The sequence below is a fragment of the Coloeus monedula genome (assembly GCF_965178545.1).
Source record: "Coloeus monedula genome assembly, chromosome: 2".
NCBI classification, from domain to species: Eukaryota; Metazoa; Chordata; class Aves; order Passeriformes; family Corvidae; genus Coloeus; species Coloeus monedula.
Window position 1 is genome coordinate 117,126,346 of NC_138782.1, and position 70,891 is coordinate 117,197,236.

Here is a 70,891-nt window from a genome sequence, read left to right on the forward strand (position 1 = left end):
AGGGGTTTTTCTGTACCCAGGTGGATCACGAAGGAGCCTTCTGTCCTTCGTGCCAGAGGTGATGCCTGCAAAGTGGGCACAGCCCCCCGAGGCGGACGAGGAAGGAGCTGTGCCGTCTCTCAGGCACCTCTTCAGTCTCTGCGACAACCACAGAGCCGGCAGCATCCGCCTCCCTCACGTCCCTCCTCATTCCCCATCTCCAGGCGCGGACAGGAGGAAGGGAAACGCCTGCCCCGGGCCACCGCCGGGTGGTGGCCGTCCTGCGGCGCCGTCCCCAGCCGCTGGCGGGGCCGTGGCTCAGGGCTGCGGCTCGGGCTCGTACTGCTTCTCCGTGGAGGTGTAGAAGTCCTCGAGCACCGACTGCAGGTACTCGAAGGTGGGGCGCTCCTCGGGGTTGCTGCGCCAGCACTTGAGGATGACGCTGTAGAGCTCCCCGGGACACGTCTCCGGACAGGGCATGCGGTAGCCCCGCTCCAGGTTGCGGATCACCTCGGGGTTGGTCATCCCTGGAGGGGAACAGAGCCCGGCAGGAGTTATTCAGCATCCCGGGGGTGGGGGGAAGGTCAGCGCTCCCAGCAGCAGCTCACACCCAGGGAGGGGCTGGAGGGGCTGCGGTGGTTCCCATACCTGGGAATCATCCCTTCCTCAGGGCTGAGCTTCCCCTCCGTCCCTCTGTCCCACCCCTGACTCCCCTCTGTAAGTTTGGCTTTGGACAGGGAACTGAGGGAAGGAAACCCAGCTTGAGGAACCCCTCAGGACACTGAGGGACACGTGAGTGTCCCCAAGAGGGACGCTGAGGGGCTGGAGCATGTCCAGGGAAGGGAATAGAACTGGGGAAGGGGCTGGAGCACCAGGAGTGGCTGAGGGAGCTGGGAAAGGGGCTCAGCCTGGAGAAAAGAAGGCTCAGGGGGGACCTTGTGGCTCTGCACAACTCCCTGACAGGAGGGGGCAGCCGGGGAGGGGTCAGGCTCTGCTCCCAGGGAACAAGTGAAATAACAAGAGAAAATGGCCTCAAGTTGTACCAGGAGAGGTTCAGATTGGATATTAGCAAAAATTTCTTCACTGGAAGGGTTGTCCAGCCCTGGCACAGCTGCCCGGGGCAGTGGTGGAGCCCTCATCCCTGGAGGGATTTCCCAGACGTGTAAATGTGGCACCTGGGGACATGGGGCAGGGGTGGCCTCAGGTTAAATCGATGTAGAGGCCTTTTCCAACTTAAAGCATTCCCTGATTCTAAGAGGCAGCTGAGTGTGTCTGGGCACACGTCAGTGAGTGCCTCCAAGCCTGAAGCAGTGCTGGATGCTTGGAAGTGGCTGGACACTCTTCCGGTATTCCCAGAGCCCTGTAGCTGGGTAAGGGATCCTGTACCTGGATAAGGGATCCTGCCGTAGGTGATGATCTCTGTCAGGAGGATCCCAAAAGACCACACGTCAGATTTGATGGTGAACACCCCATAGTTAATGGCCTCTGGAGCTGTCCATTTGATGGGAAATTTGGCACCTGTCCCAAAGGAAACAAAGGGAAATAACACCTGGAGTTGGAGCATCTCCCTCACCTCCCACAGGCACAGCAGATCCCCAAAACTGATCCCTGATTCCTTTGGGCTGTTTATTATGATTCTGTGATTCTTCCTAGGAGTGGGGCTCCAGCCCTCTGATCATCTCCATGGCCTCCTCTGGACCTGCTCCACCCCAGAGCTGGATGGAGGATTCAAAACCAATGTCTCTGGCAGATTTATTATCAGACAACAACAGTAGGATTTTATTCTGTATAAAGTTTCTTTGGCTTTTGCCAAGAAAAATTGGATCAGATGATCCTTGAGGTCCCCTTTGTTGGGGTTTTAGTTTAGTCTTAGGTTTTTTTTTCTGTTAAAGGAATTTTCTCCCATATGCATGTTGCTAGGGGACAAATAGCTGTACTTAAGAAAGACAAAAAAGGGAGTGGGGCGGGCCTGGCTACTCCTTTTGTCTACACCTGGGTGTGGGGTCAGTTCGCTCTGAGCGTCCGGAGAGAGAAGCTGCAGAGAAAGGAGCTGCTGTTTCTTTTTGGCCGTTCTTCTCTTCCTGCTGGAAACAACGCCGGGACCCCAAAAGCCGCTTTCCCTGCCCTGCTGGAGGCCGAGCTGTGGCTGCCCTGCCCCGCTGCTGCTTCGAGTTTTCGCTACGCTGTAGCCCTGCTCGCCCTGCCTGCCTGGGCATCCGTGGGGGTTCTCCCATCTGGATACATCTCGCCTGCCACCCGGGATTTGCGTTCGTCCCTCCCGCTCCAGCCTGCCGCTCTAGCCCGCTGTTCCCGCCTGCCGTTTCCAGCCTGCTGTTCCTGAGAGTCCGGGATCGGCTGCCCAGGGGTTTGTGAAGCCTTTGTTCCATCCCTTCCCGGGATCCCAGGCCACCAGTGCCGCGTGCTCCCCGAGCTCGCTCCGGAGCGCCCCCTGCAGCCGCGGGGGAACCATCGCACCTGCCCTGCTCACCGGGAGCCGCCAGCGCCCCTGCCGGCTGCGAGCGGAACTGCACCCGAGGGGAAAGGGCCCGACAGCCGAGAAGGCTGGGACTGGGTTTGTGATTGTTTGCTGTTACTGCCATAGTTGTTGTTGTTTTGTTTGACTGGTTATATACATATACATATATATATATATATATATATATATAGTAAAGAACTGTTATTCCTATTTCCCACATCTTTGCCTAAAGGCCCTTGATTTCAAAATATAATAACTTGGAGGGAAAAAGGGTTATATCTGCCACTTCAAGGGGGGGCTTCTGCCTTCCTTAGCAGACACCTGTCTTTCAAAACCGAGACACCCTTCCAACCTGTTACTCTGTGGTTCTGTGAAACAACTTATTAGAAGGGGGTTGTTTTTAGCAAAAATGCATAAATATTACAGCAAATATAAATTCCCCAGTCCTTAAAGCTGCATATTTATATTAAAACCAGAATAATCCCGATCTTATTTTGTCCACCAAGTTCTTGCTTAACCTGCTGTGGATGGCAATGACTGTAAGGTTGCAATTTCAGTTTAGCTAAGAGAAAAAAACTCAGCCAGCAGCCAAACCACCTTGATAAGTAGGAACTGATCATGTTACGCTGAGGAGGAAACCACATTTTTATTTATACACATCCTCACAGGACTGAAAATCCAACTGCGGGGTGTGAAACAAGCGCCTCAGTTGTTGCACATCACGCTCTGAGTGACAAGGCTGGGAAATGCAATCTACGAAGTGAGAATTGCTCAGAGCAGACAGAGGGGAGCTGCTATTCCAGAGCAAAGCTAGCTGGAGAAATGCTGATGGAAGCTGCTTTGTACTGGAAAAGAAGCTCCTTTGGTTATTAACAGAAGCACACTGATTTCATCAAACCTTCTCTGAAGGATAAAACTGCCTTAAAAATTTGCAGCAAAGCCAAAGTTCCCCTTCATGGCAGTTTCCAAATTACATTTGGGATCTTTTACTACTCTGAAATAGTTTTGCATGTTGAAATGGGTATGATTTGTATCAAAAAGTGTTTTGGGGACAGGAAATTGAAAGAAATGTTTCTTACTTTATTAAAAAAGCCCACAAAAACTATTGGAGTTCCTTTCCTCAGAGTATGTCTTAAGGGGAATTTTATCTCTTCCCAACTCTAGATGAGGACAGATTCCAAAATTTGAAAATCTTCTGGTAAGTGCCACTTATGCCCGACTTAACTGTGTTATTTCAGCCGCTGCTGCTGCTTTCTCTGATGCTTTGTAGAGTCTCTTTGCAGTCTGAATGATTTGACCTCATACCTGGCTCAGAGTCAGAGCTCAATACAGGGATGATCTCAGAAGTATTTTTCACACTAAATGATTCTGTGATTTATTGCTTTTAAAGTTGTCCCGCTGCTGTGGAAGAGACCTGATGTGGTCAGGGCTTGGTTTGCCTGGCACACCCAGAAGCTGCTGCTGGGCCCAGATTTGTGCCTCCAGCTCCCCTCGGCAGTGCAGTGACTGAGTTACTCTGTTATTCCTTTCCTCTGGACTGAATCCCTGGGAAAACCTGGGCACAGGCAGCAGCTTTTGTTAGCAGAGGCCAAATTTCTCCAGCAAACAACTGGAGGGCCAGCAGAACTCCCACAAACAGAGCCAAAAGGGTTTTCTCCCATTTCCCTCTGCAGTTTTCAGTTGGTTTTATAGTCCCCAAGCGCTGCTGCCTCTCCCAGGACTGGATTTTTGGGTGTTTCTGTTTCTCTGCCTCTTGTCTGGCACTGGCAGCAGCAGCCACGTGGGCTCTGGTGCCCTGTGCCTGATCCCAGCCCGGTGTCCTGGCATTCCCGAGGGCAGCAGAGAGGGAGATGAGGGCAGTGCTGGGAAGGACACCCACCTTCCTGTGCCAAGTACTCGTCCTCGATGAGCCTGGCCAGACCGAAATCAGCGATTTTGCAGCAGAGCGTCTCCGAGACGAGGATGTTGGCAGCCCTCAGGTCCCGGTGGATGAAGTTCATGCGCTCGATGTAGGCCATGCCCTCTGCCACCTGTGAGGGGAGGAAGAGCCCTTCTTCATCATCACCTTCCCATTTTATCTCGGCTGTTTCCCACCCACCTTTACAAAGCATTTGTACGGCGTTGCTGGTATCTCTCCCTGATTGTGGATGTGCCTATGTTCCCCACGGATGGATGGATGGATGGACAGGTGGATCAGCAGACAGGTGAATAAATTTATATTGCCCTTGTACAGGTGCAGATATTCAGCTTCAGCAGCCTGAGCAGCTGAGTGAAGCAGAACTGAAGTGCCACTCTCTGTTTTGCTCAGAAGTCACAGCCCTGAGTTGTGTCTGCAGCAAGACCTGAAACCACATCATCAGATTCCCAGTTTCTGCCACAAGTCTCTCCTCCCCTGGGGATTTTAGTCATAAACAATCCAGGTTAAATACATGAATTAAGAAAAGGAAGAAAAAAACCCAAAAAAAACCCAAACTAGCAAATCATAGAATCATGGAATGGTTGGAAGGGACCTTAAAGATCTCATTCCCTGCCATGGGCAGGGACACCTTCCACTATCCCAGGTTGCTCCAAGCCCTGTCCAACCCGGCCTTGGACACTTCCAGGGATCCAGGGGCAGCCACAGCTTCTCTGGGCACCCTGGGCCAGGGCCTCACCACCCTCACAGGGAAGAATTTCTCCTTAAAATCTTATCAGGGTATCTGGTGTGTGATGAGCCTTTATCAATGACAGCAGCAATATTTCATTGATGAGTGCTGGGGGTTGAAAAAGAAGATTGATAGAAGACAGAGATTGCCAGGCTGAGTCTCATACTTGGATTGGGCATTTATTGGGAAGGTGAGTGGGTCTGTGCAGCCCTGGCCAGCACTGGGTAGCACCTATTAAAGCTTTTAGATGCCTGTGCGTGAGGGCAGAGCAATTTTCCACTCCATGCAGATTCTCATAAGCCTCAGAAGTCACATGTGGTTTCAGACAGGATACTCACACATATTTTCCAGTGCTGCATTTCTAACCCGTGTCAACACCCCTCTAGTGCAAGGGCTGCTTTCTGCAGTGGAAAATGGAAGAATTGATGTAATTTCCTGTCCTGATGTTAATGAGATAGGACCCGGTGCTCAGCCCGTTCCAGCCCAGAGTGTTTTTAAGCATTTACCCTCAAGACTGACCACAGGATTGAGTGAATGGGCCCAGACTGTTCTAATTTTAACTCCCATGGATGTCATTGGATCAAAAATTACGCTTGAGAGGGTCGGGTGCCTGTTGGGTTATGATGTCACCCCAACACCGCAGATAAACAGATTGCAAAATAGCTCAGTAGACTGCCCTTTCCTCGTGCTGCTCCTCCCAGAGATACCCAGGGAGTGTTTGAGTCCCTGTCTTGGGGAGGTGGTGCTGGGGTGGGAGAGGGAAGGATGAAAGTTGTTCTTCCAGTTGACACCAATGCCTCAGGGATGGGTAAAATCCTTCCTACCCCATGCTGAGGGTGACTTCTGTGAGTTTGGCACCATTGGGGTGTGGGGATTTGGTCTGTGCCCAATTGTCCTGGTCCTGGTGTGTGGTGCAGGTTGCCCACAGGAGCTGTGGCTGCCCCTGGATCCCTGGAAGTGTCCAAGGCCGGGTTGGATGGGGCTTGGAGCAACCTGGGCTAGTGGGAGGTGTCCCTGCCCATGGCAGGGGGTGGAAATGGGATAATTTTTCAGCTCCCTTCCCACCCAAACCATTCTGTGATTCCAAAGTTCTGTAACATTGACCAAAATCTTTGCTCTGAGTCACACACGGATTGCTCTGGCTGCAGGAATTTCCTCCAGCACAGAAATGCATCAAGGCAATTTCTGGGGAATGCTCCCCCTAAACCCAAGGGCTCTGTAATATGGATTAACTGGGATCATATTCCTTACCCTCAGGAATTTAAAACAAACCACAGGCTATAGTTTTCAAGAGAGGGGCTGAAACAATGAAAGATGGAGGAAGGGAAGTGGGGATTTCAAGAGAGGAGGGAAGGAGGGAAGTAATTAAGTCAAAGACACTAAATGGGGAGGGTGCATTTGTCTCCATAACATCTCACAGACAACAATGATTAAGCTGCAGATACATAAAATTTATCAGTGGTGAAGAGGGAAGGAACAGAAAGAGGTTTCTCTGCACCCCTATGGACGGTTCAAAGGAAAAATTACAGAAGGTGGCACTGCTTTAAAGTATTTTCATCCTGGTTAAAGCAAGAAGGAAAGTCTTCCACTATTATAAAGCATTTCCTCAAATATTAAGATTCCCCAGTTGTTAATTCATTAAAAAGTAACTCTATTTAATGGCTGGAACCAGAGAACCTTTACACATTTTTTCCTCAGGTCCACTTTGCCAAGAGACGCTGAGTGACGCTATGGATAAATCCCAGACCTTTATTCAGCTTTATTCAGCCTGATGCCTCAAGTTTTTTGTTTTCCCAATATTTCCTAATTAGCCTAACTGTGCTCTGGGGGAGCCAAATTCTGTCAGCAGCTGGCTGGGACCAAAGTGCAGTGATTTTGCAATTCTCATTCTTCATGTGGTTTCCCTAATTTTGCCCTATTTGTGTTTAGAGGCACCTTGGGACTAAAATGTTACAGTGCAGCTGCAGCTGTTAAGATTTGCAGCCTTTTAACTTGAAAGTTAAAGGTTTGTCTTCATAAAGAACGATATTCCCAGATTTGAGGGTCAGAACATCCTTTGTGCCTCATCATCAGAAGGGCAGAACTGCTGGTCCTGCATTGGGAGTCTCTTTTTTGAGCTTTTTCTTCTTTTTCAGTAAAAAGAAAAAGAAACTTTTTTCCTGCTCAGCAAGGCAGAAAAGCAAAATAAAAAAATCAGACCAAAATAAACGCAACCATCCCCCCAAAAAACCCCAGACTCGAGATCTCTAGCTCTGCACTAAGCTATCAGAGGCTGCCCTAGGGACAGAGCTGACATGCACAGGGACACGAGGGGGATGAGGAGAATCCCTCAGAGAGCACACCAGGAGGAGCTGTTTTTCTCCAGGACATCTTTGCTCTGACTGACTTCAGACTTGCAGGAATTCCACTGAGGCAATAACAAACCTTGGATCCTTTTCCCAGTGACTGTTCACTGACCTGAGCAGAGATGTCAATGAGTTTGGGGAGATTCAGTTGGCTTCCTTCTTCTGTCTTCAGGAAATCCAGCAAACACCCTGCAGGAGAGGAGGGACTGCTGTAACTCTTCTGAATAATCTATAAATTTCTTTCCCCTGGTGCTTCTCTGAACGTAGGCAACAAATCTGCCTCCATCCTAGAGAAAATCCGAGGAACCAGAATGGGTGTCCACTGGAGCATCTTCCTTTAGGAAAGCTCCCAAACAGCCCAAATTCCTCTGTGTTTTGCACAGATCAGTTGCAAACTGCTGGGCATTCATCATTTAAACTGTTATAAACAAGAGGGGCAAAAGAAAGGACAATTTTACCACGAGGGGAGTAAAAACCTGAATCAAACTTCCAGTGAGAACAGTGGAGGGGAGAATTTTAATTACTCTTCAAATGGAGCATCACCATTTTTTTTTCATCACCAGAAAGCCTCTTTCTGTATTAGAATCAAACTTTTGGGTCACTTTCTTGCAGATTTGGTACAACCCCCTCTTCCCCACCCCCATTCTGCATGGGACACTGGCCAGTTCACCAAACTGGTTTTGCAGAAGCCCAGCAAAGAGCCCCAGGAGGGTTTTACCATTGGCCATGTACTCTGTCACGATGTAGATGGGCTGCTTGGTGACCACAGCGTACAACTGGACCAGTTTGTTGTGCCGGAGCTTCTTCATCAGGTTTGCCTCTGCCAGGAAGGCGTCAGGATCCATGCTGCCCTCCTTCATGGTCTTCACAGCCACCTTGACGTTGTTCTTGTAGTAGCCTGCAGAGAGAGAAAGATGCTTTTCAGGGATTTTGGGCTCCCTGCAGGCGCTGTGGGGTTGTGCAATAAGGAGGAGAAGAGCTCATGGAGCAGAAAACCACAGGAACAGCTTGAATCCCTCATAAAGAACCACGGGGTAAATGCCAGTGCCAGCAGGTGTGAGAGGAGAAGGGGCACTCGTGTCACAGCTGTCAATCCGTGCAGCTGCATCAGGGATCATCCCTGCAATGAGCCCATCCTCACACAACCCTCCCTGACCCTTTCTGGGTGAAACCCCTGGGGCATTCCACCAGCTGGGCTCTCAAATCACCCAAATGCCATCCAAAAGAGGCAGGACTGTGCAGCCAGGACATGAACTCAGCCTGGTCCTGTCCGCAATCTCGATTTCCAAGGCAACCAGCAACCGCAAAGAGGGCGGCAGAGGAAGCTGAGCTCCCCCCACATCCTCTCTTGCTGATTAGCAGTGGGCAGGAAGGCATCAGGGATTGCAATCTGGGGTATAAAGTGGAGCAGGGAAGCAGAAAAAGAGAGAAAATGTCCCCCAGGTACCCTGCTGGGTGTGACTTAGGATCCTACAGCTGTGCCCAGAATTCCCAGGAGGAATGAGTGCATATCCTGAGAGATGAGTAAATAGTGACTTCAACACCCACCCCCTGTGAAACCCTTGCTCAGCCACTGATCTGTGCAAACATGAGCTGTCCAGTCCTCCCCAGGAACCCTGCAGGGTGTGTACCCATAAATATCTGTTCATCCTGAAGGATCCCCACTCCCAGAACAGTCTTGCCTTAGGGGAAAAAAAAAACGGGCTTTCCATCTCCTCTCCGTATGTCTTTGTTTCCTGGAATGGAGGGAATTCCACTTACCCATCCACACTTCCCCAAACTGCCCGCTGCCCAGCTTCTTCACCAGCTTCAGGGCCTCCCGAGGGATCTCCCACTCGTCCTGAGCCCAGGGTCTCTGGGGAGCCAGGGATGTGCAGGGGGCTGTGAGCCGCTGGCAGAGCCCATCCCCTTTCTCTGTAAGAGGACAAAGCAGAGGACAGTTCAGTGGGATGGCAGAGAAAACCTCCTCCTCTACCCACACATGCCAGGAAAAATCAGCCCATGGCAACCTCCACAGCCACACAGGGCAGGGGCGGAGCCCCCAGCCCTGGAGGGATTTAAAAGCCGTGTGGATGTGGCACTTGGGGACATGGGTTAGCGGTGGCCTTGGCCCTGCCTTGGACTCCATGGTCTTAGAGGGCTTTTCCAACCTTAATAATTCCGTGATTCCATGAAAAGTTTCAGCCAGAGGGATCGAGGCATCCGGAATGGTCCCAATCAAAGGAAAAAGCTCAAAGGGCAATAGAGGAGCAAATCATCCTGCCCAGTTATTCCAAACCCTGCTTCCCAAGCATCCCTCCTGCATATCCCAGCAGCATTCATCTCTTTCCTTTCCTGATGGGACACACTCCCTGACTTGAGGGCTGCGGGCAGAGCTCACCCTTGTAATTCCCTAGGATGGAAACCAGGACGTGGGTTCTGGTTGTAGGATCACACCTGGCCCATGGGAGCAGCTGGAGCAGCTGTGGTGTCTCCCAAGCCCGTCCTCCCTCTGTCCCCACTCTCTTCCAGGACACAAATCCAAACAACTTACGGCTGTAATGATGGATGAGCTCTGGCAGGCTGGAGAAAGTCACCCTGGGGGAGATGTAGTACCCCCCACCATCCAGGGAGCGGATCCTGTAGTGTTTGATGATGTCCCCGTGAGCGGAGTTGTTGTCTCTCACGGACAGGGAATAGGCGTCTGGAGAAGGAGCAGAAGGAGCTGTGAGGACAAAGTGCACCCCAGCCAGGGACCAGCTGCCTCCTCTTCCCTTGGCTGCCTCCAGCTGCAAACCAGCCCTGGCTGGTGCCTTTCCAGGGCAAGTGCCCCAGAATTTACAGCTATACATTTCCCTCTCTCCAAGGTGAGGGGAGAGGAAGAAAGTTCATCAGAGCTTAACTGATGCTCTCCAGGCTTCCTGGAGTAAGAAGTGCCTGTGCTGTGTTACAGCAGCCCCGTGGAAGCACTGTGGGAAGCAGCAGCACCTCCCCAGGCAGGGCAATCAGATGTTCCTTAGGTCAGGATGGTCTTTCCACAGATCCATATTCCCATCTGAGATCTGTCAACCTCAGCATCACAAAATCAGAACGGTTTGGGTTGGAAAGGACCTTAAATTTCATCCTGTTCCAACCCTCTGCCATGGGCAGGGACACCTTCCACTAGCCCAGGCTGCTCCAAGCCCTGTCCAGCCTGGCCTTGGACACTTCCAGGGATCCAGGGACAGCCACAGCTTCTCTGGGCACCCTGTGCCAGGGCCTCACTGCCCTCACAGGGAAGAATTTCTTCCTAACGTCTAATCTGACCCTGCTCACTTTCAATTTAAAGCCATTTAAAGTCATTTTCCTCTCAATTAAACATTATGAAGCCTTTGTGCCAAGGTCAGTGGTTCAGCTGGAGGGGTACAGAAGGGGAGATAGGGAGATTTGTCTTGTTCAGTCATAAAGTTGTGACTCTGGCTAAACCAGGTCTAGAGATCCCCATCTGGAATCTTGTCCCTTTTGGGCTTCAAGAGAGCTGCTCAGCCATCCACCACTCCAACCTCCTATTCCCTCCGTGAGAATCTAACCCAAGGTTGGTTTTCAGTGCACAAAAGCATCACTAGATGTTGCTGCAGAGCAGAACTTCCAGCCTGTGTCAGTGTGACTCAACGCAGCTCAGCAGTGGGGCTTTTTCCCTTCGTCTGGATCCTATTTCTGGAGTGAGTTGCTACAAGCCCGCTGGGCTTTTCTAAGTCTAATATGTCACCTGGGCTGATAAACTGCCCATTTTGATGTTTTTTAATGAAAAGACAAGGCTGTACATGCTTAAAAGTGTGTGTCTGTTCATGCAGGATCATAAAAAGAAGCAGGGCCATCCACAGCAACTCTGAAACCCCAATCCTGCATGTGAGGGGAAAGTTTATTAACATAAAATCCTCACTGGCTGGTGTTTCTCCATCCCAGCATCAGCGGTTTTCCTTACACCGTGCCTGAAAACCATTTGCATTTATAAAAAGCAGCAAAAAACCCCACCTCTGGGGATATTTGCTCTGTTGAAGTGATCATAAATCTTTACAAGCGGAGTTTGGAAGAGCCTAAAGTTTTTCCAAGTGACAGCAATCATTTTGAGGGGACCTCCTTCCTGCAGAGATCAGATCTGGAGGTGTAAAGTTCATGGAAAAACCTGATGGTTTAAATGCAGGGCCAGGGAACCTCAAATTTGACATGGTGGTCTCCTCAGCAGAGGAAGCTCTTCTGATTCTCTTTCCTTCACTTTGAATGTCAGGCAGAAGACAGATTGAGAAGCCCTTTTGGTTTGATCAGTCTTGCAGCTGAACAACTGAGAAACAGCCCTGAAACATCTCCAACAGGGCAACAAAACCACAAGAGAAGGCAAAGGAATGGCTCCTCTGGCTCCTCTGTGGTACCCATGTGGCCCTAAGTTCCAAAATAATGATAATAAACATCAAGGCCAAAGGCTGGGCTTGAGAATCTTAAGGGATCATTTTCAAGCTAAATGATTCTGTGAAGAAGAATATGACAATGATGACAACACCTATATGTCATTATTATTACTATTACTATTACTGCTATTATTAACTTCCACTATTGCTGTTGAGGGTGATGATGTTGTTTTAATTTCAAAGAGACTGACATATTGCCCAGGCCAGGCTGCAGCCCAAGAGAGTTGGGCTCACATGGCACAAGACCAAGAGGGTGCTTGGCGTGCCTGGGACACGGCTTAGGGTTTGCGTGTTACAAATTTTTACAGGGCAAGGCCTGCTCGAGGAAGGAGCCAAATGTGGTGTGAAGGCAGCTGCACTGAGGCCAAAGAACCCTGGGGAAGGAAATCCAGGAACTGATGATGAACATGTCTGCCAGGGAGCGTCTGGGGGCTGAGAGTCAGCAGGGAAGAGGAGACCTGCCCTGTTTGCCAGTGTGGTTGCACCCAAAATGCTTCCCCTCCCGCAGGATCTCCTTTCCAGGCCCCACCAGCCCTCTAAACTCTCCTGCACCTTTCAGAGACAGGGCCAATCTCTGGCCTACTACCTGTGTTAATTTTTACCCTGTGATTAAGATAATGACTGAATTTCACCCCCAGCCACAGTTAATTTGCTGCAGGGAGTGTGGTGGAGCTTCCCTGTCATTCTCCATGGCCGGTTACTGTTCCCTTGGGAGTTGCTGTGCAGAGGCAGAGCACCAAGGCTGGAAAGATTCAGTTCTTCCTTCGCAAAATCATGGAATGGTTTGGGTTGGAAGGGTCCTTAAATTTCATCCTGTTCCAGCCCCTGCCATTGCCAGAGACACCTTCCACTAAACCAACTTGTTCCAAGCCCCATCCAACCTGGTCCCTGCTCCCAGTGACAGCAGCAAACGAAGATCATTACGTGGACTCCTAATTCCCCCTGATGATATATCCAGGATAGACAAAAGGAATTCTTGCTCCTCAGCCACAAGGGGCATTCACCTGTCCTGCAGTTCTGCACCACATCCTGGCACAGACCTGGGTAAAGAATCTGGAGTACAAAATTTATGGAACAATCTCTTCATCAAAATATTGACCAGCCCTGTCACAGCATCCCAGGGCAGTGGTGGAGTCCCCATCCCCGGCAGGGTTTAAAAGCCATGTGGAGGTGGCACCTGGGGACATGGTTTCGTCCATTTCTTGGTCCTCTAGCTCTCAACAGCCCCTTAAATTCTTCCCGATGGGAAGCACAGGAGCTCGGCTGGATGCAGAGGCTGAGCTCAGCGAGGTCCCTCCTGCCAGGAGCAGAGATGCAGGAATCCTGCCGGGAGCCAGGAGCCTGTGGCTTGGCACAGCTGGGAGATTGTGTTCCTGCAGCTTTTGGAATGATTATTGCTTCAGGGGGACTTTGTTTATTTGCAGCAGCTTCAGCAAGGACAGTGCTCCGCCGATGATTTCACTGCCGGCCTGCTTCCCACACTGTCCCCATATTTCCATCTTCCCAGGATGCTGGATGTGCCTTTCATGAACTCTGAGAAATGTTGGCTCTGAAGATTTGCAGAGTTTCTGCACCTCAAACCATGAGGCAAATGAGATTCTGCTCAGGATGGGCTGGAAATAGGTGCTGCTCTTAGGGTGCAGAACCCATCCCGCTGTGCCTGAGACATCCCAGTATGAGATAACCACCTCCCAGTTTAAGTCACTAATGGGGATTACCTCAGCCCAGTGCTTGTCCCTGATGGTCAAATTTTGCTGGTGATGTGCAAAGTGAATGAAAACACACGTCATGGGGAAGGAAAACAGGAAAAACAGTGGGGCTCTAAGGGCAGGGTTAACTCCATGTCCACTGCTCTGGACATCTCTTGGTGGGCCACAGGATGCTTTACATCAGGGAATTCAGCTTCATGGCACCTTTGGAGATGCAGGGCTTTGTCTTTTCCCCTTCTCTTTAGGGAGGAGGAAGCTGTGGCTAAGATGGATCAAATGTGGTCATTCAGGCAGCCCAAAGCTGGGCACACAGGATGATTCAGAGGATGAGGTGTTTGAAGGAAGAACACCCATATTTTACACCAAATATCAGAAAAGGCACAAGGCAGGGACACATTTCAGAGCAGAACCCGATCTATGAGCATTTGGGGCTCATGGGGCTTCTACGGAGTGGAACCCACCACACCTGCTAATGCAGAATATTCCACACCTCGTTCTTCTTGACAGCAGAGACAGGGCATTAAGGATCTGGTGATTTCTCCTTGGATTTCAGGACTCCACCTCTGCTCAAGCCCTGTGTGACCAAGAACCACCCAAACTCCAGATAATTGCAGAAGTTGGGGACAATTGTCCTGCACAAGTGTAGAGAAAGGTCTGATCCCATGCAGGTGTGGCATCTAAAGATGTCACAAAGACCAGGACCACGTGTGGACAGAGCTTCAGACACAGCATGCGAGTATTTGGTCTGTGTTGCTCCCTGCCCTTCCTGGGTGTGACAAACAATCACACCAGTTCCCCAAATATCCCAGCAAACAAAGGGAGAGTGGGAATGGGATAAACAGAAGAGCAGCATGTGTTGACAAGTCCCAAGCCTGATCATTGCAAAGGCACCGCAAAGGTAGCAAGGAAAACCAGATACAGCAGAAAAAGTGACTTATAAAGTGAAATGCTTAGGAACAAATCTTTTAAATGTTTCCTGAACTAAAACTTCTGAAAGCTGCAAATCCCTAAAAATTCTGAAAGCTGCTCCTGCTTGCCATCAGCTCAGCAGGGATGTGGGGAGGTGAGCCCCGGCATGGGGCAGAGGGGGGAATTCAAAGTAGGGTGCTAAAGTCTGACACAGCCGCACTGCCTGAGGGCTGAGGGAGAGAGATACAGGAGGATGAGATTCCAGCTGCTGCATCCAGAGCCTGGCACTATTTAATTTTCTCTGGAAATGGTGGAAGGAGCGCTTCCATGGTGGAAGGAACAGATGCTCCCTTGGAGACCTCCCTTGTGAACAGGAGAAAAAGGAGATAGGAAAAGAAGAAGGAGAAGCTACAGAAGGCAAAGCCAGGTGTAGGATGGAGGATCCAGACTGTCTGTTCCCTCTCTTACTGTTTGGCCTGGGCCTTTGGAAGTGTTTGGGAAACTAGTCAAGGAAAAAAAAGAAGGTTCCATATGATTTCAGATGGATGCTCCAGCTCTCTACTGATCGAGTCATGGTTGGACACCATGATCTCAGAGGTTTTCCAACGTCAACAATTCCTTGATTCTACTGGGAAGACACAAAGCACCTTTTTTCCATGTTTCAAGGAAAGACTCCTGCATCCATTTGAAAGGAAATGAACCAAATGACAACAAGACTGATGAAACCGGATCCTGATCTACTCCATGGAGCAGAACCATGGGACCACCATGAGCATCATTTCCTCCATGCTGTAAACATGATGGCCCAGAGGAAACAAGGAGGAAAATGTAGGAAAGAAACAATATGGAATTCCCATGGGACAACCTAAACTTTCTTCCAGACTCTGTGAATTAATAGCACAGAGCAAAGAAATTGAAATTACATGGTTAAATATTATGGTTAATAACTATACCCCAGTGCCCAAGAGGATTGGCCACAATGCTGTGCCCTTTCCATCCTCATTGGATCATTTCTTCAAAAGTCATGTTCATACGGATAGAAAGTGGATGAAATCCATCTATCCTGCTCCAGTCAGTCTCCTTCCAAAAGTTCTGGTTTGTATGAATTCCCCTTGCTACCAGAAAAAACATATTTCCCCTGGGAAAATAACTTTTCCCAAATTTCTGCAAGTTTCTGTTGAAGATGGGAGAAACACTCCTTCAAGACTGCATAGAAATACTCCAAAAAAGCAGAGACATTTCCTTGGGAAGAAAAGGGAAAGAAAATGGAAAATAAAACCCCATACCTGTTTTAGGAAATCTGCTTATTTGTGCTCCTGTGTCTCTGCCATGAACTCCAGTGAAGAGCCACCCTTACCACAGACAGAACTGCAGATCTCAGTGGCATCACGAGCAAATCTTTGCCCTCCAAGCCCCCAGCTCGCTCCTAGAGCCCTGCTGAAGGTTTTCCAAGTCTGGACAAAAACGAGGAGTTACCTTTGCTCCACAGATCTCACCTTTGGTGCTTTCACTCTCCCGGATGAGGAAAGAGCCAACTTTGTTCCCAGAAGACAACAGCAGCCTTTCAGCATCTTTTCTGCTCAGAGATCTAAAATACCACCTGAGAGAGAGAAAAGGCAAAATCATGGCTGGAAAAGGAAAAACTCTAAAAAAAATGGAATTCTTTCCAGTTAGTTCTTTCTTTTATCATTACACTGGGAAACTGAGGGTTGTTTTTATCACCAAATAGTTTTTTATCTGCTGGAAAGTGGCAGTAACAGACTGTTTTGGGTAGATTAACACCAGATTTGGGTCACTTTGGGCTTGTTTCACAGCCTGGAAACCCAGACAGCACAAGGAATAGATGGGATGTGCAGGATCCCATACACAGGAGAAGTTCTGGTTTTGGATACAAAGAGCTTTTATGTCTCAGCCACATTTCTGTGCACTGCTAAATATTTGCTGAACTCAGTGACGGTTGTGTCCCTCCAAGAGAGATTGAAAGCAGGACTGATCATTTAGGGCTGAATGCCACAGAGGAGGATAACTCATGGAAAAAAATTCTCCTTCTGTTTGTATTATAGGCAAAATAAACTCTTTTGACTCCAGTCTTTCATTCCATCTTCCTTGCAGGGAGGCTGCATCTGGGCTCATTAAAAAAGCAGCACTGTGGGTCTGGGCACTGGCACTCAGTTTTCCTGTTAAACTGTTGGTGTGGCCCTTGGCACATCCAAGACCTGGATCAGTGCACCCCATCCAGAGATTCCCAGTTTACACGTGGATACCCTTTGGAGGGTGAAGAGGTTTAACACCATTTGTGTGGGTGGACTGGCCCAGTGGGACCAGAGGATGGTCCCTGGCAGTGCCACCATAACCCTTCTGTTGTCCCCCCCAAATCCTTGTTTTCCACAGTGCGTGGGACAAGAACCTTTGCCCACTTCCCCATAACCACCTCATCCTCCCTTTCCACCCCAATATGATGCTTAAAAATTTGTCCTGAGCTTTTGGGCGGCGTTGTTTGGGATGAGGAAAGACCTCCTGCCATCCAGCCCAGCAGTGACATCTTCCTGCCATCAATAAAGCTCATCCTGGAGCTTGTTGAGATCCAGGGCACTGCACTCGTGTTCACCACTCAAAAGCTTTCCCACTTACTTTTCCTCTTCCAAACTGTCCACTTGTGCCACAAAGTTACTGGGGATGTATCCTTTCTTCCCAGTGCTGAGGGACTTTGCCAGCCACCAGTCCCCCTCGCTGCAAAGGGAGCAGAGGAAAAGGTGTGAGTGCCCAGAGGGGATTTTGTGACAAGCTGAGGCTGTGAGGATTTGAGCACTGACTGTGGGGTTTGAGCACTGCAGATGGACTCGGATTCCTTCATCCACTCTGCAGCTCCCTCTGGATTCCCTAGGATGGAAATCAGGTGTTTGGTGTTTCAGGGACTTGTGGAGGTGTCAGGCTCTTTCCATGAATGCTGAGCGACCACAGACCCAAACCTTTGCCACACACCTCAAGTGAGAGAAGGGGAATCTGGGTCATGGGGTTTATTTTGTCTCTTGAACAGGGGCGTTGAGGGTCCTTTTTGCTCCTTCCTTTGCCTTCCGGACACCCCACCTTACTGTCCCACTGATGACTGAGCCACCAGCCATGACCCAAAGCCATCCCTATGCAGGGGTTCTCCATCTCCCTGTCCCACAGGTCCCAGTCTACGCAGTCTGGGTGAGAAATGTCACCTCTTGAGGCCCCCTCACAGAACAGCCAAAGACTGAGCAGCCCTACAGGGTCTGGGGCCCCCAAGCCCACCTATGCCCTGTTATGGACTGTGCCTCTTCTGTGGTGAGTTTGAGAAGTTGAAATGAAACCTCACAAGTCTCTGGCTCAGTTCTGTCCTTTCCTCTGACTACACCCAACCCACATCCTTTGCAGAAGCACAATCAGCACAAACACAGGACAGGAGCTGGTTTTTTCTCTTGTTGTTATTTATGCTACTTCTGCACCCACAGGCCTCAAGGTCCCAGTACCACTCAGGCAGGGACAATACCCAGCCCAGAGTATCTGTGACCCATGGAAGTGTCACCGTGCAGAGAGAAGAGGGCACCCACAGCCAAGGCACAGGCTTAGCTCTGGTCAGCTGCAAAGTGGTGGCTGACCCCAAGGTCCCCTTTCCCAGCCTCCCCACGCTCCTCATTGAACTTCCTTCCGGCAGCAGGTCACTTACTTGGAGAGGACCTGGAGTTTCTCCCCCTTGACCAGCTCCAGGTCACGTTCACTTGAGGCAGGAAAATCGTACAGTGCAACCACAAACAAGTGATCTGAAATAAGAATTAACTCCTTTGAAGCCAGCCTGTTCCCTGAGTGGCTTGATGCACACCTGGGTGTATGGTATGGCATTTCAGCCCCTAAACACGGGGCTCTGTCACCCTCCCACCCCCAAATCCAACCTTTGCACCAACCCAGCTTTCCTGCTCACCCCAACCTCTGCTCAGGGATTAACACTGATTCAACAAAGCATTTCCTGTGCATGTATTTTTAAACACTGCAGAACCACCTCCCCATTCACAAAACTCAGAGTGTCAACAAAAAAAGGGGTTTGTGTGGAATTAGAGGGGTCATAAATAACCTGTCAGAGTTCAGCCTGAGTTTTACACTGTGGTAAATGAAAACTGCCCTAGCAACCTTTCCCAAGGTGGCTGTGGAATTTGACTCGAAATTATGAGTTTTTTAATTGAAAAAAATATAAAGTCATTTCAGTTTCCATTTTTTGAGGCCTTTTCTAGGATTTAGCTCTCCCTGGCCTCGTGGTCTGTGGCCTGTGCACTGGGCTCATCCGGTATCTTGCCATCCCTCCCTCTTGCACACAATTCCTTGCAGATCATAGAATGGAGCATAGAATGGTTTGGGTTGGAAGGGACCTTAAAGATTATCTTGTTCCACCCTCCTGCCATGGGCAGGGACATTTTCCATTAACCCATTTTCCACTGTCACACACTGTTCCAAGCCGTATCCAACCTGGCCTTGGACACTCCCAGTGGCAGGGCAGCCACAGCTTCTCTGGGCACCCTGTGCCAGAGTCTCACCACCCTCACAGGGAGCAATTTCTTCCTCACGTCTAACACAAACCTGCCCTGTGCCAGTTTAAAACTGCTGACCCTTGTCCTGTCAATATCTGCCCATATAAAAAGTCCCTCTCTCTCCTTTTTATGAGCCTTGTCCACGTGCCACAATCCTCTGACACAGCCCGGGGCAGATCCTTGTGGGCTGGGGCTGAACCTCTTGGTTTGCACACCCGAGAGGTGCTGAGGTTGCTCTCGGGGAAGTGGTGCAACCCTTCCCCTGTGCTCTGCACACTTGGAGCTGCTGAAGCAGAAAAGAGCAGCTATTTCGGGCCAGATCTAACTTTATAAAAAAGATCAGCACAAGCACAGGACCACAGAAATCCAACCAAAACACCATGGTGAAAAAGAAAAGAAAAGGAAAGGAGGAGGAGAGAAAGAAGAAGGAGAAAAAAGGAGAAGGAGAAAAAAGGAGAAGGAGAAAAAAGGAGAAGGAGAAAGAAGGAGAAGGAGAAGGAGAAGGAGAAGGAGAAGGAGAAGGAGAAGGAGAAGGAGAAGGAGAAGGAGAAGGAGAAGGAGAAGGAGAAGGAGAAGGAGAAGGAGAAGGAGAAGGAGAAGGAGAAGGAGAAGGAGAAGGAGAAGGAGAAGGAGAAGGAGAAGGAGAAGGAGAAGGAGAAGGAGAAGGAGGAGGTGAAGGAGAAGGAGAAGGAGGAGGTGAAGAAGAAAAGAAGAAGAAGGAGAAGCAGAAGATTGAGAATAAGGAGAAAGAGAAAAAGAAAAATAGAATAAAAATAAAACTAAAATTTAAAGCAAAAAGAAAAGAAAAGAAATAATAAGAAAAAGAAAAGGAAAAAGAAAAAGAAAAGGAAAAAGAAAAAGAAAAAGAAAAAGAAAAGGAAAAAGAAAAAGAAAAAGAAAAAGAAAAAGAAAAAGAAAAAGAAAAAGAAAAAGAAATAAAGAAAAAGAAAAAGAAAAAGAAAAAGAAAAAGAAAAAGAAAAAGAGAAAAAGAAAAAGAAAAAGAAAAAGAAAAAGAAAAAGAAAAAGAAAAAGAAAAAGAAAAAGAAAAAGAAAAAGAAAAAGAAAAAGAAAAAGAAAAAGAAAAAGAAAAAGAAAAAGAAAAGAAAAAGAAGAAAAAGACAGAATGGGAACTGTGCTGCAGCAAGGCTTCAGCTTGTGCTCAGCCTAATTAATGCACTGAGAGCGATGGACAGCCTATTATTAGCATTTTTCAAAACAGCCTGTCAAGCCACTGTCTCTGGGTGACCTTTTCAAATAATGCCACCAGCAAGAGAGCCAGACTGGCCCTTTGTCACGGCAAGATAACAGTGTCTCTGGGGCAGCTTGGGTTCGTGTCTGTGCAAGGCCGGCTGCTGCTCCAGTGGCAATTTGTTAGGGAGGAGAAAGGGTGAGCGTGGGAGGAAAGGCAGCTTTGGAAAGCAGAGCCCTGAGCAGCTCCCTTCAGGCTTTTCAGAAGGAAATAAGAGATCCATGAGAGGTTCCAGCAGAGTCTCTCTCCCAGGATGGGGAAGGATGATCAGTCACAAGGGAGAATGCTTTGAAGTCTGAAAATAGCTGGCACGGTTGGGGGCTTCCCCTTGAGGCAGCTCGAATTAGCAATGCACCCAAACTCTGTCTGCCTCCTTGAGAAAGTTGTTATCACACATCTGCTCTGACATGAAAGGGTTTGGGGCATGTGCTTCCTTCGAGGTGTCCACAACCAGCCTGCGATCCACACACACCCTCCCGGTCCTCTTGAAAGGGAAATAATGCAGTGATCACACTCGTGCTTGGAAAAATAGGAGCAAATGTGTAAATATCTTCAAGCCCAGAGTGGCTGTGTACTCCAGAAAATGGAGTTTTGGTGTGGAAGGAACTGACGTAAGTGAAAATAAATGAAATTAAAAAGAGCAAATGCAGCAAGGACAAAAAGGGTTTGTATGCTGAAAAAAAACTTTATCACCTCTTATCCCAAAATAGGCGCTGAGAACACTGCACACTAAAAATGAGCCAGAAGAAAAGCTCTCTCTGCCCGAGCCAGCAGGAGCTGCCATGCCAGGATGAAAGGGGCTCTCCCTGTCTCTGAGTCCATCACCCCACAAGAAACACACGGCTGACACTGCCTTGGCCTGTTTGATCCACTCAGGCCATGAGAGGCTCCGCAGCGGAGAAGCCGTTGGGTCTGCGAGGAGCGACTGCTCTGCAGATAAAGCTGCCAGCCCCGGGACTTTGTTTGGGAGCCAAACACATCCTGCCTCAGAGCTGCTGTCAGGAAAGTCTGATACCAGCAGGGTTTGCAGAGGCTGAGGGCCAGTGTGGTGGCTCAATAGGAATGATTCAACCAGTCCTCCCACCGCTGGCCTGTCTCAAATGGAAGGTCTCTGCAACCGTCTCGTGGCCGTGAAGCTGGGCTGAGACTGTGCCAGGGTGCCCCAGAGGATCATCCATTGGTTTAGAGCCCTTTTAGGATGGCCATGGTGTAAGTGACACCTTGCAGGACACGTTGGCCAGCTGGGTGCACTGAGCTATGAGTTACTGCTGCTGGAAATGTGGTCAGCTTTCTGTCTCAGCCTGGCATGGCCTGGTTGGAATCACTGAATCAGTGAAGTTGGAAAAGACCTCTAAGGTCATCAAGTCCAATCACTCCCCCAGCACTGCCAAGGCCACCCCTAAACCATGTCCCCAAGTGCCACATCCACATGGCTTTTAAATCCTTCCAGGGATGGTGATTGCATTGTTTGGGCAGCCTGTTCTGAAGATTCATAACCCTTTCTGTGAAAAAAATTTTCCTAATATCCAATTTAACCCTCCCCTGGTGCAACTTGAAGCCTTCTCTTCCTGTCCTTTCACTTTTTACCCGGGAGAAGAGCCCAACCCCTACCTGGCTACAATCTGTTTTCAGAGAGTTGTGCAGAGCCACAAGGTCCCCCCTGAGCCTCCTTTTCTCCAGGCTGAGCCCCTTTCCCAGCTCCCTCAGCTGCTCCTCCTCAGATGCGCTCCAGATCAAAGTAAACATTTTTGATGAGAAATTTCAATTTCTCACTGAAAACTCAGCCCTTTCAGTAGAAACAACCCTTCCTTTTCCCACTTCTGCTAAAACCTACATTTCTGACACAATTCCTTTCAAACACAAAACCGTATCAGGAACAATAAAAAATGACCAAGAATTTCAGCATTAACTTTGAGATGCTGCAAAAGAGCTCAAGCTCCAGAGCATGCTGAGCTTCCACCCCCTGAAACTCAGTCCCATTCAGCAAAATTCAAGTGAAGAGGTGGGAGAAGTTGTGGTTCCTCATCAGAAGGAAGGACCTTGCAGAGAGTTCGACTCCTTGTGTTGTTGCAGGTTATTAAAATGCCTGAGAACAGGTACCCAAAACAACCAATTCTTTCCATCAGTGGGATTTAAATCCACCTGTGAGCAGCTGGCAGGGCAAGGGCAGGGGTCATTCTCCCTATTTTCTATGTCTTATCCATCCAATGCAAGCGAACAGCAGCTCTAACATGGGTTGGGTTTGGGGCCCACCATGGGCCAGGATTTTGCTGTGCCGGGGGCTTTGGCAGTTCAGAATTAAAATTTTGACTCCACAGAGACCTAAAACCAGCCTTAAAAACTTTGTGATTGCTCAGGGAACAATGTTAAAATGAATGGAAGACTCACACCGTGGAAGAACCACCTCCAGTGAAAAAAAGGATCGGTGGTGCCACGTGCACCACGTTGAATCCAGTTTTGCACTCCTTGCCTGGCTTTGTGTTACTTCCATGAGGATAAATAATGTCAGGAGCCGCTAGGCTTTTGTTAAAAATGAATGAATAAATAAATAAATAAATAAATAAATTCTGAGACAGGGGTGTGAAAGCTGGAAAGTGTGAAACAATTTCAACAACTCGAGATCAGAAAAAAACCCAAACATTCAAAATGCAAGGAGAGCAAAAAAACGCCCACAAAAATTAAAAAAAAAAAACCAAGGGGAAAAAAAGGGTTGATTTTACATTACATGCCACACTTCCACAGCCAATAATTTTCCCTGATTGAATTTTAAGTGCTCCCACAGGATTTAATTTATCTCTTTGAATTTTTTTTATATGAAGTGATTGCCTGGATTTTGTGCTTTCTCTTTCGATTCACTTGAATTGCTGTCATTTAGGAGAAGATCTCTGGTATCTCAAATACCTTGCATGGCTCTTATCAGCCCATTTTACCACAAAGGGCACAGGCAGATGTACCATCATTTCAGGAAATTCAGACACTGGCAGAGAAAAATAGGAAGTTTCCCACACTGTCAGTGTGAATATTCCTCCAGAACTGGAACTGAATCTAATGAACAAAATTATTTTTGAGAGCTGAAAATGGCTAATATGGTACTTAATCCATTTTTTAGCATCTTTCCACTTCTGCCTTTGGGCATGAAGGAGAAGTAAAATCTGCCTCCCTGATCACAATTTCTGCTGTGACTCTGACCAGGGTGAAAAAATCCTGTGATAAAAATCCTGTGAAAAACTGTCACTCTCTGCTCAACTGGGGAGGTAGAAGAGCATGGCCACTTGGAATTGTGCCATGAAAACAATTCTGCAAAAGAAAATGTGGTTTCTGGAAAAGTGGTATTTCCATGAAAACACACCCCAGCTCACGTGGCTGAGGAACTTCACCTCCCACAGATTTGATCTCCATAACAAACGCCGAATTTGAAGAAAATGTTGGCCTTGCAGGGGTTCCCGTGCTTGGACCATGGCAGGGGCCCTCCATCATCATCCACAAGATCTAAGAAGACCTAATGCTGTCATTCCACCCACCCCATTTATTCACCACCCCTTTTTTCTTCCCTCATGCCCTGTCTCCCCTAATCCTACCTTTCCATCCACATGAAGAACTTTCATGTGTTGCTGACTGCTTTCCTCTAAGCTTCCTCTGTTTTTTCCCCCCTCTTCTAATTATCTCTCTCTCTGTCCTTAATCTGCAGAACTTCTTTGATAAGAATACACACGAGCTGCTGCTGAAGGCTGGGCAGAAGGAGCAGAGGGCTCCCTGCTAAAAGACACCATCTGTGATCTGCAGATAATTGCAGGGGTGGATGAAGCCAACGGCCCATCTCCAGGCAGGGGCTCTGTGTATCCTTATTTTGTGCTCTTCCCTTTCTTCTCCTTCTCTTTGTAGCCTCTCTGGGCTCTCTGATGCCTGTGATTTCCTCTGAAATTTTCAGCTGGCTGCATAAAGCATCTATGACTTGTCACGCTGCAGACAGGGCAGAGCAATCTCACGCAGCTCCAGTCTCAGATCTCCCTTTGCTCCACCAATCACAGAATTGGAAGCGACCTTAAAGATCACCTGGTTCCAAAGGAGAGGGAGTGATTTTCCCTCTTGGTTTCTTTGATGAGCAGGGGAAAGTTGGCAGCTGCAAAGACTTGGTGATGTAAACTGAGTTTTCTGAACCACTCTGATAAACTCCCTGTCAGGCACGGCTGCAGATACAGAAACCACACGCCTGTGACGTGATGGCTTGTCCTCAAACTCTGCCATTTGGGGACCACCACCCTGCAAAACCCCACGGGGAGGCAAAGAAAACAGAGCCTTACCTTGTGCAGAGGCTTGGTTTAGATGAGGGTTGTTGATAACTTGTCTCCCCTGAGATAGAAATAGAAAGGAAAATGGAGATATTTATTACTTTGCAGTGTTTCAGGAAGAACTGATTTCAGCTTCACAGACGAGTGGGAGTCTGGTCCAGAGACCACTGCTGGCAGTCAGCAGCCTCCGTGTCTGGCTCCACACGTGTTGTGATGGCCTTAGCACATTTTGCCATGAGGTGTTTGTAGCTGAATTAACAGAAAGCTGGAATAACCCTTGGCTTCCCTCTGAGTTAAAGCAGAAATCTGCTGCCAACTCATTCGGACCCTGCTCTATCCCATCTGATGCCAGATTTCAGACCAGTGAGGGATGAGATATGAATGGCCCAATTGAGAAATGGCAAATGCAGTATCATTTCAAGCAGAAACCCAGAAATATTGTCTGTCATAATTGTCCCAAGGCTCGTGGAATATCCTTTGCTCAGGGTTACGTTCAGAAAACAGAGGCAGTGGCTGTAACAACAAATTAATCAGAGAACTGTAGAAATCATAGAGTGTTTGATGGTCCTTGTGGATATCCACTCAGGATGTTCTATGATTCAATGATTCTGTGACTTCTGAGTTGGAAGAGACCCACAAGGATCAATGATCCAACTCCTGTCCCTGCACAGACACCCCAACAATCCCACCCTGTGCATCCCTGAGAGCGTTGTCCAAATGCTCCTGGAGCTCTGGCAGCCTTGGGGCAGTGCCCATTCCCTGGGGAGCCTGTTCAGTGCCTGACCATCCTCTGGGGGAAGAACATTTTCCCCAATATCCAGCCTAGATCTCCCCTGGCATGGCTCCAAGCTGTTCCCTCAGGTCCTGTCTCTGGTCACAGAGGGCAGAGATCGGAGCTGCCCCTCCGCTGCCCCTCAGGAGGAAGTTACAGACTGAAATTAAATAGCAACAAGTTACTGCAACTTATCGGGGCACACTTTTAAAATGCTGTCATGGTCCCTGGTTTGGTTTGGCCCTGCTGCTGGAGCTGGGAAACTGTCCATAGATCATTCCAAATGAGCTGGGATGGAACCACCTTGTTTTGGGGGATAACAGTTTGAAACTGGCCTTCACCCAAGTTCCAGCGCCAGCCTTGTGATCACTCCAAGGGCCCAGTGCCTCTAGTGGGTGTTTGACCACTCCCAGGTATTTTTATACAAGTGCAAAAGTGGTGAAATATGGACACAGAACTAAAAACACCTCATGTTTTCTGCCTGCACCACCCTTTGACCCCTACTTAGCCGAAATGTGGGGTGGGGGAGCAGCTCATCCGCTGCCATTTCTCATTTAACTGGAAGAAATTTGGATTTCCCTTGACATGTGAGAGTTGAGTGCCTGTGGCAAAAAAATAAGGAATGGTCAATGATACTGTATTTACAGCGATACTGGCTCCTCTCCAGTGAGCTGGAGAGAATGAAATTTAGGAAAATAACATCTTCTTGGTCAATTTGACATCTGCTGTCATGAAAACTGGGCTGAATAGCCATGGGAGAACTCAGAAATTACACTAAAGGAGTGAAAAGCATCTCCAGCTGTCATAGAAAGCAATAACTGGAAATTCCTCCCCTCTCCCAGGGTTCGAGATGGTTTTCACATGAGAGTTGCACCTCGAGTTTGTCTTGTGCTGGCTGCTGGCTGCAGTGCTGTCAGGGGCAAGGAAAGACAAAACGATTTCATGTCCTCTGGACAGCAACAGAGGTGAAGTGACTTGCAGCGTTTAAACAAGGAGAGTGTCTTTTGAGATCTCCTAAATCCTGCCCCAGTTCCTTCCTGCTCTGTGTCCATGCCAGCAGAGGCTGAGTGACCGCAAAGGGAGCAGCGGATGCCCAGCGTTTCTGATTCTCAGCTCACCCCAACACAGATTGGCTGCAGACCCTCTTTGCTGAAGCCACTGAGGACTCACAGTGGTGAAGTTTCCATTGTGGTTTGCAACTTTGAATCTTAGCCTGAATCTGACCCATCTTGCAAGTCAGCACCATCAGCTTGGGTTTCAAAGTGCTGATGAGAAGATATTTCTAAGTACCAACACACTGTATTTTAGGGGTTTTTAATACACAGAGGTTCCTCAGAGCCCTTCCCACCCCTGTCCAAAAGATACAGGGATCAGCTGGGAAGACCAAGCTGCCCAGAGAAGCTGGGGCTGCCCCTGGATCCCTGCAAGTGTCCAAGGCCAGGCTGGACAGGGCTTGGAGCAACCTGGGATGGTGGAAGGTGTCCCTGCCCATGGCAGAGGGTGGAACAGGATGAGCTTTCGAGTTCCTTCCAGCCCCAATAATTCTGTGATTTTATGATTCTAAATATTGCCTGCATCACTCCAGACAACAACTGAGCTGTGGGGGGATTCCAAAAGGACACAAAACTGCAGGCTTACCTGGGGTGGGGCAGGAGGAGGTTTGCCTTTGGTTTTTGGGTTGCCTCCAGAAGTGTGTTTCTCATTGGGCATCCGCTGAATTTTGCTGCCGAACAACCCCATCCTGGAAGGAAGAGCAGAAATTGTTTTTTAATGAGACTGCTCTTGGGGAAAGGCGCAGGCACTGAGGAAAAAAAGTCTTTGCATTCATGAAGAACAAATTGGAGAAGATCAGAATGCAGGACGATGGGACAGCGAAGAGAGGAGTCTAAAACCATCCTGTCTACAGTCCTCCTGCCACCCTGGACCTTGCGAACCCCATGCTTTCTGTTCCCATGTGACTCTGGTGTTTCACACTTTGCAAATGAGGTTCAGACAGACACTATATATCACCAGAGGAAAAAAAAAAGATATACAAATGACTGCTTTGGATATGTCCCCTCTGCAGTGTAGAGATCCCCATCTGATATCGAACTTGCTCCAGAGCTGGGGGATGCCAGAGGGATGAAGATGGGTTTATCAACAGCCCTGTGCTGAGCTGCTCAGCTGCACCAGGGCTTCAGGAGGGTCACACAGTCCCTGGCCCAAGAACGAGTCACCTCAGGCTGCTCAGAGCTTTCTGCAGCTCGTGTCCCTCCCACGCAGCAAGGGCAGTGCGCGGATGTGGCCGTGCCGTGCACGGAACCAGTCCCGCTGTTCCTCACGTTTCAGCAGCACAGACTCGCACTTGGTTTGTCCAGGAAGCCACAGGACCTCTTCAACCCCTTGGAATACTGTAAGAAATGTAAGGAATATGGTGTAGCTTGCATCCATCCTGCCAGTGAAGTGTGGGCTGAGGGCTTGTCTCATCCATCTGCAATACTCTGGTACTTTTTGATGTGCTCTGGATCCTCTCAGAAATCATGGATTAGGTTTCCCTATACCCTGTGCATGTCCCAGACCTCCTGGACACCTCAAGGATCACCGGACACAAATGAATCAAAGCTTTTCCATGGATCATCATCTGGTCTGCATTAAGGTTTCCAAATTCGGGCTTGAGAACTGTTTGATTTCATCCTAGAAATGTAATTTCAGCTCTGGTCAGGAATCCAAGGATAATAATGGGTCTAGGTAGCCAAAATGGCCAAACTCTGCTTGGAGCCTCAAAAATGAAGGAGCAGATGAAGGCAGTGTTACTGAAGTGCAATATCCAGGGCCAAAGTCTGCCCCAGTCCCTGCTTTGAACCAAAGGCATTGGATGGCGTGGGCTACATGCCCAAAAAAACCCCAAATCCAAACCCTGAATACTCATAGCTGTGCAGAGACACATCGACTCCTATTCTTGCCAAAATACCCCAAGGTCTGCAGTGATCATGGACGATCAGGGACCTCAGGCCCAGGGACACCCCCAAATGTCAGTCTGGCACTGTGTCATGGTAGTCAGACTCCAACCGCTGTGTTCAGAAAAGCTTCCAGCAAACAGACTTACAGGAAAAAATATTCCAGTAAAAGCAACTTTTTTTTTTGCTTTCTAGCACGAATCTAATATCTCAAAATCTGGGACTCTGAAATGAGGCTCCAAATGGAGCCATCACAATATCTTAAGGTGTTATTTTTCTAAATGTTTTCTCCTTTCTGCCTCATATCTTCCTCTTTATATCTGATAAAGAGAAAAATGGAAGGAAGTGGTGAAATATTTCAGAGTAGTCCAACATACATTTTCCCCCCATCCAAAACTTTTTCACCTCTGAGATTTCCTTTGACCTGAGTTTACAGATGGTCCATCCATCTGTCCCCAGGCCTCAGCTCTGCTCCAGGCACTGTCAGCACGGGCAGAGGGGGAGTTTCACCTATTAAATCAACCAGAGCAGCTCCTGCAGCAATTTCATTTTCCTTTGGCAGCCTCCAGGTTGCAGCCAGGGCTTGCTCTGCTTAGCAGATCTGGCGGTGCAATGGCACAGGATTTATTAGGGGAACTTTTCCTGCTCCTCCACTCACAACTTTGTGCCAGGACTTCTGATTCTGGATCGTGGTTTTTTGCCATGAGAGTGGCTGGAATTTTCTTTTCACCCAGGGACCAGCAAGATATCCTTTTAATTAAAGATGGATGATGGATAAGTTTTAGATATCACTCATTACCAACCATGAAAGACAGAAAAATCCATCTACATGTTGGACATCGATCTGTGGTTCTTGTTACAGTCTCACTGGAAAGTCCTGGGATCTTTGATACACTCTGCTCCCAAATGAGAGATAATGTGGTCAATTGCCATATTTTTGGCAGATTTAGGGAATGTGAGATATAGCACGAGTCAGCAACTTGCTTTGACTGTCAGTCAAGTCACCAGGGTGATCTTATGAGAGAATTGATGGACCATCTACGGCATCATGGATGCATCTTTTGGGGTTTTCAGCTGCTCTCAATGTGTGATGGCAACGAAAGATATTCGGGTCTTCAAATATATCCTCCCACACACATCCTCCCTCTCCCCTTCCGCTTTATGTCGGGCAGTGCAGTTCATCCGAACACAAGAACACCAGGTGCTCACATAATTAATGGAATACATAATTAGTAATAATAACAATAATAAAAGTAATAGTAGTAGTAGCAGTAGTAGTAGTAATACATTTGCGATGATTTTGGGGCCTGCAAAGGGGTATAAAATGCTGTTGGAGACTGGACCCACTGGACCAACTGGTCTTCCAAGAGGGAAGGCAGCTTCTGGGTGGGTTTTCACCCTGGAAGGGACACCTGCAGGACATCCAGCCCCTAGATGGGGAACACCCACTTTTGGGTGGGTGAGTAAAAGTGCTCAGACACGGTCAAATACAGAGATAAATCCTGAAGTAGCTCCATAGGCGCTTTGCAACTGTGAATTCTGCAGGGCCAAAGAATGAAAATCTACATTTCCAGCTGAACTTGCTTTTATCGTAATCCTTTAGTCACAGGCTGTTGACCAAATCTGAGACTAAGTGGAGTGAGCCGCATTTCGATTTCTTTGAGCAGTTCAGAAGGTGAGGAGCCTCATGACTCAATAGGTTATATATATATATAATATCTATTATATACATAATATATATATTATATATGCATTATCATGACCTGGTGACGCTATAACCATTGCAATAGGTGATGGAGCTGCTATTTAGATATTTATTAGCCATATTTCTTGTATTGGCTATAAATCTAATCATAATCATTGACATCATCACCGTGTCCTACTTCTCCCACCGAGGCAAGAACCCTCTTTCACCTACTGTGGTACCTAGTCATGGCATTGGTGAGGCAGAATGGGAAAGTCCTGGAGGAATGCCAACCTCAGCAAGTCCCACCATGGGCCTGTGGCTTCTCTGGTAGGGTTTGAGAGGAGTAGGGACCACAACTTGTCCTGTGCACCCCTGTGGGGACACTACGGCCCTTTCTGCACCCTGCTGACACTGGAAACACCTCTCTGCACCCTTGCACAGGCTCAGCTTTGTCCCCATGCACGGGCCAGAGACACAGTCATGCAAAAGCAGCTCAGAGAGAGGAACAACACGGCCCACCTCAGGTCAAGCAAAGGTCACTCTCTCCCACAAAGGTCACTCGCTCCCACCCACGCACAGAAGAGGTTTGAACAGCTCTGGGGATTCACAGTCCCTACAAAATCTACCAGTCCCACTCTCCCAGTTGCCTCCATCACCATTCTTCAGGCCAGCAGGTGTTTTGCAAAATCCCAAAATAGTTCTGCAGACAAATGTTGTCGGATAGAGAGAGCTGCTGGTTCCCATTTCACAGCTGGTGGAACCTTCAATTGTTAAAAAGTAATTCTGTTTTCAAAAATAAAGGCAGCTGAGTTGAACGTACGTTGTGCCAACGTGTTTCCACTTCGGATTAGTGCTTTTAAAAATTACCTTCACAAGAAAAAAACAAATGAGAAAAGACATTCAGAATAGTTCTCCCACCCTGTTTTTATTTTTTTTTTCCAATGGAAAAGAGCACTGGGGAGTACACAATAACTCAGAAAAGCATAGAAATTTCCTTTTGTGAGTTTATAGTTTTTCACATCTAAAAATGTTGGTTTATATTTAATAACTGAGCGAGGGGAAACTGTTTTCCTCAAACCCTCAAATTTATAAAACAAGTTCTTTTTAAAGTGACCAGAAATCAAAGCAGAACACAAAGTTTTTCCATATTCTTCTTCATCAGGAGCTGTAGTGATAGGACAAAGAGCAGTGGGTTTAAACTGGAAGAAGTGAAATTTAGGTTCTATATACAGAAGAAATTCTTCCCTGTGAGGGTGGGGAGGCCCTGGCACAGGGTGCTCAGAGAAGCTGTGGCTGCCCCTGGATCCTTGGAAGTGTCCAAGGCCAGGTTGGACGGGACTTGGAGCAACCTGGGGCAGTGGAAGGTGTCCCTGTCCATGGCAGGGGTGGGAATAGGATGATCTTTAAGGTCCATTCCAACCCAAACCATTCAGGGATTTTATTATTCTATATGCATAAAAAAAAATTTAGCAACAAAACAGTTTTAGAAAAAAATGGTGATGTTCTTGGTGTGGTCCTGTGCAGGCTGAGGAGTTGGACTCAATGATCCTTATCTGTCCCTTCCAACTCAGGATAATCTATGATTTTATGAGTCCCCGTTAGCTGCTAAGTCTTGAGTAAAAAATATGTGACGCAGAGGTGGTCCTGGAAGAGCCAAGCTGAAGAAGCCAACAGACACCAGGACAAGGGGCTCTGTGGTGCAGCCAGCTCTGAATTAGTGTGGGACAGACATGAAGGGCACAGGAACACCGGGTGCATGGGCAGAACCTCTAAAATGTGCTGAGTGTCCACCTCAGAGGATGACAGAATGTAATTTTAGCAACCTTCAGAGGGGTAGCTGAGGGGGCATTTTGGCTACAGAGAGGTGGATGCAGGTGCAAATATTCCTGCAGGAATGGGTCAAAGGGAGCTCTTCTGAAGATGATAGAATCACAGAATATCCTAAGTTGAAAGGAACCCACAAGGATCATTGATCCAGCTCCAGACCCTGCACAGACACCCCAACAACCCCACCCTGTGCATCCCTGAGAGCGTTGTCCAAACGCTCCTGGAGCTCTGGCAGCCTTGAGGCTGTGCCCATTCCCTGGGGAGCTGCTCCAGTGCCCCAGCACCCTCTGGGGGAAGAACCTTTCCCTGATATCCTACCTAAAGCTCCCTGGACTCAGTTTCATGCCATTGCCTCAGGTTCTGTCATTTCAAACCTTTGCCCATCTCATTTTTACACTGAGCAGCCCTGCACCACCTACTGCTGTTGGCTGCTTTCCTCTACCAGGGCAAAAGAGATCTGAAGTCATTTCTGATGGGAATCCAGCACTTTCTGCAAGAGGGATGGGGATGACACTGACAGGCAGCCTTGGGATTGCAGGGGGGGCTACAGGAAAGGAAACAAGACCAAATAGAGAAGAAAAGCAGAAGTCTTGGCTCACCATTTGCCTCAACCCCATGAAACTGCCATGGAAAAACAGGTTAATACCCAAGCAAGCCAATAGAGTTTCACTCTGAGGGCAGGTCCAAAAAAACCCCTAAGTTTACTGAAATCACAGAATGAGCCCCCTTTCCATCCAGATTCTGCGGTGGGTGCAACAAAGTGTTTTAACAGTTCACTAAGATCAGATATTTCAATTCATTTTAAAACTCAAGAACGTCTCTTTTTTTAAGAACACATTTTTTAAAAGGAAATGGGTTCAAAAACCCTAAAAAAATTACTTTGAAAATGCAGATCTAGCCTATTATGAAGGGTTTTAAATGCTGAATTTCTCTTTGCAAGTCCTCCCCCATCCTGAAAGAATTGCTGAAATCAATTCACTGCAGATGCAATAATTTAAGTATTCCAGATTTGCATTTTTGCATTGGCGAGGAGCAAAAAAGTTCAGTAAAAGAAAAATTTCCTCCACTTCTCAGCACATCACAGATGCATTCAATTCTCTTTTCCGTCAAAAAAATAGCTTTTCAAAACGCTTCCTGACCTGGCACCCTTGGATCTCTTTGCAAGACACAAAACTGAAGAATTACTGAAGATCTTGGTGGATCAGCTCCTTAAATAAGAAGGAAGATTTGCTTTTTGCTACTGAAGCGGTTTTTGCCGTGACCGTTTTCTACTTCTGCTGGGTTTTGGTCAAGTCCTTTTTAGCTCATATTTTGAGATAATTTTCAGCTTTGTTGCTAAGAGAAGGTAAGAAGACAACTCAGAACCAATGCGCTGTGCTATAAAGAGCACTGAAACCATGAGCAAGGTCTTTCTCAGAGGCAGAAGGTGGAGGCTATGGCCACCATTCTCTGTAACACGGTGGCCAAACTCTGGCTGTCACACCCCTGGAAGGGTTCAGGGCCAGGCTGGATGAATCTTGGAGAAACCTGGTCTAGTGGAAAGTCCCTGCCCATGGCTTTAAGGTCCCTTCCAATCGAATCCAAACCATTCCGTGGTTCCATTACTCCAGCACTGCTATCTCTGTGAAGAGCTGGAGAGCAAGAAGCATCGTGGCTCTTGCTGGGGAGTGAAGCAGATGTTGGGTTTGTGTGTTGCGTCCTCGCTGAAGAACTAGGAATATCCTACTGGCAGTGTTCAGACCCATTCCAGTCCTGGTCTTTGATGGATACCAGGCTGTATTTGCGCATTGAGGACTCTCTCAAGCACTCTGGTCCATTTAAAAGGTCCTTGAGGGAAGGTGAGAAACCCCCAGGAGCAGCCGGGCTCTCCTTCTGAGGTGAGGTGCTGATGTTGGTGCTGGTCCCTCATAAAACCTCTCATACCCAAAGAACCCCAAAGTAGCTGTGGGTGCCTCCTTCTCCTGGCCCCACCCTTCTTCCCCAGTCCAGGGCAGCCCACCTCCCTGTCTTGGACCCTGTCCTGGTCCCAGTCTTGAGCAGAGCCGGTGTGGCCAAATTGTCTTGGAGGTATCTGTTCCCTGCCAGCCCAGGACAGACCAACAACAAATCTGGGAGCTTTGTGGTCCTGTGGTTTATCCCTAAGTGAGGGGTACGCATTTCAGGAAGGAGACTGAGGCCCACTGGCTTTTTTTAGGATCTCCTGCTGCAATCCAAGCCAGCTTTCCATTTCCATTACAACTTATATCTGCCCTAAATCTACCATTTTTCTTAGGCCATGATTTTCAGGAGAACCTGGCCCAAGCAAACGAACCAAGCAGAAAATCCATCTGTTCCAGGCCTTTCTGAAGAGCTGGGACAATCCATGGGAGAAGGCTGTGTGAGGCTGGGGGGTGTGGGAGCGCACACATTTCCAGGACCTTGAGTTTAAGCAGATGCAGAAAGTTTTTTGACAGGGAATTAAAAAAAAAAAAAAAAGAGAAGAAGATAATAAAAGCTTCTTGCTCACTCCAGAAGTAGAAAACAGCCTCCTGTTGCCAAAGTTGTCATTCCCTAATCAAAACATCTGTCTGGAGGAAAAATGGCTGCTTACATTGAGCTTTGCATCCCGCTGGAAGCCAACAGATGCTCGGCTGGGCTGCAGGAGGCTGCGGGCCAGGAAAAAGAGCCAGGGATCAGGGTCTTGGAGAGGGGAAAAGCAGGAAGGCAGACTGCTTATCCCACCTCCCTTCAACACGCTTCCCTCACGAGCTCAGCCCAGGTGTTCCAGCAGCCAAGTGGAATGCCTGCTGGGAATGTCTCTGCAGGACTTGGGAGATGTGAGGTGCACTGCAATGGCCAAGAAGGAGGAGGGAAGGCACATCTCTTTGGGTACCTGAAGCAACTCCATGATTCATCAGGTGTGACAGGCTTTATGACAAAACTGCATTTCCCAGCAGAAATTCCTGCAGTGCCTGAAATTTCAGCTCAGGTTTCAACTCAAACCTCTCTCTGCCCAATGTTGGTGCAGGCCAAATTGTGGATGGGTCCTGGGTGGGTTGGAGCACAGCAGGGTGAAATCCTCTCTGCAGGCCACCCCTATCTGACATCCAAATCCTATGGAAGTGGGCAAGGGCCATGGTCCCTTGGCCAGAATCCCTGAAGCTCCGTTTCACAGCATTTGCAGGACACATCACAGGGATCTGTAGGGATGTGGGGAGGTCCTGGCCCTCCCAGCCCTCAGAACATGAGGAGATGGATGGGATGTTCCTCCACACCTCTTTATGTGGCCACCCAAACTTCTGCCCTGGGAAAGGCCTTACTGGAGACCCTGCATCCCAGAGATGAATATTCCTAGGAAGGGGACAGCATTTTATAGGACCAAGAGGAGGAATGAAGCCAGTGGCAGGCTGGTGCTCAGGAATTTGATTCCTTGGATCGGGTCTCAGAGGGAATGATGCTCCCTCCCACCACCCTCAGTGGAGGCAAAGGGCTATGGGGAAAGATAAACATCTCCATTTCCCCACCTGAACACCTCCAGCTGCGTGTCAGGAATAGCTATGGGATGCCAGAGCACTTCCCTACTCATCACAGCTGTGTCCAGCTCCTGCCAGCCTTCCCCACATGTAAATCCTCTCTTCCCCTCCAGGCCCTGGGGGACAGGGCAGGATGGGAGTTGCCAGGATGTGCACACCTGGCACTTCTTTGTCCTCCCCTCCTTTTGCAGCAGACCAAGGGAACAGCATCCCCGCAAACCATCCCTTGGCGCCGGATCCAGCAGTCACCGGGAAGTGCCTCCGTCATCTCTTTAACCCACAGATTGTGGGGAAAGGAAAGAGGACAAGGAGGGATGGGAGAGTGGATGAAGACAGAGAAAAACCTGCTGGGCTTCTCCCCACCCTCAGGGGAACGTGGATGGGGGTAGGATGTTCCCGACTTGCCTGCTTCCTACGCTGCTGCTCCTGGGGACACGATCCGAGGACGCACGAGCCACCGGTTGGACCCATGACAGATGCTCCATGGGGCTGAAAGCCCTTTCCAATTTTTCTTTTAGAGGCCTCTGGCTTCCACCACATCCACACCATCCATGGGACCGACAGCTTTGCAGCCCCAGATCGCAGGAGCAGCCTGGTTTTGCAAATGCTTTTAATGGGCTTTCTTTTTTTAATTAGGTCTTTGTGTCAGAACTGACTCTTTTCTCACCCCCTAAGGATTCCTTGCTCTATTTTGAATATAAAAATGATCACCTGGGAGGGGGTGGGAGTTGCACTTCCCAGACAACCTGGGCAATGAAAATAGCAATGAGGAAGGCAAGAAACACAAAGAGAACCCAGACACAAACCCCAGCAAATGCCACAGGCTATTAACAGCTGTCATTAAAAACAGTGAAAATGACTGTGAATGGATTGTGCTTCCACTATGCAAACCACCAAATTTTAGGAAACAACCAAAAAAACTGGCTTTGCCAAGATCTTTCCTTTCTGTGACTAAAAAAAGACCTTTTTCTGATGAAACAAATCTTGTTCCAGCCAGCCCCATCCCTCTATGAACCTACTCAACCATAGCAGCGTGGTCTAACGAATGAAGACCTGGTCAGGGACTTGTGGGTGGCTCTGAGGAAGTGACTTTTTCATTTTGCCTCAGCATGTTTGATTGAGAGACCGAAACTCTGTCCTGGGAGATAAATATTGTATAAGAAGCAGGATTTGTTTCTACAGAGGCTTCCTATGGCGGGTGTGTAACAAGTTGGCTCCTCCGGGGTGTTCTCAGTGTATTTTCTTAAGCTGGTGCAGACACGAGGCCCCAGAAGCCACCATGTAAACCTCTGTGGGTAGTTGCATGACGACATCTTTGTGTTGGATGTGGCAGCAGGAGGGAAAAGGACGCTTGGTCTCGGCCAGCTCGAGGCTGGGATGACCTCACATCGTTTACACTTCAGCTGCCCCCACTGAGCAGGACAAACATGAGCCGACAGCTGCTGGGTGTGATGCACAAGATAAAGGTCACCCCACACTGGTGATGCTGTTTACAGGAGGAAAAGCTTCAAGGGGCAGATCTGAGCTGAGGTCACAGCAGAAGACCTTTACCAGCCATAGGACACAAGGACAACAAGAGGGTGCCTGAGGACACGATGATGTGTGAGGTGGGGGCGGCTGCTCCAGGGTGCACGTGCCTGGTTTCCATCCCTCTGGAAACACGGTATGGAAATCAGCCTTGGCTCTGCCGCTGTGCTCCTGACAAAGGAAGACAACCTCATGGAGGGCTGCAAGTCCGAGGGACTCATACTGCGTCCCTAGTCCTGGAGGGTCAGCACAGAATCTCAGAATCTCTAAATCCCAGAATCTCTAAATCCCAGAATCCCAGAATCACAGAATCCCAGAATCCCAGAATAGTATGGGATTGGAAGGGCCCTCTGAAGATCACCCAATCCAACCCTCTTGCTAAGGCAGGATCACCTGTAACAGGCGACAGAGGGACATGTCCAGGTGGGTTTGGAATGTCTCCAGACTGGGAACTCCACGCCTTCCCTGGGCAGATGTTCCAGGGCTCTGACACCCTCAACATAAAGAATTTCTTCCTCATGGTTGAGGTGGAACTTTTTGTGGTATATTTTATGGCCATTGCTGTTCATCCTGTGGCTGGGCATCACTGCGAAGAGCCTGGCACCATCCTCTGACACCCTCCAAGCCTGGGTGACTCTGAAGACAACCAGGACAGACACTCAGCCCAGCAGGCCTCAGCCACGTGTGCCTGCTCCTAGAGACACAGAAATGAGGGAGCATGTGCAGATTTGCCCAACTTCTCCCTTGTCAATTTGCATTTTCCCTTCCCAATTCTCCTCCAGCTAAGGGCAGGGGGTGGAGGTGGAGCTGCTCCGGTCTGGAGCTGGGGAAGAAGAGGACAGTGTCAGGTTTAGGTGGAGTGCTTTGAGCTTTAGGGCAGGGCCTCATCATTTGGTGGGTGACCTCTCTTTGCTAAATGAGCTTCACTTCCTATCCCTATGAAAAGGGAAGTTGCTCTTTTAGAAAGCTGCTGTCATCCACCGCTGAGGTGGGAAGGAGGAGCCTACCACGAGGTGCAGCAAGGGCTGAGCAGTGAAGTAGTGTCTGCCAAGTCATCCTGGGAACAGGGCGATGGCGTGGCAGCTCCAGACAGAAACCTGCTTCTGATTTGAGACACATTCCCACTGCTGGCAGCGGGGAAACCCAGCAGCTGCAGCCGCCTGCTGCAAAGGCTCTCCCAGTGATGGCCGCAGTTCAAGCAGCTCAAAACCAAGAACTAAAAATAAAAAATTTGGAAATGGTGTGGTTTGCCAACTGCATCCCAGGGAGGTCGTTCTGGTATCTATGGTATCCTGTGTGTCATCTGGGGCACATCCCTTCATCCTTGTGCCTCCTCTGTTTCCTCCAGCCTGGATATCTCATGGCCACGAGATGAGACCTGTCCAGAAGCCCAGACAGTTGGCTTACTCAGCCCAGGGATGTCCTCTGAAAGTGGCTGGAGGGAGAACCCTGAGAAAGCTGATGAGAAAGGGCACTAAAAAGGGGAAAGTCTCTCATTTGCAGCTCCCAGTCACTCCAGATGGGCTCCATCTGTCCCTGTTCCCCCGACCTGAAAGCACAGGCTGTGATCTCACCCAGACAAGCAGGGTCTTTCTGGTGGTGGCTTCCACCCTGTTTCCATGCATCAACTCCCAGATGTTCTCCAGTGTCTTTGCAGGCCCCTACACAAATGTGAAATCATGGATTTATAGAATCACGGAACGGTTTGGGTTGGAAGGGATCTTAAAGATCATCCCATTCCACCCCCTGCCATGGGCAGGGACACCTTCCTCTAGCCCAGGTTGCTCCAAGCCCCATCCAACCTGGCCTTGGACACTTCCAGGGATCCAGGGGCAGCCACACCTTCTCTGGGCACCCTGGGCCAGGGCCTCACCACCCTCACAGGGAAGAATTTCTTCCCAATATCTCATCTAAATCTACTCTCTGTCAGTTTGAAGCCATTTGGGAACTGAGGAAATCTCCCTCCAGATGACCCCACAGCCAACCAGGATGACCCCACAGCCAAACTCCTGCAGTGGTGGGCCCTGCACAACCTCCCTGTGCAGCAATGCCCATCCCATGGCATTTTATCCACTTCACGCTGAACCAAAGGTGTTCCTGTTGGGATTTCTGCTGCAGAGGTGACTCCAGCTTTGCACTGAACCCACCAAGAGGGATGAAGGTAGCTCTCCTCTCCCATCTGGCCCCCAGGACTGCCTCCCCATCCTGCTGCTGTAAAAGCTGGGCATCTCATTTCTGCCAGACATTTTCATGGGCTGGCCATGCTTTTCTCTTCCCTTTTAGGAATGACTAGTCTCCTTTACCATCAGAACCTCCCTGTTCCCACTCCTCTAGCAGATTAAAAGCTTATTTACAGTGTCCTGTTGCTCCTGAAAGAGGCTGATGTGTTATAGACAACCCACCAGACTCCATGTGGAGACTTTTGGAGCTTTTTGAACTCTGAGGACTTTTTGAATTCTGAGGCAGCATCTCAGCTACTAGAACAGGCAATATTGGGGTTCCTCTCCCACTCTTAAAAATTTGGTGGCTGCATCCAAACCCCTGGTGGTCCCCATTCCACAGGAGCTGTGGTGGATCCTGGATTACATTGATCCATATATGTTTATTATGTTTATTTAGAATCTATCCTGACTTCACTGGCCCTCCTCTTTGGTCTCACATTCCAAGGGACAGGCTGTCCCTTTCCCCCTGATGTGGAGGAAAATAGAGGATTTTCCCTGATCCCATCCCTGTGTTTGGGATGACACTCAGACACGGGCACCAGGTACCAGATCACCCCGGGCGCAGGGTGAGGATGGACTCCCTCTCGTTTCACTATCGTTATTTATTATTAAATCCTTCTGGTTTTGAAGGGATATCTCCAGGGACTGGGATGAAAATACAAGTTTTGGTTGATGGCAGCTGGGACATAGTCTGCTAGGAAGGGCCACAAAGAGATTTTGTCTGGATCCCGTGAGGAAAAGCCTCTTCTGGACAGAGAAAGTGACTCCAACTCAGACCAGTCCTCCCTGCCAGGCTTCTCCTACACTCACAACTTGGCTATTCTTGGCTACTTGCAGCAGCCAAGACCTTGTCTCAATATTATTTCCTTTCTGATGCTCGTAAAGAAAGAAGGAACCCATTACTTTTTAATCCCTTATCCAAAATTAGAAGATTAACTCCATTTTCAGAATTAAAATGATATCGAAACATCCTTATGGTGCTCGAAGGAGACAGAAATGTGGCAGAACAAGGCTGAACCTCGCAACCAGGTTTGTGACAGAAAGTCATTATTTATGGCACAGAAGTGATGGGGCTGATCCACTCTCAGGTTACCTCACACTTGATCTGGTCTGAATTTATTGCTTCAGAGCCAGAAGAAATCTTATTTCCTCAAGTTTCTTGCTTTGCCAGTGTCCCTGCTCTGCCTGGCATCAGCAGTACTGCACTAAAACAACCAGGATTTCTTCTCACCTGCTTAGGACCAGGCTTGTACCGAGTCCGACATTCACAAGTCCCTTCCACTCACAGTTATTATTCCTTGGCAGACCACTCAGTGACTTTTGGAATGTTTTTTCCAACTTTTTCACCATAACTTTTAGGGGGAAAAAAAGCATTTCATGGGAAATCACCACCTTTCAAAAGGTTCTGTCACAGAAACACCATGAATATTGGCACCTTCCACCAGAAAAAAAAGAATACTAATCGTGCAAGTTCGCTGCATTAATGTCTCAAGCAGCTGTGCTCTTCTTCCTCTGCTTCTAAAATGGTCAAGGCCAAATATGCAAGAGACAGCCAGGAAAAACTGTCGAGATAAAAGTCAATTTAAAGCTTTTTTATCAGTTTCTCTGCGTGCTTAGCACGACACCACTTCTCCCTCTTTCCATCACGCATTGAGTGTGATGCCTTGATTTTTCCATAGGTCAAATTTAACCTCTATTCAAAGGCCACTTCTCAGGCATCATCCTCCCATAGACACATTTTGAGATGTTCTGCCCCAAATTGCATGGTTCCAAGTCATTCACATAACCCTGGATGCCACCACGGCTCAGGTTTTAGGCAAAAAACTCTCTGGGCTGAAAGAAGCCCAGCAGCTCCTCTGCCCACAGCATTTTGTTACAGTTTTTCTTTCCCACTTCAGGTTTCATGGAGATGAGGGACCTTCCATGAATGAGGAAACACCATCCTGTAGTAAATTGGAACCAGGGGGACCTGGGCATGGGGCCCAGCACCTCTTTTGCCTCTTGGCCGTAAGGTCCTTTTATCAAGGGACAAAGAGCTTTTCAACCAACATTCATCCACCAAAATCATTCCTGATTCCGCCATCACCAAGGCAGACCAGATGTCCTGGACACGGAGTAATTTTTCACTCTTCTCTGCTCGTGAAGTAGCAAAGAATTCATTTGTGAGCCACATGTTTATTATTTGTGCTGTGTCTCCTACGTGCCTGACACACAGGACTGCAGGGGTGCTGCTGGCTGCTTTTTGATCAGTAACAAATTCCACAGCTTCCAGAGGAGCAGAAATTGTCAGTGAGATTGGATCAAATTTGGAAAATGATTTTATAAGTGCGTAAGTAAATAAAAAAAGAGGGGAAAATGCAGGGGCATGAGTTTGAAAAGCACATTTCAGTTCAGGAGCCATGTGTATTTCACAGGGTGGCAGAAACATAGGACTGGCACCACAAAGGTTCTTAATCTCAGAAACCCCCTAACTCGGACTTCAAAGCTTTCAGTGATGGAAATTCCCACTGCTTCCTATCAGTCTATCCCAGCCCTCCAATTACCACAGCCTTCAAATGACTTCCTAACAACCAGAACTAATTTCCTTCACGGAAAGGCCCATGACTGCCTGTCCTGCCCATGGTGGCTGCCCCTGGATCCCTGCAAGTGTCCAAGGCCAGGCTGGATGGGGCTTGGAAAAACCTGGGATAGTGAAAGGTGTCCCTGCCCATGGCAGGGAGTTGGAATGAGCTGATCCTTAAGGTCCCTTCCAACCCAAACCATTCCATGATGCCATGGTGGACAGCAAGATTCGTCCCCTCCTCTTTGCTGTGTCTCCAGCAAAAGAAGCAACGTCATTTCTTGCAGCAATTCCACACAGTCCACACTTCCCACACCTCTGCTCAATCGTGTCCCTCTCCTTCAGGCATTTATCACTGGGTTTGGAAGTTTGAATAGGCAAGGCCACAATGTTTTTGAAATTAAAACTGACTAACATTAACACAGACAAAATTGCTCTGTAAAACCACAGGAACATTGTTCTCCTGCTCAGTTGCAGTTTTTTCTCAGAAAAAAACTATAATTAAACCCCATTTTTTTACTTCTACCCAAGGAGCTGCTGTGGTTTGAGCTTGGCTTTTTGTGGTGGGGGAGATTTTTTTTGCTGGACATTGCGATGGACTTAAACAGCAGGATGACTTGTGAGAAGAAAATATCTTGTCCAGCATGAAACATTGGAATTCTGGCTTACATTCCTATCTATTTTTGATCAAGAACTGTGACCCTGCATAGCCTGTTTTGTCCAGTGATGTCCAGTGGTGCAACTGCTCCTTCCACAAGCAGCATCAGGACCCTGGGGCTGTAATTTGTTGCCAGGACCTCTGCAAGGGGGAATTTCATCCTTTTTTACCCACCCCCAGCTACTTCTAATCTTGCAATGTGGTGTCAGCCTAACGAAAAAAGCTGATTTGCACCACATGGAACTAAGACATGGATGGAAACTTTGGGGCTGGCGAGGATTCCAGCAGGATTTAGCCCCAGGTGTCAATTTTTTGCCCGTGATAGAACCCCTGCAGGAAATGATTGGCTGCAAAGGAACTCACCCACATGGAGGCAGCGCTTGGTTGCCTCCAGAGGCTCATGAACCGTGAAGGAGCAGTGAGAAAATTCCTTTTTTAAGACAGATGGAATGGAAAGAATGAGGGGAAGGAAGGAAGGCAAATGATGAAGTAACAGTGTGCCCGGGAGCTCCTACTCTGCTCAACACGTCCCTTCGATCCCTGCGAAATCCATCCATGTGAATCCCTGTTTCCACACCCGCTTGAGATGACAAAAAACCTGGGCTGCTCCTGAAAATGTCCTAGAGGCCTTTTCAGATGCTGATGTGCCCATCAAGGCACCACAGAGAACTAAAGGTTGAAAGGCCAGTCAGGAAGAAAGTCATGATGTAGAAATAAAGGGGCTGATAGCCGTGTTTGAGACGGACACACAGCCCAAATTAGGAGGGAATGGGATGCCCATCCTGGGGTATTTTGGGTTTAGCTAAGGGGAGCTGGGAGCGCACCATGTCAGATGAGAGCCCGGGGTATAACAGCATCCCAGAACACCCCACGCTGACTAAACCAAACATGGGAATTCATTGGAAAAGAAGATTAAGAATAATCAGCAGCATCTTTGCAAAATTTTCACTTAAATATGCTTTGGGTCTTTCCTCCTCCATCAGAAAATTCAGGTTTTGATTTCACAGTCCTCACGGGGCAGCAATAGCCCCGTATTGACAGAACAAAACAAGAAGGTGCCAGAAGGGCTTTTTCACTGACTTTTGGGTACCAATATGATGAAAATGCTGCAGGAGGTCTGGGAGAAGAAAGCAAAACGTGAACAAGAAATCACAAGCTCTGCAGCCCTCAAATCTTCTGGTAAAAATGACTTAAACCTTGACAGAATGACCGACTGAGAATATTAATGAGGGTGCCTGGGCTGCCCTGCAGCTGTCCTTTTTTAATTCCTCATTTCCATCTGCCTTCTCCATCTCCAGCACGTACCCGAGCAGGGACCATGTGCGTGTGCTCTGCATGCAGCAGGATCCCTCACTGCTGGCAGTGTCCTGGTTTTGCACTGTTAAAGATCCATAATCATTTAAACACCAGAGCAGCCCAGCATGAGAGGCAAGAAACAGCCCCAAATCACGAGTGGGCTAACTAAAGCACTTTGAAGAGCGTTCAGTGGGGCATCACTGGCCACAAAGCCCTGAGGAAACACCTGAGGAGGTCTGAGATGCAAATACCCCACAACACGGCACACGCTCTTCTCTCCCAGAAGTGTCACAGCAAGCACGGATAACCTGAAATATCCACGCTCCAACTTAGAGCTCTGGAATTTTGAGCCTGACCTAAATTTTAATCAGGAATGAAAGTTACGGGCTTAGTGCAGATCCTGCAAAGTGACCACGGTAGAAGCAGCAAGTCCACTCTTCCTATAGCTCTGCTGGAGATTTCCAACTTTGCCAGAAGCTTTGTCCACAACCAACATTAACTTTGCAGTGATTTTACCAGCTTCAGTGGAGGAGCTGATGGAAATAAAATATTACGTCCAAGGAAACCATTTAAACCATCTGTGCGGTGGAATAAAGCAAAAAACCCTCAAAGATCCCAAACGTGCCTCTCCAAATATGGGGAATTAAAGATTCGACCCTTCCCCACGCCGTCCACAGCACCCAAAGGCTGCTGAGTTGGAAGCTGACTTCCACCTCCCCTCAGCTTCAGAACTGATTTCACTTTCTCCTGTCACTCTCATTCCCAAGAAATCCAGTTGGATGAAACTCATTCACTCCTTGCTGTCATCTACTTTCACTATTTTTAAGAGAAAATAAGTTGATCGGTGCCTGAGAGAGAACCCACTGGGTGAGCGTCCAACTTGGAGCATCAGTCCCACCTCAGAGCGTTCCCAAATCCAGCACTGGGAAGCTGCCAGAAGGAAAGACAAACACACCCCCTATCCTGGTCCACAGCAGCAGTTTGGCTCATTGGACATCCCACCCTAATCCTAGAGGCTTTAATAATCACTGGTCCAGAGATGGGCCAAATCTTTAAATACCCTAAGAGAATACGCCCAGGGGAGCACCAGACAACAAACAGGCAGCAGGGAGGAAGGAAAACTGCTGGAAAATCATTTATACTTACTTTGAGAGCCCTGTGTTCAGATTAAATCATATCCCACTTGATCTTAGCTGTCCACCAGAGCTGAAAAACCCCTTCCAGATCATCAGCTTAGGACCATCAGCTCCTTTTGATGAGTTTCAATCCTTGGAGCACGCAGAAGGAGAAGCCCTAATTCTTCTTCTCGTCGTGTGTTGAGTTGCTGTTGGTGGTTTCCTGTTGCCAGCAGCTGAATGACAAATGGAACTGGTTTGTTACACTTAGAGCAGTGGAGGGCTGACAGTATGACCACACTTCTCACACACTACTAATATTAGAACGGGGTCTACCTTAGAAGAACCCACAAAGGCTCCTCAGGCTGTAGGAAGTCTGGTCCTACTGCAAACAACACCCTGAATTGCCCTCATTCAGGCTGGGGTGAGGTGAAGTCGTCCCCTGCAGCCTCAGGGTATAAAGCTGGTCTCAAAATGGGAGGAGAAATATGGGTCTGGAGTTGTCTAAATTGGCCCATTCACAGCTCAGAGCAGCCTGGGCCAATAGAAGGGGTGGAGTTACTTATTGCGTGCACTTAACTTTCAGAGAGCTTATCACCAGTCAGGTTCAAGTTTGAGAAGTTTCCCTTTTTGTAATCAGCTGGGTTACGGGGCTGTAACCTCACTCACTTTCCATCTGAGGTTCTGTTTCCACTTCAGAGCTCACCTAAAGAGGCTGGTCATGTTCTTCCTCCTTTCTTCAACGAGTACAAGACAGCTGATGCCATTTAGGGCATAGGGGGAAGAGCCCAGGAGACAGCTGACAGCACATCCTGATATCTCTTTATCACTTGTGTGTAAGATTTCGTGAGATCTGCCTTCACTCTGTTCTGTGCAATTAGCTGCTCATGGTGCTGCACAAAGCTCTGCCCGTGCTGAGGACCCAGCGCTCACCCGGAGCTGCTGCGGGCAAGGCCCAGCTCAGATCTCACTGCACTGGGGGGGTCCAGTGCCTTCTATTCCCAAGGGTCTTCGGGCACTGGAGAATCACAGAATGGTTTGGGTTGGAAGGGGAAATCAAGCTTTCCTTGTTCCATCCCCTTGCCATGGGAAGGGACACCTTCCACTAGACCAGGGTGCTCCAAGCCCTGCCCAGCCTGGCCTTGGACACTTCCAGGGATCCAGGGGCAGCCACAGCTTCTCTGGGCACCCTGTGCCAGGGCCTCCCCACCCTCACAGCCAACAATTCCTTCCCAATATCCCATCTAACCCTGCTCTCTGGCAGTGGGAAGCCATTCCCCCTTGTCCTGTCCCTTGTCCCAGGTCCCTCTCCAGCTCTCCTGGAGCCCCTTCATGCACTGGAAGGGGCTCTGAGGCCTCCCTGGAGCCTTCTCCTCTCCCAGTGAACATGCCCAGCTCTCCCAGCCTGGTTCCAGAGCAGGGGGGCTCCAGCCCTTGGAGCATCTCCATGGCCTCCTCTGGAATCGCTCCAGAAGTTCCTGGTCCTTCCTATTTTTACCATGCAATGCTCTGAAGCTCCATCATTCTCATTTCCACCCTCACCTGCAGGTTCCAGACCCACCAACTCATCTGAAGGCCAGGAAGCTGATGAGTGTCACCTACAGATCCTGCTGGGTTCTGGATAAAGCCTCCACACATTGAGACAAGGAGAAAGGAAAATCAGCCAGAGCTTCAACAAACAGGACAACAAGGATCCTGCCTGAGACTGGCTGAGCAATGGGACGTTTATCAGCTCTTTTTTGAGATGAGGGATGAAAATCTTATATAGCAGAAGGTTGGATCTTCACTCTTGGTCCTGCAGTTTCAAGGATCACCCCTGGCTGAGATAACACCCTCCTGCTGATGGATTTCTGCAGGGGAAGTTGTCTGGAGGCAAATTGCAAAGTATGGATCTCTCTGGAATAGTGGACATCGGGACTGTTGCAAGCATTTGATTTTATGGCTCATTCATCAGGCTGAACAAACAGCAAAGCAGAGGAATCCAACAGGCAAACACATTTCAGGTGCTGTTCACATTTTAATGTCCCCAAAAGAGTCAGTTTGGTTTATAAATAGGAAAAAACCTCCAACAGTTGGTGTGAAAGAAAAAGAAGATAAAAATCCAATTATTGGTCTTTCATTTTATTGTCCTGGGTTGAGGAGATTGTCCAGATTCCGTTTGTCAAGCCACCAGCTGCTGAAGTAGAACTGTGTTTCCTGACAATCAGTTACAAATCCAGGAAATTTTGCCCAGCTCTTGCTGCAGGAGTGAGCAGGAAGTGACTTTGGGGTGACAGGGGAGGGAAGCTGCAGCTTGGACTCCACCTTTCATTCACCCCAACTTAAAGCAGGGATCTGAGATGGGCTTTTCTTACCTTTCCCTTCCTCACAAAGCCAAGGAAATAAGTTCAGGGCAATCAGAGCATTTTAAAACTGAATTTTGGGGAGATGATGTTCACTCAAGACCCCTCCAATCCTGTGGATTTTGGTGATGAAGCCTTACAGGGTGGAATGGTAAGACTGGGAGCGGGGAGGAATTTTTATTCACTAGCACTTCTGGAATTAATTTACAACAAATATTTTGAGTGAAAGTGGAACGGAAATCCCTTTTTTCCAGCAGAGAGGTGAAAAAAATGTATATCAGTCTTGAGATTTTAAATGCTTTTTACCTTTATGGATTGCTGCAATGGATTGGGTTAGTAGTTTTATCAAAGGAAAGCCATTACAAATCAGTCAAAATCTTTGGAAAGGGTCTTGATTTTATTTGGAAATGATTTCTAGTTCTTCAGGTCTTGGGATTTTTTTTTTTTTTTTTTTGAGTTGAGGGAAGGATAATTCACTAACTCAATATACACACTTACAAAGTTAGTTATGGAATCACCAAGTGGATCTGCTTTTACCTTTGAAAAAAACAAATGGGCTGAAAATTCCCACCATGACTTTGGCAGGATTTCAGGCACAATCATCCTCTGTTTTGTCTTTGATGTTTGACTCACCTGGGAGAAACCCACAGAGAAAATAATGTAGATACCCCAAGGAAGGAACCTGATCTAGTGGAAGATGTCCCTGCCCATGGCAAGGGATTGGAACGAGATGATCTTTAAGGTCCCTTCCAACCCAAACCATCCCATGATTCTGTGAAGGCTGAAACAGGCCAGTGCCAGGTACCTCAGTGATCCACAGAGATGAGCAGCCAGGTGAGGACAACTGACCTCTGCAGCCCTTGGGATACCAGGGGACAGCATCACCTGGAGACCTGCTGCCCTCTGCAGGTGCCTCAGCCGCATCTCCAGGTTGATTGGCCCCCAGGTGATCCTCCAGCCATGCCAGAGCACCTTCCCAGTACAAGTCCCTGGGGAGGTAAAGGAGTTTGAACCTGGCTAGGAGAGGATGATGATGATGATGATTGGGAGCACCACAGACTCCTCTTCCCATCCTTGGAAGGCTGAGCCCCAGGGAGCCATAGGATCAGAATGGTTTGGGTTGGAAGGGACCTTAAAGATCATCTCATTCCACCCCCTGCCATGGCCAGGGACACCTTCCACTAGCCCAGGGTGCTCCAAGCCCCATCCAGCCTGGCCTTGGAAACTCCCAGGGATCCAGGGGCAGCCACAGCTTCTCTGGGCACCCTGTGCCAGGGCCTCTCCACCCTCACAGGGAACAATTTCTTCCCAATATCTCATCTAAAGATACTCTCTTTCAGTTTGAACCCTTTCCCCTTTGTACTGTCACTCCATGTTCTTGCCCCAGCTTTCCTGCAAGTTCCCTTCAGGTATTTTAGGAACTTTTCTTTACAGGGTCTTTGCTTTAGGGGAAAAGCATTTATCTGGGGATTAACTGAGAAGAAACCATTGATGGTCCTGCGAGATTCCAGTACTGGTCCCACACAATGGCCACACAAGCCTGCCAGGAGATCCAGCTCCTCCATGCTTTGCTAGCAGGATACCTGCAAGGAGAAATCATCCAAATCCAGCAGAAAGGGCAAGAAGCAGAAGGTTCAAATCCAAACGGAGTTGAGCTGCTGCTGTTGTGATAGAGGAATGGGCATTTCTGCCCATTTTGGGTGGTAAGAGGCAGCTCAGAAGGTCCAGGTAAGATTTAGGGGGCTCTAAAGCACCTTACAGTGTTTGTGGTGTTCAGATCAGCACAGGGGTTCCCAAGGAGGTCTGGCTGCCTCATCCCTGGAAGTGTCCAAGGTCAGGTTGGACAGGGCTTGGAGCACCCTGGGATAGTGGAAGGTGTCCCTGCCCATGGCAGGGGATTGGAATGGGATGATCTTTAAGGTCCCAAACCCTTCCATGATTCTACAAATGACCACTACAACAAGAAATTCCCAGCTTGGGCTTTGCAAAACCACATCCCAGCAAGAACCCAGGCTTGGATCCATGTGTTCCCAAGAATTCACCAGTCCTCTGGAAAAGGTCCTGTGCCCAGGGATGGTGTGGGAACTGGCAGTCTCTGGAGCTCTGAGTGCAACAGAAAGGATTCCTTGTATCTGAGGAAAAGAAAAAAACACTGAGCCATATATGTGGACAGTGCTGGTATTGCACAGGTTTATTTTGACTCATCCCACATAATCTCAGGTGTCCACTGCAGGTGGTTGGTGTCAGAGCATCACCAGCAGGAGCAGCACTGTTCTTCAGAAGCTCCCCACCAGTTTTTTTGGATGAGGACAACTTATCCAAGATAAATCTGAGCCAAAAAAACATTCAAACCCCATGCACTGGCTTCAGAGGGACGTGGCTGCAGCCTTTCAGTGCTCTCTTATGGCAGCTCATCTGAAATCCATTACGCAACTGAATTAAAAATAAACATTTACAGAAGAGGGAGCGGGTGACAGTGTGTGGTCTGTTCCTGCGAGGAGACAGACAGACAGACATCCAGCCTTGGGAGCAACACCTCTGCTGTAAGCTCACCCTGCTAGACCTGGGCTCTGGCCCTGTCTGGCCACGTCCCTGCGAGTCAACTCTCCTGGCTATCAAATCTGGGTGGCTGAATCCGACTTGTTTGTCAGGAAAGGGCCCCAGTCTTGGTCATTCCTGAGCCATGTCCTGGGATTGCTCATCCTGCGTCAAAACCAGGCCAGGGGCTGTTTCACCCTGTGCCTGTCTGTTCCCTGGCACTGTTTGGGTTCCCTGACCCAGTTTTGGCTGAAATGTTGCAGGAAATGTTGAACCTCCACGTGCTTGATGGACCAGGCTCTGCTCCATGGGACCCAGCAATAGGATAGCAGGAACGGGCAGGAACTGATGCCCAGGGAGTTCCACCTGGATATGAGGAAGAACTTCCCTTGACTGAGCACTGAACAGAGACCAGAGATGGTGGGGAGTCTCCCTCACTGGGGATATTCCAGTGGGATGGCCCTGCTGGAACAGGGAGGCTGGACCAGTTGACCCACCGTGATCCCTTCCAACCTGACCCATCCCTGGGATTCTGGGATTCCTTGCTAAGGGTTCCAAGGCAGCTGTAGGTCTCTGTCAGACAGTTTTAACAAGCAGGCAACAGCCCTTCCATCTCCCTTGGCGCCTCTCCATCATCATCAGCCTTCAGGTGTGTCCCTGCAGCACAGCGAGAGCTGATCACCAGGCTGAGTTTGCATATGCAGATCTGAAATCTGACAAAAAACGGGTGCTGGCAAAGCAAAAAAATTTAAAAGAAAAATTAAAAAATTTGCATTTTCATCAGAAATGTGAAAATACTGCTCTTCACTCTGAATCTGCATTGATGCATCCAGGGCACCCCCCTTCTCTGCACTCCAAACTTCCAAAGCCTGTATGGGCACAGCCTCTAAATTAGTGGGGGCGGGGGGTCTGGGGTACCCTTGGCATTTGAAGGGAGGTGGGAAATCCCAGCCCTTCCATGAGGAGCTCAGGAAGGGGCTGTAAATCTCTCCCTGTTGCCCGCCGGGGGGAGGAGGGATGGTTTAGGCACGAGAAGGGAAGCGTGAAAAGAAGGGGGAAAAAATGTTGTGAAGGGGTTTCTCTCACAAAAGCTGAATGTGGGAATGTGGGAAGGGACCTGGATGGTTGGGGGTCACTGGCCAAGGCTTAACTCTTCACAGCACCAGATTTGCAAATGCAGGTGGTGGCTCTGAGCCACCAGATGTGAGATGTGTGGGGTGCTTTGGAGAGCAGACCCCAGGCTTTGAGGGGTTAACCTCCATCTTCTGATGAAGGAAGAAAACCCCCTCTGTCCCCTGCCCTTGATTCTGGACCCCACTCAGCCAGCAGCCGGGGCACTGCCTCTCTCAGTCCCTCCTTGGAAGCAGCTAAAATGGTTTCCAGCCCCACTGGGGCAGCTGTGGAAGCAACAGGCGCTTTCCCAGTACAAAATTCAGGCACAGGCTGGTTCCTAAGCTGGTTTTCTGCCCGGGGATGGATGGTATCAGCAAGCTGGTACCAGCCACAGTGCCCCGAGGCACCACCCTGGGGCTTCCCAGAGATGCTGATGCATCCTTGCAAAATTCCCCTCGACACACGCAGTCACCCTGGGCAAGCTGTGGCACCTGGAAAACGTTATCCCAAAGCTCTCCCGAGCGCCAGAGGACCACAGGCTCCTTGAAGGGCTGATATCCGTGGTGTGAGACAGGAGTAGCGCGGGGACATCATCCCGGTTGGTGTCGGGAAGAGCCACAGATTCCTTTGGGAGCACAGCAGCTCTCCGGGCATCTCCTGCAAGCCCTAAGGGTACCCGGCCTCCACTGAACCGCTCCATCCCTGTTCTCCACGCCGAAAGCATCGTGATCCTGCTCCCTCTCCTGGGTGCCGGAGGATGTTTAGGACCCACGCTGAGCAGCTCCTCCCTTTCAGGTCTCTCCAGGGTTATTGCTTGGTGGGAGGTAGGTTCAGGGCTCGGTGGTATGAATGAAAGAGAGAGAGGAAATCGGCACTGAAAAGCTCAAACTGGAATAGCTCGCCTGTCTCCAGGCAACAGCCCTGACGCAACCGCTGGGGGGGAAAAAAAAAAGTCCCTTAAATAAAAAAAAAAAAAAACCAACAAAAAAACCACCACACACACAGATTTCTGAAGCGAGACACAGAGGGGAAGGATGAGACAGACTCCTGGAGGCACTGGTGACACCGCTCTGCAAACACCAAGTTGGGGACCCGAGGTGGAAGGAGGGAGCCAAGATGTCCGTGCAATCCCCTCTCTGATTCCAGCCCCGGTAAGTTTGCTGCTCGTGGTGGCTTGGGGGGACACAGCCACCCTGGGGACACCCAGCACGGGAGCTGCTGCAGAGCTGCCGGGTGCTGGAGGAGACCCCGGGCGTTTTGAGCCCTCGGGAAGGGGGAGCAGCAAGGACCAGGTCCCAGGGGAGCAGCAGTGAGGGGTGATGGGGACCCCACCGAGCACCAGTCCAGCACTGGGGTCTGGCGTGCTGGTTCTGCTCTGCTGAGGGCTGGGGTTTGCAAAGTGTCCCCCCAGCCTCAATCTCCTGCCCCGCCGACATTCCCCGGAGATGGCCGGCACGGCGGCTCCCCAATGACTGGGAATCAGCGCAGGGTCTGAATCCTGCTTCCCGATGATATCTGTGGATTTTGCTCCGAGCTGGGAGCAGCGTGGGGCTCCTCACCCCCTCCAGGAGGATTTTTCCGCACTGGGTGAGGTGTGACAGGGAAGAGGCTGCCCAGGTTTTGGGACAATCACCTGTTGCTCCCTCTGCCCCCAACCTGAGATGTGCAAGGAGCCCTGGAAAGGTTTGTGGGGTTGTGCAGTGCAGACATGGTGGGATGAGCGCGGTGGCCTCGCAGGGCGTAGCTACCTCGGGTTTTTGAAGCAGGCACCGTGTGCTGAGCAGAGCAGGTTTCCACCTGCTCAGGGCTGGCCCTCGCAGCTCACGTTTACACCAAGGAGGGGGAAAAAAAAAACCCAGCCAGAACTTCTTCAGAGCCCTTTATAACAGCTTGGGGTTAATTGTTAAAATAATAGCGCCAGCCCACACCCCTCCCAGCACGAGTGTTTGTGCAAGCCCAGCCCGAACGCCCCGGGGTGTTGCACACCAGGGCACCATCCCCATCCTACAGCCCGGAGCCGCTCCAGCCCGGGCAGGCTGACACCTCTCCCACCACAGGCACCTGGCTAAGGACACCCCTCCCTGCTTTCCTGCGATGCTCCCCCTGTTATTCCACAATCCTGCACCCTCCGGACCTTTTCTACCTCGGGGACCTCAGCGGAGCGGGGGGGAAATGGATGAAAATCAAGTTCCTGGCTTCCAGCGAGGAGCCGTGCCCAGCTGATTCCCTTGGCTTTGTCTGCACATCCCTTGTATCCGAGGAACTCCCTACTTTCCAGCGGGAACGAGCCTGTTTTGGCTGCTGTGGGCTCGCTCTGTGCCAGCCATCATTTCAGCACACGGGGGCTGCTGCTGGGTTCTGCGTCCCAGCTCTTCTCTGCTTCCAAATGCCCATGAAAGTCCCACCTCCCCCCCACCCCCATCCTTCGTGTGGGGGGGTCTGCACACCACAAAAATCCAGCAGAATGGGAGGAATCCGGCTTCTCCCGGGCTCCGGGCTCGCAATCAGCCCTGCAGCCATTAGGTGTTTGCAAAATGTAGCAGAGACACTGCAGGGAGAAAGAAAAAAAAATTACAAATAATCAGCCTCAGAGCAGCGTAGCCCTTCTGGGGGGAGGGAGAGGAGGGTCTGTTTGCAACCAGCCGATCTGAAATGATATTAAATGCCAAAGAGCAGCTCTGCACTGGGAGAGGACAGGGCTGAGGACAGAGGTTGGACGATCACGGCTCAGATAATTGGATGGGACAGGGGGCATGTAAAGGGGATTAGGGGGTCACCGAGGGGCTGACCCCACTCCCCTGATCACGTTAACTTGGAGCCTGGGGGTCTCCAGTGGGAGCTGGCTGGCCCTGGCGTTGTCCCTGCAGGGGCTGAGCTGGGTGCTGGGCAGATCGGGGCTCAGCAAAGCCAAAAAAAAAAGAGGGTTTTTTTTTTTTTTTTTCTTTCTGAAAACACAACCTTGCGTGCTGCATTTGGGGAAAAAATAACACCTCATACTAGTCTCCTGGGAAGAGAGCATTTCTCAGCCTGCCCCGGCTCATTCCCAAGGAATCCCAGCCCTTTTCATTACCCTGGGCGCACGGGCACAGAGGTCCCTGCCTCTCCGTGCTGAAACGTGGCCGTGCTTGGGGTGGCAGCAGGGAAAATAAGGGGACAACCGGCTGTGCCAAGCCACAGGTCCTTTGGGGGCATCTCTGGGAACAGGCTGGCCGTGCCACCTCCGAGATTAGGGCCAAAACCTGCCAGGGGCCTGGGGCAGTGCGTGGAGAAGAAACCTTTGCCCGTAATCTGTGGCTCCACCGACCTCACCAGAACACACCGAGGGTGGACATGGTGGCTTCACCAAGAGCCTGTAAACTTGCCTTTGCTCTGCTCCTTAATCCTTTTCCTCCTCAGAGGAAACCTGGTTTGGGCTGATGGGTTGAGAGCATTGACCCCATCCAGCTCCCCAGTTTGCAGCTACTTCCAACCGACTGGAAGACTGGTTCGCAGGAATGCCAAATATTTCTTCATGCAGGATTTCCACACAAAGCCTGGAAATCTGCTGATCGAGAGGAGTCTGACCGGTCTGAAAATGGAGCTACAAGGGTCCATCTGAAGCAGGCAGCAGCCTCAGCCCTGCTCCCTCACCAGGAGCCTTCTGGAAGCTGTGGGGGATGCAGGAGGGATGAGCTGTAGTCGGGCAGGAAGGTGCAGATGTGTTTATTGAAACAGGTTCTGACTCCTCCCGCGATGCTGGAAATCAGCCAGGGAGAAGTGCCTCGGGGCAGGGAGTGCAAATTGGTCCCTTCTAATCTCACAGAATCACAGAATGGTTTGGGTTGGAAGGGAGGTCTCTTCCATAAAGCTCATCCTGTTCCACCCCCTGCCATGGGCATGGACACCTTCCTCTATCCCAGATTGCTCCAAGCCCCATCCAGCCTGGCCTTGGACGCTTCCAGGGATCCAGGAGCAGCCATCTCTGCACTTCTCCACTCCTCTGATGGGTTTTCTGCAACCCCTACTGCTCTCCCCTCCTCCCAAGCAGTGTTTAGGGCTCTTTCTGGACACCATTTGGGCAGAAGGACGGGCCAGGGCAAACCCTTCTCCTGCTCCAGGTCATACATGAATGGAAAGCCCCTCTTTTTCCCTTTTCCCCATTTTTCTGTGAATGCCATGTCCACATCCATGCTTGTGATGCCCATTTTGGTCACATCAGTGCTGCCATCCTTCCATGAGGAAAGGAACAAGTTCACGGTACAGGAGTGTGGCCCAAAGGTCTCTATGGGTACCATGCCCAGTGGCACTGAGGCCTCTGCTGTGGTTCCTCCAGCATGGGCAGAGCCCTTTCCATCCTGTCCCGACCATGCTGAGCAGGCAGAGAGCATCTGATCCTGACAGCACCAATTCCAGCCCTGGAGCATGTCCTGACTTCGGGATCAGACAGCTCTTCATGGTGCTGGAGTCTTGTCCTTTTGAGGGGAGGGAGGATGAAGGTCACTTTGGGACCAGGCTGGTTTTCTGCAGGAGAGGATTTCAGCTGCTATAGAAAAGGATTGGGTGGGTAAACACTGAATGATGAAATCCAGGGAAACCAGCTCTCCTCGGAGTCGGTGGGGTGGCTGGGGATTTGCTCTGCATCTCTGCAGGACCCCTGTGCAGAGCAGCAGGATGGGGGGCTCTGGCAGGGTGAGGAAGCCCCCAGCTCACCAAATCCACACAGCTCAGCAGCTCCTCTCCCGAGTGAGGCCATTCTGGCATGGAGAAAAGAATGATTGATGTGCAGCCACCCTGAAAGGGAACCACCAGCTCCAGGGAGCTGCAGTGTTTATCCTGATGGGTCTCTCCTTCCCTCACCCCACTCCTGAGGCCTCTGAGCCTCCGCTGCCCCAAGGATGCTGCAGAGCATCCATCCAGCCCCGTGAGCAGCTGGAGTGCTCCCTTACTCCATTGCTATGGCAACCCCTTCTCACAGGCATCTCCTCCTCTCTGCCCCTCTCCCGCCCTGCCAAAGACACCCGGGGGGTCAGAGACTCGAGGGGCATCAGTCATCCCCACCCCATCCCTGTGTCACTGCTGTGCTAAGGAGGGAAGCAAGCACAGCTCTGCCTGCACACCAGGCATTGTCCCCCACCTCTAGCTCGACCTCGGTGTTCCTTCATCCCACCTTTTCAGGCTCAGGATCCTCCTCTCCCACTGGGAGAGCTGCATGGTGATGTTGGCAGGTCGGATTTACTCCAGGGGTTTCCTCTGTAGGATCAGGGGCTGTCTGCGTGGCCCAGGGTGACCCCTGTGCGAACCTTCAGAGCAAACTGTCAGGGGAGTCACATCCCAAACTCCATGGATCATAGAGGGTGTCCCTGCACCGACTGGAGTGTGGGCATGGGCACCCAGATGAGACCTGGAGACACCAGAGGTGAATTCTTTACACCGCTGGAAGTCCTCAGAGCCTTTTCCCTGAAGGCCTGTTGCATGGACCGACTTCTCAGTGAGAGGGAAACTGAGGCACAAAGCGGCTGAGGTGCTTTCTGAAGGTCATTCACAGGCTGAACCATCATCTCTGCCCTGTTTGCTCCATGCCAGAGGTGCCATCTGTCTATGTGGGCAAAAGGGTTTCTGTCAGCTGGGTTTTTTCTCCTATTGAGGCTTTTTTGTCGTCCCAGCCTCCAGAGGAGCAGAATTCCTCCAACACAGACTCCTACAGCCACTGCTGCTCCTTTGCAATAAGAATTGGGGTTACAGGAATCCACAGTCCCCCAGGAACAGTGAAGGAAGAAGAATAATTTGTTCCCCACACCTCCACCTCGGCCAATTGCTGAACTCCCAGTTAAACATTCCTGTTACTTCTCCACCCCAGGCTTGTGCTCCTGCTGATCCCTTGGAATAGGTCAGTTGACTTCTCCAATGGAAACCTAACCCAAGAAAGAAATTAAAAGGCTTTTTGTTGTTGTTTCAGTGACCTGTTGTGTCCTGTGCTTTCAGGACTCATCTAAAGGAAGGGGAAACCCCCTGAGCAAAGGTTCTTAGTGAGGTGTGAGCAAACCCTCACCCCATTTTGGAGCTGAACTCATTACCCCTAATTAGGGCTGGCAGGCTCTCCCTGCAGCGAGTGTGATAATGAGACAAATCAAGGATTAATCACTTAGATCCCCTCACACAGGGCAGCCCAGGGGGAGCCAAGCCTAGGGCAGGGAGACTGGGAGTATGTGGATTTGAGCCAGAGGCACGTTTGTTCCTGGCAATTTGGTAACTCTCCGGCACCAAAGGGTTTGTGTTACAGCACAAGGGCATTTTTCACACGCTTACAACTTTCAGATCTCTTTCTCCACAGCAGGTCTTTGATCCAAGTCCAAGATATTGATAGGAAATTAGAGGTGGCTCCATTCTGTCACTTCAGAGTTTGGACAGGCTGGGGAGCAGAGCTGCTTATTTAGGGGGTGTCCTTGCAGAGGGAACGAGGCGTTTCGTGTTACACCAGGGAGGAAGTGAAGGATGGGCTGAATCAATGCTGCTTTTAGGGTAGAAAAACCAAACCTCCTCCAAAGCTGCTGGGACTTGTGGTGACAGGGAGGGGGAGATGACAGCAGGGCTGTGACAAAGGGGATGCTCCAAGCCACTGTCCTGCTTTCATGGTCCAATGCTCTAAATGTTAACTGAGCTGTGCCCAAGGCTCAAATACCAGGGGCCTTTCCCACCCTGAGGATTCCATACACGCTGGAGAGCAGGACAAAAGAGCTTGTGTGGGGCTCTGCTTTGTAGCTGTGGCATTCAGAAAATGATAAAAATATGATCTTTGCTGGGGACTAGCAAATCCAGCAGCCCAGTATGGAACTGCAGCAGACTCTTGGACTGCTGGGTTTGGGCCACCCTCAGCAACCTGCACAGAGGTCTCAATGGACAAAAAAAAACCCCTCAGAGGTGAAGTCTTTGAAGTCATTACTTCTTTTCCTTTATTGATCTATTGAGGCTGGAGCTGGAGGAAAGGTAAATTCATCGACATGCCCTGAGCCCTGCAGAGCACCCCTCCCCCAGGGCAGCCCACTGCTTTCCCCTCTATTTTTCAAGAGAAGAAGGAAAATTGTTGCTGTTCCAGGCACGAGAGCTGTTGGCTTCAACCTGACAGAGTGTCTGTGAGGGTTCCCTCTCCTGTAAAACTCTCATTAACATAAATAGGAGCAGGAAAGAGACCACAACATGACTAATCCTCCACCCCCACACTGTCTGTGTGTACGCTATCAACTCCTCGTTCAGCTCATGTGCCCCCACACAATTGTTGGGATAAATCTTGCTCTCTCTCTCTCTGTGTTTATTTTAAATTGAATCTTCTTACTGAAAAGGTTGGAGAGGCATAATTATGGTCTGGATTTCAGAGCTGCACACGCCTTTGTGGAAATGGCAGGGAGAAGAATGGCTGAGTAACTCTAGGAAGCTGCACACATCCTGCCTGCTTTTCCAGGCATCTCACCAGGCAGGCAGAAAAGTATTTCGTTTTGCTCCTGGCGTTCAGAGGAGAGCTCTGGATCTATTCCTAGCTCAGCTATAGATGAGCACACGACCTTGAGAACGTCCCTTACCTGATCCTGCCGGCAAATGAATACAGAAGCTGCCTGAGCTTAACTCTTGGAGAGTTGTTCGAGTCCTCTGCCCCTCCAGGGCCCAGGGTTTGTCAGAGCAGCTTTGGGCACAGCTTCCATGGGTGCTGACAGGAGCAGAAGTGGGGAGGAAGCTCCTGGTTTCTCTGTGCTACTGCTCCTAAGGGGTGTTACAAGGGACCATTGCCACTGGATAAAGTGGATGTGGCCAGCGGTGGAAACCACAAGTCCAAGTCTTCCTGGATGTCTGAACCCAAACCATGCCAGCAGCCCAGTTAGTTCCTCACATGGCTGGGAGCACATTCCGGGCTGGAACCAGGGGGTCAGAAGGGAGCTGAGTCCTAAAGCTGCATCTTCAGCAAACCCAGATCTAAACCCTGATCTGTAAAACTGGAGTGTGGTGTGGGGAAGAATAAATCCCTTTTTCCAGTTCTCTTTTTGACTCAAACTCTTGGGAGAAGTTTGGGTTCACAGAATCCCAGAATGGTTTGGGTTGGAAGGAACCTTAAAGATCATCCCATTCCACCCCCTGCCATGGGAAGGGACACCTCCCACTAGCCCAGGTTGCTCCAAGCCCTGTCCAGCCTGGCCTTGGACACTTCCAGGGATCCAGGGGCAGCCCCAGCTTCTCTGGGCACCCTGTGCCAGGGCCTCCCCACCCCTACAGGGAAGAATTTCCCCCTAATATTTCATCCAAACTTCCCCTCTTTCAGGTTGTCTTACTTGATTTGCCCAAATGGGGAAATGTGGGTTTGCCAGGCAGAAAATCAACAAGACCAGACAGTCCAAAATCCAGCAGTAGCCACTGGTGTTTCCAGAGAATGTTGGGGTCTGGGAATGTGTCCTGGCCTCCTTGGCAACCTTTCCATGGTCCCTTGAGTTAAGATTGGAGGTGTAGGTAACCAGAGCTTTGCTAAAAGCCAGAGCCTGTCTGTTCCTGCCCCAAAGCACTCAGATAACCGAGGTGAGATCACCCTCCCCAGCAGCACTCTGGCACTGAGCCTCTCCCAAAGCTCTCACTCCCCTGCTCCAGAAAGAGCTGTCTCTCTTTCCTCACTCCCTTTTTCCTTCTCAAAACCAATCCTTTTTTTCTCTTCTAGGTCTTCATCCAAGGCTGGTTTGCTGCTTGAGCAGGGGCCAACACCTCAGCTGTCCTCCAGGGTGCTGTGTTGGGCACCTCGTGACACCAGGTCAAACCTTGAGGGTTCTCATCCCCATCCCTGGCCCTTTCCATCCCACCTCTATGCCTTTGGACTCCGAGAGAGGATGTCTGTCCCCCAAATCCAAATAGAGGAGGCGCTGGACAGCACGGATGCTGGCTCTGGGGGGGTTCCTCCTCCGGATGATCACCTGAGGACCCTCAAGGCATTGACAGAGAAGCTGAGACTGGAGACCAGGCGCCCTTCCTACTTGGAATGGAAGGCAAAGCTGGAGGAGCAGGCTTGGAAGAGCCCCCAGGCTGAGGGAGATGGGGAGGACGAGGCCACCAAGGCCAAAAAGACCCCGGGGGAGACTGTCCCCATGAGGAAGGTGCAGCTGCACCTCAACAGGAGCCCTGCCCAGGACAAGGGGACTGTCACCTCAGGGAGAATAGGTGGCTTTGAGAGCATCGACGAAGCTTTGACGTGGCTCAGGAAGGAGCTGGTAAGTGATTGCCTGTCCCTGTTAGCACAAATTTTGAAGAGGGATAAAAATGAAAGAGTGGGGAAACTCCTTGTTCCTGCCTGCCTTCAGCCCCAGGTGGAAAGGCAACAATCAGTCATCGTGTTTTCTATCACTCGTTGTGTTTTCCATCACTCGTTGTGTTTTCCACACCTGGCTCTTCCAGGTCCATCTTCTGTTGCCTTTTTCTTCATTCAAATCCAGTCCACATTTCAGTCATCCTCCCATCCCAATCTTGGGCCCTGTCTCACACATCTGTTTATTTCTGGACATTTCGCAGAGAAAAGAGAGGACAAAAATGCTTTGTTTTTTCTAGGAATGTGTGCTGTAGGAAAATCCACAGAGCCAGGGCACAAGGGCTGGAATTCACCTTTTCTCTGTCACTTTGCTATCATGGTCTTCAGCACAAATTTATCCTGGGCCTGACCCAGCTCCCGACCCAGCTCAGGAGTCAGCACAGCCTGGGGATAATTCCCAGGAGGATGCACCAAGCCTGACAGAGTTCAATAAATGTTTGGAAAACAGTCTCAGGCACATAGAGTGATTCTGGGGTTGTCCTGTGCAGGGCCAGGAGCTGGACATAATGATCCTTGTGGTTCCCTTCCAGCTCAGGGTATTCTATGATTTTCTGGAGGTTGATAGGATGGACATGTCCCTGTCAGGGCAGCCTGAATTCAGGGCTGGAGAACCAGTCCAGGTGCTCTTCACAAGGGTAGAAGCAACCAGGTTCCAAAAACACACTTCCCAGAGATCCTTCCCTTCTCCTCACTGGCATGAAAAGTCCTTATTATTTGGCCCAAATTACTGGAAGTGACTCATGACACGTGGCTTTGTTTCTGTTGCCCAGTTGGAACTTTGCCTGTGGGTCCCAGCAGGAATATTTGCAGCAGGGGCTGGGACATCACTTGTGGCCAACACTTGTGAAAATGTTCCTGTGCAGACGCTTTGTTTTTGAGAAATACTGAAATCTTTGAGGGGAACTTCTGACAACAGTGAATAATAGTTTTAAAGATTTCTTTGTGACTTTTGCTTCAGGTAATGTTGACTTGTCAACTTTCTGTTGCTGTATTCACCCAGCTCATCTGATCCCCTGAGAATTTATTTACAGCGGTGGTTCTGGGTGCTGTGCTTTGGTGACTTTGTTTCTCAGGATCTTGGCTTTCAGGCATTCAGGACTATTAGGAACAGTGTTGACATGATCCCCTACAACCCCTCAGTGCTCTGGAGAACCTCAGCTGCAGATGTGTGACCTGAATCTGGGTGCAATCCTAAATTCACACTTGATGTAAACCCTGAATCTCAAGATGGTCAAAGACAGCAAGAAGCAGATTTTCCTTCTCAGAATCCTGGATTTTAAAAGATTTGGGGTTTTTTTTCAATCTCTGCCCATGATGGAAGTATAAATTGTCTCAGAGTCTGATTCTACCCCTTAGACTGGGGTGTGGTATCTAAACCACCATCTGTCAAAAACTGAAAGTTTAAATTAAGGAAGAGAAAAGGGCAAGCAAACCTTAATTGTTCCCCACTTTCCATTTTCCAGACACTTAATTACACCGGTCTTTGCTGGATCTGGACGTAACTGGTAATTTAGAACAATTTCCCCAAAAGAGAGAGCAGTTTTTTGACTGACCACAGGGTGAAATAGCTGTGCTGGAGGCACGAGTGTGGGTAAGAGCTGCCAGCAGGCAGAGGGAGCACAGCCAGGCCATCCCATCACACGGTGTTGGAACCAAAAGGTGCATTTTGCATTACATTTCAAGGGTGAAATCCAGCTTTTTGTCAAATAAAGGAACAAGCTTCCAAACATCCCGACATAGCCAGGATTTTTCCTTGGTTTTGCCCATGTTGTGGTAAGAAAGGCATCGGGAAGGCTCCATAGCAGGATGAAGCCCAGCAACCAACCAGATCCTGGGCTGATCCCCCAGCATGGGCAGGAGGGGAGGGGGGATTCTGCTCCTGTGCCCTGCTCAGGTGAGACCCCACCTGCAGAGCTGCCTCCAGATCTGGGGTCCAGCACAGGAAGGACCTGGAGCTGCTGGAGCAATTCCAGAGGTGGCACGAGGATGATCAGAGGGATGGAGCAGCTCTGCTGTGAGGAAAAGCTGAGAGAATTAGGATTGTTCATCATGGAGAAGGCTTCAGGCTGACCTAATTGTGGTATCCCATGTCCTGAAGGGAGCCTACAAGAAAGAATGAGAGGGACTTTGGACAAGGGCCTGGAACGACAGGACAAGGGGGAATGGCTTCTCACTGCCAGAGAGCAGGGATAGATGGGATTTTGGGAAGGAATTCCTGGCTGTGAGGGTGGAAAGACCCTGGCACAGGGTGCCCAGAGAAGCTGGGAAGTGTCCAAGGCCAGGATGGACAGGGCTTGGAGCAACCTGGGCTAGTGGAAGGTGTCCCTGCCCATGGCAGAGGGTGGGATGGGATGATCTTTAAGGTCCCTTCCAACCCAAACCATTCCATGATTCTGTGATTCCATTATATGGTTATTTAGGGTCTGTAGGATTCATCTATCCAATGAAAGGGCAAAAGCTGGTGAAGGTGGAGATTCTTTCCATGCAGGAAAGAAGTGCAGCAGCCATGTCCCTACTGAATGAAATGCAGAGCGTGCAGCTCCATCACCCCCAACCCTCAGCACAGCTCCCAGCGTGTTCAGGCCAGGTTGTTTCAACAGCATCACCCTGGAATGGTTCTGGCTTGTCCCAGGGAGCATCCTGCCAAGCACTTGGAGCTTCAGGAGTCTGCACATGCTGGGGACTGTTCCCAACAGGCAGTGGGTACAGGACCACCCAGCTTTGGATTTATCTCTATCCCAGACAAAAGCAGCAGAAGAGTTTAGGTTGGGAAAGCCCTCTAAGATCACTGAGTCCAACCACTCCCCAGCTCTGCCAAGGCAGCACTAAACCGTGTCCCCAAATGCCACACCCACACAGCTTTTCAATCGCTCTGGGGATGGGGATTCCTCCACTGCACTGGCCAGCTGCGCCAGGGCTGGACAATCCTTTTCCTGAAGAATTTTTTCCTAGTATCCAATTTAAACCTCTCTTGGGACAACTTGAGGCCATTTCCTCTTGCCCTATCTCTTGTTACTCCCAATCCACACAAAAGCCATCATCTGACACTGCAAGGAATTTTCCTCTGTGTGTCCAGAGTCTGCTCAGGTTTAGCTTCAGCCAGGTTCAGGCTGCTCATGTTCAGAAGTGAAGCAAAAGACAAACCCAAGGTTTTCTTGTCCATCTGGTTTTCTTGGCCTGTCACCTGCCATGACCAGCCCCAGGCCCTGGTTCTGCACACCAGGCCCTGGCCCTGGTTTGTAGGACTGACATAAGCCCACGGAGCCTGAGCCAGCCACGTCAGCTGGGGCCTGCTGAGAACCTGGCCCCGAGAAGCTGATTTATTCAGACGTGCGAACTGCTCTTGTTTTTGTGCTGAGAGGCTCTGTGGAGGTGTAGGAGCAAATTGCAGCTCTCAGCGTGCGCTGAGCTGCCCCGGGGCTGGAGCATTTCCCTCCCCAGCTCCTCCTGCCTCTTCTTTGCCCTTGTGTTTGCCTTTGCACTGTCAAGTGTGGCAGCTCCTCATCCGTGCTGAGAGCAAAACCATCACCAGCCTGGGGATGGTGACAGACTCGAGGACTGGAGGGGTCACACTTTGCTCTTTGTTTTTGAAATTTGCCAGGTTTTACAAGTTACAAAATTAAGCACTCAGAGTTCTCTCCCTCTCAAGTATGGCCAAAGTACAAACCTATGAACAGGGACATCTTAGAATAGTTGCAACTTTGTCCCCTTAGGAAAAATGAGTTTTCTGTCTCAAATTCACCAGTTTGGTACTCAGATTTGAGTGAGCCTGCATTCTGTGAGCCAGAATGCAGGAAGGAGTTGAAAAGGAACACAAATATCTGATGTCCTCTCCTGGGAAATTGTAAAACACCAGTGTCCTGTTGGTCACACATTGATTATTATGTATTATGCACTATTATTGTCATTTGGGATACTGATATTGGCTGAGCAAGTTCTTGAGTGAATTTAAACAAAATTTCCTCATTATGAGGGTGCAGAGGCCCTGGCAAAGGGTGCCCAGAGAAGCTGTGGCTGCCCCTGGATCCCTGGAATTGTCAAAGGCCAGGTTAGACAGGGCTTGGAGCAACGTGGGCTAGTGGAAGGTGTCCCTGCCCATGGAACAGGATGATCTTTAAGGGTCCCTTGCAACCCAAAGCATTCCATGACTCTGTGACCTCTACTGTTAAATTGCTGAAACTAGGGAAGAGTTTAGGATTTATTACAGAACAGGACCATGCCCAAGGGTCAGCTTGGGTGCAGCCAACACAGACTAAACAACACTGAGGAAGAGTGAGATTTGGTACCCACGACAGGCTTTGCATGGGCTGCACCACAAGGACATGAGTACCTAAAATTACCCACAACAGGGTGGTATCTGAGCACCTTTGAAGAAGCTCCAAACCAAAACACAGACAATGTGGACTTCTCTGAAGGGTTTGGCAAGGATCTGACAAGTGGCCTGTGCTTCTCCGTGCTTGAACCCAAGTGGCTGCACACAGGAAAGCACCAATTCACATCTCAGTTTCTTTTGATCTTTTGGAAATAAAAAGGGCTGGTCCTGGGGGAGCAGCTGTTTCTCCACAGACCGTCCCCCTGAGCTTCATGGGCCAGGCTGGGACTTCATCCATGGGACTCTTCTCTTCTGGGAGGAGAGGGAAATCTCAAAGAGCTCCCCATCTCCATGCCTTGGGGTGTTCCCTGCTGAAACACCCCCCACAACAATGCAGGGAAAAAATGGACTGCTGGAAATGGGAAAATTATTGGAAAATTATTCCTGTCTGTTGAAGGCAAAATTGAAGGCAACTGCTTGTATCTGTTTGGGCTGAGCCACCTCAACTGGAAAACAGGAAAGAATACATCCAAAGCTTTCTCTCCCTGGGAGAGAACAACCCTGGGAGACTTTGAGGCTTAATCCAAGCGGAAAATCCTCCCTGGCTTCATAAGATTCTGTAGTCCAGCTTTGCATTTCAACCCAGCAGTTGCTTCACTGCCGGGAAGGAGCTGAGTTTGGTTCCCCCTTCCACCCTGGCAAGTTCAACCCAGCATCCTGTGCACCCCAACAGCATTCCCCAGCCATGCTGGTGAGAAACAGCTGGAGCTGGGTGTGCAGGAAGAGCCCAAATGTGTTAGAAATTTGGGTTTTATGAGCAAGACACACCTAAGGTCTTCCTGTCCTGGCCATGAGAGGATCAAAGGAGATGGAAAGCCTGGCTTCTGCTGGATGCTCCTCATGGGTTTCTCCAGGATGTTGCACTCTGTGTGGGGGATCCTGCTGCTGTCCCACACGGGTGAACTGGAGCGTGGAGTTACCTCGTGGTGCCCGGCCCTGTGGGCGAACTCTGCCAACCAAAAACTCCACAGCTTCCCGTGAGGTGGCCCCTGTAATCCCGTTATTCATTCCCAGGCAGCTCTGTGGGGCTCTGCTGGCCTGTCAGTGCTGCTTTTAAAGGGACATCACTCATCCTTTCCAGCGATTGTTTGGTCCTCAGCATGGGATGGGGGGAATGGCTTTAGTGTTTGTGCAGAGCCTCTGGGAAAGGGAAGGAGAATGAGGATTTCTGGGTTCTGACTGAAATTCCACTAAATATTCCGGGAGGGTTTGACCAGAGCAGTGTTTAATGGGAGAGCTCCATGGATGCAGGACAGGGGGTTTGCACCTCAAGCCAAGCCCCAGGGATGAGTGTGAGGAGTGAGAGTTCATGTCCTGCAGAGCAGCCCAACTTTCGTGCTCCACCCTCTGCCCAGATGTCACCCCGTGGAGCTGCCTCTGCAGGACCTGTCACCAGCCAAGGAACTCCCAAGCCCTCGGGAAGACAAGGCAGCCTTCCAAGGAGCACAGGCAGTCACAGCCCTCACCCCGTGTGCCATCTCCTCCTTGTGCACATCATCCTCTCATAGAAACGTGGAATCGCTAAGGTTGGAAAAGCCCTCGAAGATCGTTGAGTCCAAGGCCACCTCTAAACCATGTCCAAAAGTGCCACATCCACATGCTTTTAGTGAACCATTGCCAGGCTTTGTTCCTCATCTTCATTTTCTAGAGGGCTTTGCCTTCCAGCTTGCATGAAACCAAACGGCTTCCTCAAAAGAGAGGGAAAACAAGAACCGGTCAAAAAATGTAAAGCTGGTTTGCAAGAGGAAAAAAGCACCTACAGCTCACACCCCTCTGCACAATGGCCTCATAATTCTCTTTTAAATGCTTTTTTTTGTTGGCAGCAGAGGCTTTTTTAATCCCACATTCTTCCAAATATTAAATGAAAGCCTTTGTTGGCATTTCTTAGGTAAGTTGATACACCGAGAAGAAAGAATGACCCAGGGTCTCTTCAATAGCACCTGTGATCACCTCCCTGATAAAGTGTCAGCATTTGTTGTGAGACAGGGAAAATTATCAACAGAATGATTTTTTTTATTACTGCAACTCAGGTGGGAGAATAAAAGCCTGTCAAGTGGCATGGCTCTGCTGGGGGCACAGGTTATGGAGTCTGAGAGGAAGTAGTGGAGTGTTTTTTGAAAAAAGGTGAATGGCCACAACCCTGCCAACAATTTGAGAGAGATTTCCTGAGAGAGGGAGAGAGATTCACTCAGAGACTGGTACAAAGGTGACTTAATCCTCTCCAGACAGCCGAGCTGGAGTCCATCTGCTGGCTGGGAGCATCAGACAAGTTCCTCCAGGATGCCTCTGTAGTGTCAGAGAAACACAGAACGGTTTGGGTTTGAAGGGATTTAGATGGGATATTGGAAAGAAATTCTACCCTGAGAGCATGGTGAGGCCCCGGCACAGGTTCCCATCCCTGGAAGTGTTCAAGGCCAGGTTGGATGGGGCTTGGAGCAACCTGGGACAGTGGAAGGGGTCCCTGCCGTGGCAGAGGGTGGGGCTGGATGAGCTTTAAGATCCCTTCCAACCCAAACCATTCTGGGATGCTCTGATTGCCTGGAGGAGGAGGGATTATGGCGCAAGCTAAAGCAACCCTGAGGCTGCTTTGGTTCACACCCTCCTTGCAGCAGCCCTTGTTTCAGGCATGGAAAGGTCTCATGTAGGAATATCAGGGTCTCTGTGGGGTCTCTCAAGGGGAATTTTCCCTCCTCCCTTCCCTTCTGCATCTCCATGCACAAGCCACCAGGCCAGGAATAATTTACTCCCTACACCCAGAGCTACATCTGTACCCACAAATTGAGCAGATAATTTTCAGGCCTGGAGGGAAACTGATATGGTCTGATCACATCCCTGCTGCTAAAATCCAGACAAGGGAAATTTATCCCAAAACCTAGAATCATGGAGTCCTGGAAGTGCCTGAGCTGGAAAGGACCTTTGAGATCACCCTTCTGGGGGGCCTGTTTGGCTTCTCTCCCACCCCCTTTTCTCTGCAGCTTTTGTGGTTTTGTTGCTTTTCTGTGAGGAGGGAAGTGGGGTGAGAAAAGGGAATTGTCTTGATCTGCTTTTCCAGCCCTGCCTGCTCCTGCTCCCCAGGCTGATTCCCACACCAAGTGTTCACCTCCTTCCTTCACTACCCACAGCATCCTGTGGCAATGGATTTTCTTAATTATGAGTTAGATTTTTTTAAAGAATAGAAGACCTCTTTTCTTTCATTATTTCTGAATCTTCCGCCTTTCCAAGCCAGGTGCCGGGGGAGAGAAAAATACCTCCAAAACACTTAGATCATTAGCTTGGAGGTGGTAGTTCTCTCTCCTGGGGGAAACCATGGAGGTCCCATTCTGAGAGCCACTTCAAATCACCGAGATAAAATAAGCCACAGGGGAGGTGGAGACTGTCATGGACCAGCTCTGATTTATGCAGGCTGGAAACCCAGGCTGAGTATTTGGGGATCAGTTATTCAGTGTTCTTTTAATTGGTCCTTTCCACCTCTAATTGCTCCATCTCCCTGTGGCTGCTGCCTTATGAGCAAAATTAATTTGGGCTTTGTTTAATGTTGAGATGGAGGCTCTGAAGCCTGACGGATACCCAAGCCAACAGCCTTGGCACGGCTTTAATTCCAGTTTCCTGGTGCTCCTGAAAACACGAGCAGGCACAGACTTTCTCGATTGTTAAAAATTCCCCATCCTGAGCTGCTATATTTTTGGGATGCATTGCTGGCTTGGAAGATCCCCGTCTCCCTCCCAGATGGAGCACCTCTAGATGAGTTTACAGAATCACAGAAGCAGCTAGGTTGGAAAAGACCTTTGAGATCATCGAGTCCAACCTGTGACCCAACACCACTTATCAACCAGACCATGGCACTGAGTGCCGCATCCAGTCTTTTTTTAAACACCTCCAGGGATGGTGACTCCACCACCTCCCTGGGCAGCCCATTCCATGCCCAGTCACTCCTTCTGTGAAGAAATTTTTCCTCATATCCAGCCTAAACCTCTCCTGGCGCAGCTTAAGGCTGCGTCTTCTTGTCCAGTCGCTGGATGCTTGGGAAAAGAGCCCGATCCCTACCTGGCTGCCCCCTCCTGTCAGGGAGTTGTAGAGAGTGATGAGGTCTCTCTGAGCCTCCTCTTCTCCAGGCTGAGCCCCCCCAGCTCCCTCAGCTGCTCCTCACAGGGCTTGTGCTCCAGACCCTTCACCAGCCTTGTCACCCTTCTCTGGACACATCCAAGCACCTCAACATCCTTCCATTCCATGCTCTGGTGCAGCTTCGAGCAGGACGCAGCAAACTTGCCACTAAAAACCCTCTTCCCTCCCCGTTGCAGGCAGAAATGCGTCTGCAGGACCAGCAGCTGGCCAGGCAGCTCATGCGGCTGCGCAGCGACATCAACAAGCTGAAGATCGAGCAGACGTGCCACCTGCACCAGCGCATGCTCAACGATGCCACCTACGAGCTGGAGGAGAGGGACGAGCTCGCCGACCTCTTCTGCGACTTCCCCCTCGTGAGCTCCTTCAGCCTCTCCACGCCCCTCAAGCTCATCGGGGTCACCAAGATGAACATCAACTCCCGCCGGTTCTCGCTGTGCTGAACAGGAGGGACGGAGAGGGAAGGATGGGGGAGAAAGAGGGAGACGGGTCTCTCTGCCTCATGGCTGGGCGAGGAAAGGCCAAGGAGGAGCAGAGGGAACAGGAGCAAATGGGGAACCCGCAGCTGGTCTTGGTGGCAGCGCAGAGGTGGGCACTGGAATGGCCCGGGGATGCTCATGGGGAAGGCAGGACCTGCATGGAGGAGGCCTGGAGAGCATCCGAACCCAACACATGCACTCAGCTCCTTTGCCAAGTCCCTTCTCCTCCTCTTCCCCCCGCAGGACCCAGCTCGGTGTAGGTGGCTGTGCTCAAGAATCAAAGGAGGGGTCGAAGATCAGCCACAAAGCAAAATCCCTCTTCCCTTCCCCTTCCCCTCCTCCCAGGCTGGAGCAAGAGTGTTGCTCTCCTCCATGGATGTCTCCCTGGGCACCAACCCTCAGTCTCTGCTGCTGCAAGCACAGGGTCCGTGGGGCTATTTCAGGTGGGAAGTTGATTTCCAGTGGGAAGGAGCCCTCCCAGCAAGCAAAGGGCTGTGGGTTAAATGGTACCAGCCCCAACAAGTGGTGAGAAAATGTGTTTGTTGGATTGCTCCATAGAGTCCAGGTCACTACAGCTTCCTTTTGCCTGTGGTATAGATTATGGATTCTCCATGGGCACATTCAGAGATTCCAGCTGACCAGAAATCTCCTGTGTGCTCTGGAAGTCATACCCAGAGCAATACACGTTTCTGATCCTGTTGGATCCCGTTGTCAGCCACAAGACACCCTGTGGTTCTCCCTGCAAATGAGGAAATGTCGTACCCAAGACATCGCCTATCAGAGAAATCCCCAGGCTGACACCCCCCAGCAGCACCAGCAAATCCTGGATCCTCTGTAGCAACACACATCCATCAGAGAGAGGAACTTCAAAAGGAGAAAAGGGACTTTTGGGTAATGAACTCAAAAAGGGACTTAAAATTTAAGGGAGAAATTGCTGTGATGAGCTTTGGACCTGCAGCAACGTAGGGGTTCTCCCCCTGCCCAGCAGAATGTGAGATGGATGCTGGATTTTCTTGCCTTTCAGTGCACACAGCTGCCTGTACCTGGCACAGGGGGCAGAGACCTCTGGTGCTGCCCAGCAAGGGCAGAAACTCCAGAGGCTTTGCCATGGCAATTTTGGGACACTTGGCACCCAAGACAGTACAGATGAAGCGTGGGTGCTGTCAGGTGCTCCCTCCTGTGCCCACACCGCTCCTGACCCTGTCAGGGTGGAACAATCCTGCTCATGTCATCCCTGCCCATGGCAGGAGGGTTGGGATCAGATGACCTTTATGGTCCCATCCAACCCAAACCATTCTACGAACCCAGCCCAACTCTGCTCCTCACCACGTGCCTGAGCAGGAGCAGCTCTTGGCTGAGCAGACCTGGCTGTGTCCGCAGCATCAGCCTGGGAAGGAGCAGGAGGAGCAATCCCGCTGCTCTGGAAGCTGTGGCTGTGTCGATGTGCCTGTAGCTGTCTGTGAGCTCTGTGTGTGTGTCAGTCGCTGTGTGTGTGCATCTGAGCCCGCAGGACGCCTCTCCCGGGAGGCTCCGGGCGGGGTTCATGCCTTTGTTCCGAAAGGTGACGGGAGCCGAGATCCGGCGAGACTCCGACGTGCCTGGGAGGATGCAATGAGGCTTCCAGACCTGGGGGCTCCACAGGGAGTTTTAGGTTGGTGCAGAGAAGACAGATAATTCGTGTGCCTCCACAGGTCTCCGTGGGAGGGACAAATTAAGGGGTTCACAGACGTGTGGGGCTGGGGACTCTGGAGCTGAGATCAGTCCTCCATCCCCCGCAACCCCCGGGTGATGCCTCCCCATCCACTCCAAAGCTCCCTGAGTATCTTTTCTTTCTGCTAAGGAAGAATTTTAGGCACCAGAGCTTTATCTACACCATCAGCACCATGCCTGGGTGCTGAATCTTGTGCTCCCCAGGTGAGGAAGGTTTATTTTGGGT

The 70,891-nt window shown here is 49.8% G+C and overlaps 2 protein-coding genes across 2 annotated transcripts; one reads left to right on the top strand and one right to left on the bottom strand.

The window, feature by feature from the left end:
• Positions 1 to 297: 297 nt before the first annotated feature.
• BLK (BLK proto-oncogene, Src family tyrosine kinase) lies at positions 298 to 27,082 on the bottom strand (the record flags this gene model as incomplete). Its single annotated transcript, XM_082302362.1, has 12 exons — positions 298 to 506; positions 1,366 to 1,497; positions 4,335 to 4,485; positions 7,558 to 7,634; positions 8,164 to 8,343; positions 9,207 to 9,359; positions 9,979 to 10,128; positions 15,984 to 16,087; positions 17,119 to 17,217; positions 18,179 to 18,272; positions 24,583 to 24,631; positions 26,981 to 27,082. 12 exons carry the CDS (start codon positions 27,080 to 27,082, stop codon positions 298 to 300), a joined length of 1,500 nt encoding a protein of 499 aa, XP_082158488.1.
• Positions 27,083 to 59,512: 32,430 nt separating this feature from the next.
• FAM167A (family with sequence similarity 167 member A) lies at positions 59,513 to 68,919 on the top strand (the record flags this gene model as incomplete). Its single annotated transcript, XM_082303426.1, has 2 exons — positions 59,513 to 59,890; positions 68,656 to 68,919. The coding sequence occupies 2 exons, from the start codon at positions 59,513 to 59,515 to the stop codon at positions 68,917 to 68,919; spliced, it is 642 nt and encodes a 213-aa protein (XP_082159552.1).
• Positions 68,920 to 70,891: the final 1,972 nt, after the last annotated feature.